This window comes from Ixodes scapularis, unplaced genomic scaffold, assembly GCF_016920785.2.
Source record: "Ixodes scapularis isolate PalLabHiFi unplaced genomic scaffold, ASM1692078v2 PGA_scaffold1__304_contigs__length_218370807, whole genome shotgun sequence".
Classification (NCBI taxonomy): Eukaryota; Metazoa; Arthropoda; class Arachnida; order Ixodida; family Ixodidae; genus Ixodes; species Ixodes scapularis.
This window is the reverse complement of record NW_024609846.1, coordinates 104,471,670-104,532,617: the sequence shown is the minus strand read 5'-3', so window position 1 is coordinate 104,532,617 and position 60,948 is coordinate 104,471,670. Positions and strand designations below refer to the sequence as shown.

The window sequence follows — 60,948 nt, the reverse complement described above, 5'->3', positions numbered from 1 at the left end:
GCGACAGAGCATTGCAATATTTCATCAGCTTTTTAGCACCGCATCTAATGCTGAGGAAGTCGTACTTTTGGATCATGATGATCGGCAGTTGCGTTTGCTCTGAGCAAGACCCAAAATGGCGGCGCCCAAAACAATTTTGGGGAACGGAGTGCCGATATTTTAAAGCTCATATAGTGACTCTAGGCATAAAGTGAAGTCGGGTGTATTCTTTTCCTCTTCGTCTTCATTGTTTATTGATTTCAATCATATCGAATAATGAACACATTATATCACGCTACGCTTGTGTAATTATTTGTCTTAGATTTATTAGCCTGACCCAGTACTTAAACCATTCAGTTATCGATAGTAAATCTTCCAATATATTTTTTACATGTGAAGGTAAAAAGACACGGAGATTGATGATGATACAGACGCCAACGCCGCCCTCGGAAATTTTTTGAACATTAGAAATCAGCAGTTTGTCTGCTATTCGCCAGGTAGCGCAACAAAATACCCAAACAGTTTTTAATTGTTTTTTAAAATTGACTAAGCTCTACACCTATTAAGAAACCAAAGCAAGATCATTGTGAAAATTTAATACATCGCAATGTATATCTATTCCAAACAATAAATATTATGAAATGCCAATAAATCAGTTTGATGTCCAAAAAAGATATCCGTCAAAACAGGTAAGTTTGAAACGCTCCTGGAGCGTTATGACTTTGAAAATGAGAAAAAGCCATCGTCCACCTCTCGGGCAACCATTGTAGCTCTAAATATTATAAAATATTTTATCATAGTTTAATTATTTCCTCAGCGGCATTTGAAGTACAGTCACTCCAAGCACAAAAAAGTGCTACGTTTGATATAAAATATCTAAACAAAAAAGTTTTGCACAACATTAATTTTTTTTTCTGCATATTACCAATTATAAGCACTACACCTGTAGCTAATTTCATTGCCCTAGCGCGTGTCATTAAAGACATATTTGAGCTGAAAATGTCAATTTTAGGGCAATATTTGGAGGGATGAAAAAAACAAAGTAGTGCAAATACCAAAAAAGTGTATCGTTACATTATGCTCCGACATCATCTTAACAAAACTGCTATATTGGAACCGTGTTATCTTTAATGGATCGTTCATAAAACATGAACTAGCGGAGCAAGTGAGGGTCCGCGCCATCATATTCACAGCGCTACAAATGCGCATGAACAGTAAAAACCAACAGATACATAATATCAAATGAAAGACGATTGCATTGCCTTTTGAATGATATCAATCCCACAAAGCAGTATTTAAAAGGAGATGAGTAATGACCTGCCAAAAAGTACCTAAACTGCCACATTCAGTGGGACCGTGGCCTTAACGCGAGCTTACGATTAGCTTCCACAACGTTTCTGTAACCTGCATTACACAGCATCAAGATTGTAGTTTTCAGAAGATAAGGGGAGGGGGGGGTCGTCGTTCTGAACCTGTGTTCAAAGTGACAAACTTGCTGTTCGGCCGGCAATTTTATGAATGTGTGTTAATAGTTGCTACAGAAGTTTGATAACGACTAAACCAATCAAGTACACAGGGAATGTCCCATGACTTGCGCTTTTAATATGTGTTCATAGTTGTGTTTTCTAGCCTTCGCCTGAGCTCTAACCTAAGATGAAATTAACTATACGAGTACAGACACTGCGAGATACATATCTGTACCATTTTCCTTTCCTCCTACTTCTTTAGATATTAAAGGGATACTTCAACGAAATTTGAAATATTCCCGTCGTGTTCAAAAATAGGTTGAATATGATCCACAACATCCGTAAATGACAATCGCACGTTTGTATTTTGATCCTGGTGGCTGTATTTTTCGTTATAAACGGCCCACTTTGGCAAGCGCTCGGAGAAGGCCCAGCTTAGAGCACGTGATATCCAACGCAATCGTGACGTAGGTCGTCTCAAGACGAGCAAAGCTACGGCGAGGCTGACGTCGAGAGGATGGCCTAGTCGTTCGAGCCACCGAAGCGGCTGCTTTTGTACAAATTTTGAGTGACGGGTTAATCTTCTATAATCTTCTAGGGGGACAATAGCGACTTCTGCGACACACAAAAGGGATTCTCGGGAAGAGGGGAGTTCCTCCTTCCCCGCTTCTCTCGTCGAGGCCGGAGACGAGACAACCTCCGTCACTAGCTGTCAAGGTTCCTAGGCGAGCATTACAAACGAGGCGTTAGCGACATCCACCAGGTGCTCTTTGCTAATCGTTTAATTCGTTTTAAAATTCCTTTTCAAAACTTTTTTAGCAAGATATTGGTGTGTTCCATGTAATACTGCTCTTTTGAACACATATAGACCAAAAAAATGAGCGCCGAAATTTCGTTGTAGTATCCCTTTAAGGTCGACCAATACACGTTTGCAAGAAAGGCTCCTGTGCGCTGCCATTTTGAGCGATGCTGGCGCCCCGTACCGTTTCCGCCATGCTGGGGTGCGCCAGGGGCACGTCAGTGGGGTGCGCGATGACAACATGGTGCCGTTTGCTGCATCGCCGATGGCTAACGTTAGCGGCACACTTACTGTCTCGGAACGCAGGAGGAGGTATCCACACAGAATCGTAGCATCACATATTGTAGGACGGGGCATCTTTAAGGGTTGGAGCTGACCCTATAACGATCGCAGCCTCTGTTCCTGCAGGTTGTGGAAGCCAGAGCTGTCTCGAGCGCAGCCATCGTTGATGCAAAGGCCATGCGTCTTGTGGCGGATTCTGAAGAGCGCCTTAAGACTTTAGATCTTTTTGAAATTTTTCGATTTGTTACCGGTTTAGGCATTTTATTTATTATCCGTGCTCTTTCTCGGTCGAAGACGACACGTGTACGTTTTGTAGTTATTTTTAAATTTCTTTCTGCGCTCAGTGGTGTGCGCTTCGGCGAGAGACGCTTGGCAACATTGTACGACAACCAGCGAACGTCCTGGCTGGAGTGTAGGTCCGACTCACCTTGGCGTGCGGTTCAAGGTTAAGCCGGGATCCCACTTGCAAAGGTGTATTGACCCTTTTCCAAAGACTGCCCTCTGTTGGTAGCTGTGGAAACCCTGTACAATGACGAACTCAAACCGCTACGTCAAGGCACAGTATGTGTGTTGCGTTGGGTTAAAAGACAAAAACACATCCACAGAAAAAAAGTGACGAGCGGAGAGACAGTGCACTTTCGACGCTGTTTGATTGGCTCGTCAGCTCCTAGCGATGGCCGCGCTCCGACGTTAGCAATCTTATGGAATGACTTGCACGCTCCACGATGTCAGTTGCTCCGCCATTGTGCAGTGGCTCCGATCTTCTTATAATAGGCACGTGACTTTCAAAAGTGGTCTATGCGGAGCGCAAGTTCGTCTGCTTCTTGCACAGGGGTTGCGATCCTGTCAGAACACCGAGCTCTTATTGGCTGATTAAAAAAAAAAAAATAGTGGGTTGACCTCAAGGTATCTAGCATTGAGGTCTACCTACTATCCTTTCGATGAAAGCCAATCAGGGGTCGGCGTCATTCTGACGTCACCGCAACTAGATTATACGCAGCCGCCATTAGCTGGTCTCGTCGCTTCAGGCGCGAAGCCCGTGAGTGGTTCCGAGTTTGCGCCGAACGACGCAGCACTCGTGTGTAATGCGCTTCGGTCCAAGTACACTTTGAATGCTGACGAAGCGCTCGCGTCCAATGCGTGCTCACAGCACATGACCAATTAATGGCGGCCGCACATAATCTGTGCATCATTTCGAAGATGGTCTATCATAAAATCTTATTTTTTTGCTTTGCAATCTCGGCACAGGTGTGGCACAATTCTTAGCAAAAATAGCATTTCAACGCAAGATGTAGCACAACTAAATGGAACAGCGCGGAACATAGGACAGAAAGAACAGGACAACACGAGCGCTGTTCTTTCTGTCCTATGTTCCGCGCTGTTCCATTTTGTCATGAACCAACTAGCCACACTGCTCATGTAGCACAATTTTGTTCATGGCGTAGCACTTCCATTATTGATGTACGAGCAGTGTGGCTGCCTGCTGACGTGCCGCTGCCATTGCGATGATTCGCTACCCGCGCCCAACATCACCGGGTGGGATTTCCGTCACATCTTATCGTTTTGGTTTCGCTATCTCGGTTTCCTAACGGCTTAAATTAACCAGATTATAGCGGGGACCACTGCGGCATATTTGGACGGCGGGCAACAAATTTCTAATTGGACTGTGACATAGAGGGTGAATATTTCAAAACTGTATGAATGGATTATAGGTAATTAATTCGCCAATGATCTTTTACACTTGTGACCTGATGTCAACCACGCTCAATATCACCACGATTTCAGGCGCCTTAAAAAGAATGTCTCCAACAAGTGCAAAAAATAAATTAATGGAAACAAATGCAGAACCACTACCGGATGCAAATTGTCTTTATTCTGCTGTGTCGAATGGTGTAAAGCACGCTTATTTTCACACACGCGATGCATGGCCAACCCTTCGTCAGGGGCCGAAGGTGTTCATAAAGATGAATTGTATGTACAAACAAGGAGCAATGGTTAATACCCACATTATGAAAAGTGCTGAGAACAGCTTAGAAAAAATAATACAGCAACATCGCTCGTCAAACTAAGTGATGAATGACAAGTGCACTAAGGGTGGTCGACAAGATTCAGACAGTTAATTCTGGTTCACATACTATTTACACTAATTCGGCACAGTCTTCTATCATTACCTATTAGGTTTGGAGTACCCGAGAGCTATATCGTTAATGTGGTGTGCAGGTGACACATTCTAACACATCAGCATGCACAAAACAAGTGATGCGCAACCATGCAATATTCTGGTTAATCTATTGTTGCATTGATATTAAATACACAAACAAGATATAAACTTCAAATCCAAAGAGAATGCCCATTGTAACGTAATAAATAATTAAAATTGTTCCACTTTCTAAAATATGCATGATTTCTATTCAATGATCAATGTTCCTCATTATCCATCATAAGGCTGCCATCAGTTGCATTGAGATTAAACTAAACAACCAACAATTTGACTTATACAACCAACCTTTGGCCCTAATACAAAAACATGGATTTTCCCAATACCTTTTGCAGACAATTAAAAATGAGCAATTATCACTAGAGGCCACTAGCTACTATTTTCCCAAATATGGGGATTCAACAAAATGCAAAAGAGTGATCACACAAAATATTTTGCCCATGGCATAGAATAAATAGGCGAGCATAGACCTGATCACAAAACTTAGTTACAGCGAAGTTTGCAAGATATTAAACCCGGAAACTATGGGTGTGCAAATACTGCTTCAAATTGCATATTACAGCGTCATCCGTAGCTTCCATACCGCAAAGACAGCGGGTACGTCGGGGGTTTCCCTTAGCACTCACTGCCAAGGTTATATAAGTGACGCAGCACTATTCAATTCGAACTGCTATTCACACACACCTACTGAAAACATCGCCATTTACTTCTACATATGCCATCATTTACGTTCAAAGCTCACTAAAATTGTAGTGTGCTGGCATGGTTTGTCCTCGGAACAGATGATGAGAAAGAGGTGTCTGAACGGTGCTGCCTCACACCGAGCAAGTGTGTCCGAAAGTATGCTCCCATTTCTGACAAACGCTGCGGGGTGGTGCAGCAGGACAGGGGCTCGAGGAACCGCCCTCATTTGCGTGCAGGGTATCCAGCAAATTCTTATTTTGAAAATTCCCTGACCTTTCCAGGTTTTCCCTCACAATTTCAGGTGAAATTCCCTGACCACTTTAGAGGCGGTTAAATATATGACTATTAGAACACAAGGCATTTTTTGGTATATCCTACCTTGTCCTTGCCTAACTGAAGTGTTGCAGCAACTTCACACGCGGGAAACATGAGAAGGGAGAGTGGGGCTGATGCTGCAGTAGAACGAAGGGATCCACGAATCGCTACCGAGTTTAACCACCAAACTATCTCGGCCCTTCTCACAGCGCTCTTTTGACTGAGACTTCAAAGCAGCAAGGTGCTTTTTGCTCGATGCACGACTAGAAACTGCCGTGTTTCCCATGTGGCTCAAAGAAAACGTTTTGTAGCACATTGAGCATTGAGCACTGTGAGGATCATTTTGCACGAGCTTAATCAAACTTGCATATTTCTAAATATTCGAGTTCATCCAGTCCGGATTAAACGAGCACTTTCTTGCCACCGACATCGTTAGTGTAGAAGCCACTTCCGGAAACACTCTGAAACGCGACGCTCAGCCACACACGTCAATAACTGAATAACAGCATGGCCACCAGATGCACACTTTCGGATACCTTTGACTTAAGGCTTGGATTGGATTGGGGTCTGCGGCTTTTCCATTACTAAATCTAGTGGCTCTAACTGGAACTAGCCTCAGGTCGCACCCTCAATTCAATACAATCCAATGCACAGTATGGGTTGGACTGGATTTGTCGGCTGTTCTCTTTGCATCGGGTAGCATGCTCCACATCGGGTGAGCAGAGCTTGCGCTCCGCTCTAAGCAGAATTTATTGTCTATTTTTTGCCCCCAAGTCCTCAAGCCTTTGCTCAGGGCACTCGATGGCATATCCGGCTCATTTTTTGACAATATCCCTGACAATTCCCCGATTTTTCCTGGTAATTAAAATTTCCCTAACAATTGCTGGTTTTCCCGGTTTTCCTGGTCGCTAGACACCCTGGTGCGCATGTTTTCGAGGCTGCGAGTGCCTGCGCCCAACTAGACAGTGCCCCTGCCGAGAGATGCACAAAGCTGGAGTGCGACTGCGACAGCCTTTTTGGTCTTGTTCCGACACCCATCTCTTCCACCGTGCCTTGGGCACACATTGAGTAAGAACCAAGAACTATGTCTCTGTCCTTCCTCCTGACAAACTTGCAATCAAGCAGTTTAAAAGTTTTTCAAACTTCGTTATCAATATTAAACACAATCAGGAACTTGGTGGGAGCGTCGCGTCCATAGCCACACATAAATGCACGGTTCAGCTATGTTTAAAATGTGTTTGGAGTAGAAGAAAAAAAGCATTTTACTAGGAATGGGTGTGCTTCAGGGAAGTTGGAGACTTGAGTTCCTCAGAACCCAGTCTGAAAATCCACACTTGAAAACATGTCTTAAAATTGACAAACACTGCCATGGACAATTGAAATTCTGACAGGACGCTTGGCAGGTTTCATTTATGACAATGATTGGCACCTCATGCACTCCAATCAGCATTTGTTTTGGAAGAAGTCCAAAGCTTACTTTCCACTCATACTACTGGCCCTAAAACAGGTAGCAATTGTATAAAAAAAAGTACAACCATGGGAAAAAACAAAACAAATTTAGTCTTTTTGTTGGCCTGTAGGTATCGAGGCATATTCACGTCTTGCACACTCAAAGCACACTATTCACAGATCTTGGCAGAAAAATACAGCTTGACCGGGTATCAGGAACCATGCAGGCAGAGGATGGCATGTGTGATTGTGGCTGGCACTATTGCCCCTTGGATCCTTCATTGCCCACTTTGAGCTTCTTGAGGGGTGCCTCTGTGCTGTCTTCGCTGGACTCGTCGCGCTTTGCAGCCAAGTCTGGGGAAGACAGATATTGATATATGAATCAATATCTCGAAACCCTAAAATGGCCTCCACCCCCGCACCCTTCTCCTCCCCTCCCCTCCCCTCCCCCCTTCACACCCGCCCCTTCCCCTCCCACCCCTTCTCCCCCCATACACAGCAAAATATTTAGGGACTGGGTAAAATCATTTCTCTTTTTAACAGTTCCACTTACCCAAGGACAACGCACCTTGTAGATATGTGAAACCAAACACACTTTCCAGGCTGCCAGAAATGACAGCTTCTCATACGGATTCTATTAGCGGCGCGTGCAAACTACAGGGGGTGCCTCTCTAGCTATCATCATCATCGTTTGTGACGCCACGGGTAGGACACACTGGGACAGACCGTGCAGATATTGGATCCCCAAGCTAGTCAGCTCACTTCATGCGCTGTTTGGGTAATGCACAGAAAAGCGTTTCACGCGTTGTGTTTATTTGGTGAAATGGTAATTGCAGGAAGACATTTTACCAAAGTTTGAAACCGTACGTGGCATGCTCACTCGTGCCAACAAACATTTCTGGCGCTGAGATGTCAAAGTGTTCGGATGGTGGTGTGCTGTTCTCTATCTCAGTACAAAATAGAATATAATAATAAGTTTATTTCCATGTTTAATGGTGGAGCAAAGGGTAAAAAGCGTCAATGGAGGCTTGACTAACCCTTAGCCCCATAGCACTTTATGCCACTACAACATCTACCACGGCGAATAGGGTGCATTTTTTTTTTATTATGATTCGGACAAAATAAAACTATGAATGGAATGTCTCATCAAACTGAAAATACGAAAGCAAAATTTGAGAACTCGCATGTGTAGTAAACACTTCAGTGAAAGTGACTCCGTGTATACTGTTGGTTCCTATGTGTTCTGTGAATGCTAACCTCTTATTAATTTCAAGTTTTTTTTTTGTTTTTTTTTTTTTAATTTAGTAATTTAGTAAACAAACATTTCCTCAAAATAACTGGCAGGAGGAAGCAGTGGCTGGCTTCCAGCGTTGTTTCAACTGAAATCCCTGCTTGTACACCCGGTCGACGCAAGACGTGCGAGACCCCTTTGCAATCAAAGTCAAAGTCTTAAATCTAAGAAGTCGGTGAAACTTCAGAATCCGAAAAAATAAGGAATACACCTGCTATGAATTAGTACTACCGTTTGTATGTTTCATTTTTGTGGACCCTAATGCGCATAATGCGCGATGCGCTTCTCAGCGAGCGATTTTAAATTTGTAAACAATTCTTAGTAAAAATATGATAGATCAATTGCCTGAATTTGCCAGATCATGGCCGACAATTTAAGAATTTATAAAAATTTCTGGTTTTCTTTTTTACAGAAGTGGCAATGTGACAAACTTCTTTGCCACATATTCGATTTGGGAAGAGCTAAGTGTGAGTTGCTCACGAGCATTTGCTCGGCAGCAACTGCAGTCACACTTGGATAGAAGCATCGGTATTGGCAAGCTCAATGTAGCTAAAACAAGTGTGTGGAACTTTGTAACACAACTGTGCGCGAAAATACAAGAATCATAAAGGCTGTGAATAGCCACGCAAGCTTGTATGTGAAGCTCCAAGCTTGCTTTTAAACATTTTAAAGTTTTTCTAATATAAAAAGCAACTTTGAGACGCTGTATTTTATTAGAAAGATCACTTACAAAAAGTTTATACATATTTCTTTAATAAATAAGACTTTCTTAAATGGCATAGGTGCGAACTAACATAGCGACTCCGTCCTTTGACATAACACGTCGTCTGCTTGCAACGTACCAGCTGCGTCACAGGAGGGCGCCTGTGAGGTGGCGCCACCAAAACATCTCGTCGCCAATAGTCACTGACAAGGTGAGACCGGCAGGGAGGAGCTCGAGTTGTCCCGCCTCCAGAGCAAGCTTCCTACCTTTGAAAACGCTTCTACGTCTCGTGCACCCCGAGTGGAGTCCAGACATCCTGACACGCTCTGCCGTTGTCACTTTGTCAGTGACTTTAGTGTTTAAACCGAAATGGGGGCATCTTTTCACAAGAAATGCAAATCGCAAAATGAGTGGTGGGTGGTTGTTGCACGAACTTCACAAAACAAAGTCCCCGATTTTCTCCTTACTGACGTCTAGAAACTGCAAACAAAAACCTTTTACATGAAAATGAAGTTCGAAGACCAGAAAACGACTAATGCAGGACAAGCAAATATTACCACACCAATGGTGTATCCAACAGAAAGGAGATTTTTTTTCTCCAAGATGATTAAACGCCATCAAGTTTAGAGGTCACGTGCGCTGTGCCACGGATGTTTGTTAATCCACCCTCGAGTCCGCGGAGAGAAACAAACAATTTGCGGCTGTCTCACAGAATATCCGCTGTCTGTTCCCTCGAAGTGACTAGTGATGTTAGGACTGCTTGAACCCTCCCCTTTCGGGAAAGGATTATAGATAGCAGAATTGAGTTGTGGAGTGCCTTCTTTTTACAGCAAAGCTGTTATGTGCTAGGATCCGGAAAAAAATGCATCCATGGATGTTAACAAAAACCTTTTGTTTAAACGGCGCTCCTTGGTTCCGATTGGTTGTGGCAAGTATAAATAGAGGGGGCAACCTGCATGAGTCAGACTTCCTTGGCATTATTAGATAGTGAAGTCCTGATTCCTTGTTATCATCTACGGTCACTGACTTATCTTGGCTAAGAGTGCACTGCGACGAGGCTGAGGGCAGAACGCGCCGAACTAACCTTCTTTTCTTTCGCTTCCGCGATGCTAATAAAGAAACTTGGGCTTAATCGGAAAAACCTGTCCTCAAGATGTACCTTGAAAAATTTGGTTTAGAACTTACAATGTTGTGTATTGAAAGAGCTCATCACATTTATATATATATATGTGTCTTTATTCAATCAATATAACAATTCGCTGTAACGTCGCTGTAAAAGCTAAAATGGCTACCAACCAATGGCTCTGTTCCTTTGTCTCTTGACGTAGCAATTTCCTAGCGACATTATCAGTTGCCCTTTGGACTCGCCATGGGTAGGCCGCATGTTGTTCGCTCTGAAGGGGAAGAGCGCGCCTACAAGGATCATCGGAGCGCTCAACAGTGCGCATGTGTGCGAAAGCATAGAGAAGCCGAACGCGCAGAGGCCCAACGTGGTGCGGCCGATGGTTTGGGTCCATCGGCTTCGATTGATCCTCCACTCACCGACGAAGAACGTGCCCGTTTAGAGCGTCAGCGGCAACAGAAGCGGGAGAGTGAGCGTCGTTGGCAAGCAAAAATGACCGACGAACATCGGGCCGCCGATGCCAAGTGGAAACTAGTCGATTTTGTCGTAAAGATAACAGCTTCGCTGGTCCTCCATCTTCACGTAAAATGGGTGGGCTCTATCATTTTTTTTTTCATTCTGCTCTTTCTTTTGTATGAGTAGTCTGCGAAGGTTACAAACAGTGACGAAAAGAAAGAAACTCCGCTGAGTGGACTACATGTGGCTTTGACATGTGAAGTCTCGGGCATATTTTCTGAATCATCTTCATCTTCTCGCAGCTTTCCCAATGCGCAGTTTTCACTGGAGAAAAATATCTGTTGCATGAATAAACCAAGAGTAAAGCATTCATACAGCTGGCCCCTCTGTCACATTCCTACCACTCAATAAAATAGTGTAACCTAAAACAGTGTTCCAAGGAATGACACCCTTGAAACTTCTTGCAATGTGCTCTTGTTGGGAGCAATGATGGAACATCATCCATGCATTTTCCATTGGTGGAACAGAAGTAAAAGCTGGTTACATTCTCTTTAAACCAAAAAATTAAATGACATTCCTCCTTTATCTAGTTAGAGAAGTAAATATTTTGAATGAATATTCGAGATAAGTTTTTCAAAAAGCTGGACGTCATGAATGTTAACACAGCTGGAGGTTGGTTTGGCCCCAAGGTATGGAGACAGTGGTCGAACGCTTTAAAGAAGCAATGTGGTCGTCGTGGTATAACTGCTGATATGGGTTTTTTAGTATGTATCAAGCAACAGTGATTACACGACTGCATACCAGTATGATGCCCATTCAAATAGAAATGAGCAGAGATGAGAGCTTTCTCTGCCCACGCTCCAAACTGCAATCTAATAAGCAAACTCTTCAAAAAGAAGGAGCTCTATTTGGTTTATAGCCATTCTGTGTTATGACTTGCACAGAAGAAGACAGTCTTTGCATGCAAAGTAGAATTCATTTTTGTCTATAGCAGTGGTTCTTAAACGGGGGTCCGCGAAGGCAATCTAAGGGTCTGCGAAGCCCTGCATCATCAGTCAAGTCCGTCAATAAAACTAGTCTTTTCTCAGGTCAAGAAGAAATGTTTCAATTTTGGGGTCGACTTTTCTCGTGCGTATATCAATAAGAGAGGTCTACTTCACACTAGCCCTTAGTTATATCCATTTATTAAATCATTATTATATTTAACCTATACCTTTCCCCTCCCCTCACCACGAACGGGGTCCTCCATCATCTCCGCCGATCCACAAGGGGTCTGCGAAACATAGATGGTTGAGAACCACTGGTCTATAGTATAGCAACAAAAGCCCATAACATGCCCTTTTATTCAGAAACCACAAATTTAATGATGAAACAATATTTTTAATCCTTACAAACAACTCATTACAATGGTTTTCTTTTTTTTTTTTTTACTCAGTGAAATTTGTAATAGGAAGGCTTTCCAAAAGTGAGAAGTGTTGTGTTCAGCTCAGTTTCCATATCTCTTTCTTCGTGTTCACCATCCTAGCCACCAGAACTGCCCCCACAGTTTTGGCGACGAGGATGCTGAATCTGGGCATCCTCACTCCCCGAGGCCACATACTATGCGTCGTTCGGTATAAGCTCTCGCTGGCAGGTGCCTGGCGTAGCGACGACATTTGCTTCCGCAGAATTCCGGGCTCACCAAGGAACCTTGGCTGCTGCTCGTTGATGGCCGCGCATTTGATTTCAAACGTCTTCCTGGATTGCTGAGCCGCCATCTTAACAGCAAGCATGGCTAACTGTGACAGGCCACCACCAAACTTTTTGGGCAACGTCCTGGCTGCGGATGTTCAAAAGGTACATCTTGGCTTGGCGCTCACGGATATTCAGCCGGACGATGCCAGGCAAAGGTACTAAATGCTTGGGGGCCGAAGGACAGCGTGTCAATGACTCTCTACCAGCTCCCGTGGGACCGGAGCAAGCAATGTCACCAGCGGGAGATCGACAGCAAGTTCAACGGGCATCTTGCGATGCGTACAGCGAGACTGTCAGGGTCCTCAAGGCTAAATTTTTGCAGCCAATCAACAAGACCCTGCAACAAATTCGATTCCACATGAGGAAACAACGAGAAGGAGAAACCCTGCGCAAATTTCTCTCAGTCCTCCAAGCATTGCCCGCGCTGGCGAACTTCGACGCTGACATTGAGGTCGCCATTCGCACCCCCGGTTTATGGTAGGAGCTGCTTCCACAAAGATCCAAGAACGACTGCTTCTAGACGCTGTGCTTCCGTTCAGCGTCATCTTGCAGACAGTGATCAATATGGAATGCGCACGCCACGAAGTTTCATAGTAGGCCATGGCGACCACGGCTGCGCTGTTGATGGCGCCAGGAGGACGTGACCTGCCACATGACACAGCGTGAAAGAGAAACATGGCGGTCATCCGCACCGAGTCAGCCAGCCTGCTGTCATCCTCCTTCGTCGATGACGTGATCGCTGCACGAGCCGCGGGGCTCGTGCCGTGAGTCACTTGTCCGACCTCCAATGCAGCGTTCCTCAGTTAGGTCATCAAATGCACGTGCCACGCATTCGTCTGCCCAATGAAGTTGAGTAGCCTGCGATCACAGCGATGACGTTGGTTTCGACTGTGTCAATCATCGACGCAGCTCCGGATGGTCGGAATTTCGTCGATTGGTGCATTTCGAATCCCCATGGTGGCAACTACATCCACGGTACAACCGCTACGGCAGAACCTGTGCCAACTGCGGTTACGATCAGGAACGCAGGAAGGGCTATGGCGTGTGCCCAGCCAAAGGTCGTCACTTCGACAACCGAGGTTGTCGGGGGCATTTTTCAAGCGTTTGTAGAAGTTTTAAACAATCCCTCCAGCCCTGTCCGTATGATGAGGTTGAGGGGATGTCTCTTTTGTCGCTGCAGAAGACGATTGCATCTCGAAGCAACATCTGCAAGAGGAGACTGCAAATGATGTGCTACTCATTACCGTCATGGGATATGTGACCTCACAGTGGCGACCGGTAAGCACTCTATCTGTTGATGCTGCCGTGTTCTACGACCTGAAAGACACACTCTTAGTGAACAACGGGCTCTTGTTCCGTGCTACAAAAGTTGCCCATCTTACGGCTATGCGATGCTCTCTTATTTTTCAAGCACATGGTCATAATGGCATTGTGAAGATGCAGGCACGTCTTTCTGCACTTTACTGGTGGCCCCACATGAATGTAGAAGTGCGTAGCGCAGTCTGCACCTGTGAAGACTGCAGCACCTCACGCAGGAGTGCCAGGTCATCACCGACCCCTCTGCAAAAGAATCTCTTGCCAAGTTGACGTGGGTCTAAGGTAGACATTGAATTTGTAGCCCCCTCTGAGCAAGAAGAGCCAGCATGCCCCTACGCTATCACGCTCGTGGACTCTTTCTTGAAGTGGCTGTGACGGCGAGTGCAACAGAGGAAACGAAACAGAAAGAAGCCCACCGACAAGTGTCAAGCAGCAAAGAACCCCAGATTTCTGGTTGGGGACTGGGTCATAGTGAAAAAACCCAGAAAGGTAGACGAGGGAGAGTCGACCCTTGGTCCACTTTTACGTATTGGGAAGTGTGCTAGTCGTTCCACATTCTGATTAAAGAATGGTCGAGTGTGGAACGCCTGGAAACTCGCAGGTGCTCCTGAGTCAAACCGCGAATGTTATAAACAGAAGGCATTGGCTGTCGTTCCCACTGTCTGCTCCCTGAGGTACGCTGCTTCTCCAGGTGACACATTTCAAATACACAATTGTTTGCAGTCACAGGAGTCAAGCTTGGCCAGGCAGCAGCAGCCTCAATCGCAAATGCCGTTAGTGCACACCCATCCCAGACCCACCAGGAAAGAGAGCCACAGCTCAGTTCCCTCTGCAAGTGTCCCCAAGGCACTTGGAGTGCAACCGTCCACCACCAGGGCGGTACAGACTACGTTGATCGATGAACTGGGTGGACTTTTTCCTCTTTGTTTTTCTGACCCATGGTGAACTATGTGCGTGTCTCTCTGTAAAGTGTACTAAGCATGCCCATTATTTTTCTCTTGTAAACAAGTGCACATCGTATTGTGCTCATGAAGTCGCAATTTGATTGAAGACCTAATTTTTAATCTGAAAGCTTTGAACCTTGTTTGTTGGGTTTGTTACTCTTAAAAAAATAAACATTTGATGTGATTAATGGTTACAGAGGTGATGTAACAGTGCAGAGAGACTATTTGTGGTGATGTTTATCTTTTCTCTAATTGGACTTTCTTTGTGATGTTCTCTCTCTCTTTCTTTGTCTCATGTATCTAAGCTCTTAAAAAAAAAAGGGAGGGGAAAATGTTCAGTTTAGTTCAGTTTCCATTTCACTTTCTTCACTTTGTGTTGTTCCTAATATGCTAGCCATTTGTGGCATCGCCCTCCGAACACCTGCAACACTGTCGAACGGCATGTGCCAAGAGCGCGCGATCTGCTCTTTGCTTCTCTTTTCCTGCTTCGAAAATTAAACAGTTTGCAATGGAACTCCGACCCGGCTGGGCGCCACCTGGGCCACCTCCACAAGGAGGAAGGTGGAATGGGCACTCTTTCCTTCTTCAGTGGGACGCACACCAATAGAGCTCGACAACACCGACCTGTCTGAGAGTCTGGGAACTGGGTGTCACTGCTGTTCTCCGTGATGCACGTGCTTGACTCTTCCGGCGGCGCTCTCAGAACGTTGCTGTCCCCCTGAGAGTCCTGGCTGAACTCCGAGAACCCTGGGAGAAACGAGAAACCAAGGCTCGCTGAACCAAAAAGCAAGTCGCAAAGTGGCTCACTTCGGTTAAAGGGGCACCAAGGGTCCGCGCACACGTACGCCAGCAGTGCTAGGTTGGGACTATGGACACACGGCTGACTTTGCGCCACACCAGCGGTGTGTCAGCGCTACACACACACACAAAATGCAGCACTAACTAGTCATTGGGTCTGCCCTGTCGGTGGCGACGACGCAGCGCAGACTTCATTATCTCGGCTATGCACTTCCCCCATGAACCAACTTCGAGACAAACTTCCATCATGAAATCACTAAAGCAGTTTCTGAGATAATTTATTTATGGTCACAACCAAAAGTACAGCCTTTAAAAATTCTGAAAAATCCAAGATTAGACATATCATTTTTGCTATTAAAGACGGGAGCAAAGATTGCAACACGCCCATTTGTCTGCGATTCGACGCAGAAAAAAAGACGGCACCGTCAAAAGCGCAGCAGCCAATTATGAGCATTCAGCTTCCTCGCGGCAAGGGCGCCGACTGAAGGTGGACTGATTTTCGAATGTCCGCAGTATGCACATGGGAAGCGAACACTCACGATTGGCTTCTGCACGTCCGATGGCGCCCTCTGGTTTCAGCGTCGAACCGCAAAAAGTTTTGTATGTCGCGATATTGAATTTCATTTTAAATAGGTAAATCGCACATGTCTCAATTTAATTTTTTTTAGATGTGTAAAGAGCGTAGATTGATTATGACCACAAATAGACAATCTCAGAAACCACTTTAGTACGCTTTAAGCTGAATCGGGAAACCGGGGTATCCCCTGTACTGACAGACTCGTAATTCGAGCGGACAATCTTTGCCTCAGAAACCTATCAGCTGATCATACCGGCGATTCCCCAGGAAAGAGAAGAAACAAGAGTGTGAGGTTTTCTCTCCAGAGGGCGATTGCGTGAGAACGACATAATAGAGAGTTTTCACTGGCGGCCATAGCTATGTGCGCGAATGCTGAGCGCGTGCTGATGGCGAGCTTCCAGCTTTTTTTTTGCAACATGCTTTTCACACCATCAAGATCGCCGGCCCTAGCAACCTATTAATGTGAGCTCATTCTGGGCACGCACTCTAAACAGCACCTACAAATATGGCATCCAGTGAATACTCCCTACAGTTCTGCCTTCTCAATTTCAGAATTCACAACAAAAACTTTGATTTCAGCGATTTTCGCTAACTTATGGCTAATCTGCCTGATGAACAGATACATGACTGATCCTTTTGGATTGGACTAGACAGCCTAATGAGCCACCTCAGAAAAAAAAAAAAAGAAAGTGTTGAAAATGAATGTTTGAATTATCTACTTCTTCCTTTTTTTCACAGGGGCTGAAAATGGTGAGATGATAGGAATTCTCATATAAAATAAATTAATGGCTATGCCGACATTTCAGCTGCGACAATCTCTATTTGATGAAACTGCGACAACCACACATTCTCAGTCTTTTCTCTAGAAATAGAAATGCAAAAGAGGGTGAAACCATTCAGGGGTGGGGCAGACCAAACTAATTTCAGAGAAATTTTTGGAGCAGTAAAATTGGATTTTAGAGCAACTTATAAGTAGAAAATCCACATTTTGGAGCAACTTCAAAGCAATAGAAACCTGACTTTTGGAGCACTACAGTATCAAAAAAAATATTTCAGAGCATCCCAGGAGTAACTGTGACATAATTTTAAGAAATCATTTTAGTCAGTTATACCATGAGTTACAATTCAAGCAAACTAGGTTTGTACTACAAGTGATGGAAAGTATTGAATAGAACTTAACTTTGAAATATCTGAAACTGCACACAGAAAGATATCTAATTATTTCGATTAAAAAATGAAGGGGCACGACTCGGCAACATAAATGTTACATGCTATGTTGCATCATACATTGTACATGTACGATGTATGACACAGGGAATTCATCGGCTGAATTGATACACAGATTTGGCTTAAAGGGACACTGACAGGGCATTTATGCTCGCCAGGGTTTTTCTTCATACATGACATACGAAAGCCCAACTACCCAGAACACAATTTGCAGCTCGAAATTCGTTTTCTTTCCACCCAAAAACTGCCGATCAAGAACTGGCCGGTTTGAGTCTTGCTCACTTTCTTCTCCGTGGTTCATACTGTTTTCTATGGTTTAGACACAGCCACCAAATATATTGAACGTCGTGGGTCACTGAAGGTACACACTCAATATTAAAAATAGAAATAAAATATGATGACCAATTTTTTGTGGCTTCTAAAAAGCTGCAAATATGTTGATTGAAGAAAAAAAAAAGTTGCACAGCCACGTGACTTCCACCCAACCCTCTCCTCCTCTATATTTCTTCCTCCGCTGTCCAGTTTCAGTTTCGAGCAGTTGCGTTTTTCGACTTTATTAAAAATATAATTGACGGTGTAGGAAAATATTGACTGGGTAGGTAGTCAAAAATAAAACAAAATTTTTTTTGGGTGTCAGTGTCCCTTTCTTTAACCAAGGAATCAGGCGAAGGCTTGCGCCACCTGGCAATGAAATAGGCAAGGTTGTCAATCGAGTATTCACTTTCTGCTAAAACCAATGCCACCGCAATCTTTGGTACAGAGTGGCATAATTTCAGTTGACTCCACACTTTTGGTGCTGGTAGGCACAGAAAATTGTGAATGTATCAAAATGGCACAATTGGTGCAGCTGTCCCACCCCTGCACTGCCTATGACAAGGGGCTGCAGGAAAGATACTCAGAAAAACTGAAGGCTCCCGACGCTCATCGGAAGATAAGGGAGGGACATGCAACATGGGAGTCGCTCACCTGTGTATGATTCCTCCATTCCTTCAGAAATGTTAGAGTTGGACTTGTCTTTGCCAACCAGTGACTGTGAATCTGTTCACGAAAGAAGAAAATTTTATGGTGACCTCCCTAGACACCTTGCCACTGACAGAGATATTTGCTTATATCTGCTCCTGCTCGGGCTAATAAACACTTCTCAAAAGTGCGTGCTAGGCGGCAGCTGCTGCGCTAATTATTTGAGTCCGCCATTCTAAGAGTACATGCTCTGACCATGTATTGAACACAAGAGCTTCGTCGGTGTTTGCATAGAGAACAAGGGCTGCATCAGCATTTAGCGAGGACTCTCGATACAATCACGCAGTTCGTGCCTGAGAAATGGCAACTGCCAATGTCGCTAGATGGGGTTTTGAAAAAAGTATATATGCAGCCTTGCAGTGTGTACTAAATAAATAAGACAATTGCAGATTTTACATCAATGCACTTGGTTGGCTGGAACTCCTCCGTCAGTGAAGTTTTTGTTGTGGGCAAAATTTTTCTTATCGGCATAGGTGTTATTCACTTGACGTCGCCTGCAAGGTACGCTAGCGTCGAACGCCGCGGCTGCCACCTCTGCCGTCTCTTTATATCTCTCATTCCGCATAACATTGTGCGAGCCAAATGTAAGTCGGGATTGTTAAAAGTTTAGAGCTTTCGAGGCGTTTTACAATATCAGGGTTCCGTTCCTACTTTGGTGCTTTGCGGTTGGACCATTTGCTGCTAGTTTTTGTCGCTAGCGTACACAGTCACTATGGCCAGAGCCGCATATTGGGAGAGTTTGGCCAGTGGGTGTGGCGACGAAGCCGCCAGAGAGGAGAAAAGTGAAGGGAAGGGAGGAGAGCGCCGAAGGAGCGAGAGAGAAAGATGGGAGCGAAGAGGAGATGACCGCCATTTTGACGCAACGCTGTCGGTGCGCCGAGCACTGTTGAGGCTATGCGTCGTCCGCTACGGGCTTATTTCTTTTTCGCCCGAATAGAAGTTTGCGTCCAAACGTGGAGAAACTTCATTCGTTAGCTTTTTAAGCCACCGAGGAATAGCACTATATCATTTTCTTGCCAGAGCCTGCCAAATAAAAGGAAAGAACCGAAATTTGCATGTCGATCCCATGCATTCCGCCGGGCGAGGGAGTGAAAATGGCGGCCCTAGCCACTCAGCTTGGAGCAGCCGGGAGTTCACGCGCATGCGCTCACGCCTCTCGTTCTGCGCCGGGAGCTGATTGGCTCACTTGTGAGGGGCGCGTTCTGGCGGCGAGATCATAGACTGGCCAAACTCTCCCCATATACGGCTCTGAATATGGCCACGTGACCGTGTTTGCTCCGTGCTGCTCCTTGCTGTGCTCATTGCGCCCACGGTGGTCGTTTCTCTGCACAAACGCACGGCGTGGCTTCCCATGGGAGTGATCCGGCCAAGCGATTTTGCGGAGCTACCCTCTGGGCGTGAGAAAGATAATTATACAAAGGAAAGCGGTGCTGCGGCATCTATCCCCTCGTCCTACGAGACAATGATATGGTGCGCAACAGCAGCATGTTTCTGCATGTAGAGTTTACGGACACTGAGAAGTACCACATTTAAGCAACAAGTTTACTGACAAGGAACGAAGTGATCTCTGTGTAATCAGCGGCAGACTCGTCAATGTCTGCATGCCGGATTTGACGGAAAACCATGCCGCTGTCTTCTTGCACTGGCCAGTGACCACTTTTGAGATGAGGAAAAAGCCCACCTTTGCGAAGTTTTTGAACGGTAGAGTATTTCCGGAAGCGGTTAGAACACCCCATCCCTCAAATGGATATGAGGTGCTAATATTTCCTGCAGCGGCCCCAAAATAAAGTTGAACAAGCTGCCACGATAGGCATTTTTTTTAATAATCAACAAAATGGCATTTAAATAAACAACGAAATTGTTTCAACATAAGCCCAACTACACAACCACCCAGTCAAGCTGCCACAATTCACCAGCCAAATAAAAAAAAAAGCAAACTGCGGCCTCGAAGAGCTCGACGGTGGCGCACCCTGGCAAAATTGAACCAGAGAGTTAAGTGAATATTAACTACATTAAACTATTGCTTCATTGGGAATGTGCTGGGCATGCAAAAATGCATGCAGAGTGTGGCACTAACTTGAGCTTAGGTCAAGGTACACATATAAAGGAAAGGTACCTTAGAAGCACCAATTAAAAGAAAGCAACTCGTCTACTCACCACCATTCTTTATTTCATGCTTCACCGGCTGCTCAATGTTTTCCTTGTTGTTCGACACAGTTTGTGACTTTCCTTTTGATCTGGACTGAGAGACATAGAGGATAAAGCTTTTCAAATTAATTGAGTAAACTGAAGCATTTTTGACAGATTGAGTGGAATTTTGTGATGCAAGAGCTGCTAGGGCCAAAATGTGCCAACTAAACTGAGGCAGACAGGAAACAGGAAGTAAAAAATAAGGAATATATGATGTGGCAAGAAAACTAAGCAGCGCTCTCGTGCGAGTTGATGTAATCCTAGCCTGGAATTTGAACGGAAGGGCTGACGTTAAGAGAACTCTTTAATCATGGTAAAACAAGGACTCCAGATTTGCCTTTGGAGAAGGGTAGCTCTTGAAACCCATGTCACGTGACACATGCATCATAACAATAGCAAAATGGGGACACACCGGCTGTGCCTAGTGCTTGCTTCTCTTAAATTCTCAAATTTGCCAGACAGGTTTATGTTGAGCAAGTGCTCTGCTCAGCTAGTTGGTAGAGATAGGGTCAAATGACATACCTGGTCGGAGCTTGGAACTGGAAAATAAAAATATGACATATTTTTGGGATGTGAGGGTAAAACGACCAATCTTATTAGGCTAGAACAAGCCTAAAACACACACATAGAACAAGCCTAAAACAAACAAAATTCAGTCAGAGTTTGTGTTTTACAGAGGAGCTGTTAAGGGCTAGGTTCCCTAGGATTCTGTCCATGTATGTAGACACAAACCTACCTGGACAGCTACCGCCATCTATAAGCGACGGCGGCAAGCACGCAACCAGTATGGTTTCCGCCGTCGCTCGTAGATGGTAGCAATCTTTCCAGCTATAATAGAAGAATGAATAGTTGGGCGCGTTGGTGGGAATTCATCGTAGGAAACAGTGCGAAAAACAGACGATGACGAAGAAGAAGCACACAGTGTATCGAGTACAGCTCCACTGGTCTTCCTTTTTCACGAGTGGGGAAAGGTTGAATTTTTTTTGTACAATAAGTTCTAGAGAACAATACAGTAGACAAATATTAAAAACTTAATTGAATCCTTAAAAAAAAAATGATTACCTGGCACCCATTTGTAGATCTTCATGGTCGTGTCTCCAATTGTAACCCATTTCTTCTCCCTGAAACAGAAACAACAAACCAATAATGATCCAATTCATCCCTGGCCGACGTAATAACCCAGGAACGGTCCTTGTTCATAGGTTATTAGTAGGGTCTAGTGTTTTGAAATGCGTCCGAAAAACTCGGAAGAACACTCCCCGGTAAAATTTTTGACAAATAGGATTTATTCCAAAAACTCGGAATTCTGAGCTCAGGATGGCAAAATAAAAAGCAAAAGATATGGTATTCTAAAAATAAATTTTGTGAGGGCACAGTGACAGTGGTCCTGAGGCAAGGACATTTCAGTTTCCTTTAAAATCTCGGAATATGCACCGAGAAAATTTAGGGTGAGGGGGAGACGAGAGCGTGCAGTGATGTCAGAACGCTGAGCTCTGGTTGGAATGATTAGAGGGTAGACCTAAAGCTAGCTAGCTGCCTTTGTCTCCACTGCACTTTAGGACTCTAGGTCTAACCTCTAATCATTCCAACCAGAGCTCGGCGTTCTGACGTCACCGCACGCTCTCATCTCCTTTTTCTCAGTTTCTCGGCGCATTCACGAAAGGGAGATTCCCGTTTATCTCATTAAGGTTTGTTCAGAACAACGGGTCTATGTTCGTATGGGTAACGACAAAAACCACTCTTTCGGTTTCCAGTTTGGATCATAGTATTTTTGTACTTTAGTGGGAGGAGGGGTTGTGTTCTTATAACAGTGAAAGCTATGAGCCTGTAAATTTCTTAGGAGGGAAGGGGCAGCTGAACCTGACTAAGTCCAGGGGCTTTAGTTATCTCAAAGTTTTAACGTTAATTTAAGCAAAACTTTTGTGCAAGATTCGTCGTGGGACAGTTTGTATTTCCAATGCTAAGGGTGGCAATGGCAAATGCTGTTGCAGACATATCATTCGATACAAGTGATGTTCTTATGAATGTACGGCATGTTTATGTCCAAATAATATTTATTTTTAATTATAAAAAATTGAAATTAAATTAAAATTAAACTCTAAATTTCAAAAAATTAATAATAAAAAAAAAAAAAAAAAAAAAAAAAAAAAAACCCTGATAAACTTTGAATTTTTAGTGAAAAACGAACCCCGAAAAGGCGGAATCCTTGTTGCTGGGAAAAATGAAGTTTGGAGATATGGACCGCTTTATGTCCATCTCTCTCTAAACTATCAACACTCGCAGAAAAATTGACCGGCTCTCTTTCATGCACGAACTGTACTACAATCTACGGACAAATCTTCACCACAGGGCCTGCATTTCTGATTGAAACAGTGCCCTCCACCTTGGTGACAAGAAATGACCACAACATTTTTCTTATGCAAGAAGTTGTTAAGTTGTTCGAATAATGTTTGTATGAGAGAAGTCAAAATAATGTAAACCCGCTACCATGTAATGCCTCACATAGAGGCCCTCAAGGTAATGAAAGAAAGACATCGTACAAGCTGTGCCTTCACTGCACAAGAACAGATCAGGAGAAATCTCTGCCCTTTCCAAATGCCAAGTTTATTCGACAGATTCCTGCGGCAGCACAGTATCAGCGCAACAGGTGCCATTAGAAGGGGTACAGTGCCGAGGCAGCACGAAGCGTCCAAGATGGATACCGTCGCACATTAATATATTTTTCTCGATTCACACGAAGAAGCGGCACCACCAATTCTATCTCAGGCTTCGTAGGTTTGCGTTAGCTGCACAGAACTTAGCTCATCAACGAGCAGCTAAAACAACACAGAATTGTTGTTCAGAAACTATGCAAAGAAAAAAAAAGAACAGCGGTGTTTGGTTTAACCTACCATTTTCTCACTTTGTCGATGGCTTGCATGACCCTCTTGAAGTCATCCTTGGCACGACTACGAGTCTCAGCACGTACAGATCTAGACATCATTGTTGCGGCTGTCACGGCAGTGACCACGAGCGCCGAGTCTGGGATCAGACGACGTCGGATCACCGTGGATTCACTGCAACAAAGACACAGTGAACAGCCCAAAAGCCGTTGCCAAAAGCCCAAGCGCAAGACGAGGTGGCTTCTGTTTCTCCTTCCTTCCTAACCCTGCAATCAGAATGGAAGAGTCCAGTGTGATATCCGGTTTTTATTTGGGGTATCCGGTGGAGCCTCATGGGAAGGTGGCGGCGGGAAGTTCAAAATGAGACAATTTGTCAAACGTAAAACTCAGTTCCGAACGCTTCCTTTGCTTTCCCTTCTGCAATACTCTGACTGGCTAAGCAAAATGCCACAAGCTCGATAGCACGAGGTCGCTGCTTTGAAACGTTCTCCCACAGAACGAGCACTCGTGCTAGAAAACATCTCGAAGCTTGGAGCACGGGCTAGCTAGCGCTTGTAGCTTCGGCTGAAGTCTCAGCTTAAATGGGGTTAAAACACGCCACGAATAAAATTCTATATGAGATATCCATATTGCTAGGACCCACTGTATGTGCCTATATTCCCGCTATATTTGTTTTAAAAATGGTGCTATAGTTTCGCAAATGAATCGATTTATATGCGGGACCCTCGGATCCACCCCATTCGAAAAGGTTCCCATGGTTGCTGGGTTGGCGGCGCCAGCTGCCTAGAGCGCAGCGTCCCTTTGTTGCACGTACTCACTCACACTCTTGGATCTCTCGGCGTCTCGAACTTCAGCCCTTCAGTATCCTCGTTTACCTTCCGCGTTTCGAGCACGCGGTTCGTGACGATTACGTCTGCGGCATCGCTCGCTTCGTCGAAACTTCGACACTGATCGCAGCAGCGATGAGAGTGATTGTTTTCAAGAGACGTTGGAAGCTGGTCATTTTGGCTGCGACCCGCTGGCGACCAGCTTTAGCGACGACGAGATAGTCACGGACGGACTCGCCTTGGTCACCGTCGTCCGTAACGATGTCGCAGGTGCATGCAGGGTGGAAGGTCAAAGGGCCGGGGGTGAGAGCGAGAGTAGCGTGGGAGTAGCCGAGTTGCATGAGAGCGATCGTACCGTGGCGAGACGAGCTTGGGTGATCATGGGGATGTCTAGAATGAGAGAGCGTTCATGATTTCGTGGTTTATATGGCATAGGCGGAAAGTTTTCAACTTCCCATAGAAAGGGGGGACCGACGATGATAAAGGAATGGCAAGGGGTTTTACGCGAGTGGAAAGGGTAAAAAAGTGGGTGAGAAATAGCCAATGCTAACGCATTTCCATCGGATGAATCCATCTTTTTAAGCGTTAGAATTACACCTTTCACGATAGGGAAAAGCTGACGTCGTCCGTCTGCGGACAAAACAGTGGAAAGGGAAGCGCGCCCCAGGCGAAAATTTCTAACTGGGACCAGTTGGCACCTCAACTGGTTTCAACTGGGACTAACTGGTCCCAACTGGGAAGCAACTGGGACTAACTGGTCCCAACTGGGAATCAACTGGGACCAATAGGAGTTCAACTGGGGCCAGCTGAGGGGTCAACTGGTTTGAACCATTCCCAGTTGGGAGTCAACTGGTTTTAACCATTCCCAGTTGGGAGTCAACTGGTTTGACTCCCAGTTGGGAATGGAGTGCACTGCAACCAGTTAGGAAAGTAACTGGTTGGAGCGATTCCCAGTCGGACTTCAAATGCCTTTCCCGTTCCCAGTTCACACTGGGCAACAATTTGGACAAGTTGGGGGTGTATTGACCTTTGCTAATGAAGAAAACTAAAAACACTAACATTTTTAGATTTATACAAATAGGAAATTTTTAATTACTGGGGTACATTTATATATTTATAAAAATAATATAAAAATTTTAATTACCTAAATAATTTTTAATTGGAAAATATAATTAGTGACAAAATGTGTTCACCTAAATGAACATTTAGTGCATTATTAAAATATATTAAAACATTTATTTAAATACCTACAGTATTTTTTTTTTTCTTTTAATAAATAAATTTATCTTTTGACTAATCAGAGCTAGCCGGCCGCCGTGGCACGCGGGTGCGGATTAGTGGTACGTGCTGTCGACAGATGGCGCTGCCTATGCTGACGCCCCTATGCTGACGCCGGTTTGTTCCCGGTCTAGACATGGGTCTAGATTTGGGTCGGCATGACAAGGGTGGGGACGAGTTGGTGCAGTGCGAGGGGTGTGGGAGGTGGTGTTACAGCTGGAGGAGACGGGTTTCGGGAGCCTGGAGGTGGCGGCGGAGGTGAGTTTCGAGTGTCGGCTTTGTGTGAAGCTTCAGCAGGTAACTGGGGAATGGGAGGGTAGATTTCGGGAGATTGAGGCCCAGCTTAAGGCAGAAGGAGAGAAGCGGGTGGGTCTCGAGGCCCAGGTAGAGGAGCTGACTAGGCAGCTTAATCATGAGAGGGAGCAGCGGGTCGGCCTCGAGAAGCAGGCGGAAGAGCTGGGGGAAGTATGGAAGGCGGGTTTAGAGGAGCGTAAGAGGGAGTGTGACAGTAGGGTAGAGCGCCTGGAAGGGGTAATTCGAGCGAGTGAGAGTAGCGAGGGAAGAAAGGAGGAAGTGTCAGTTCTAGCGGGACGAACCACCAGTCTGCAGGCTGGGGTCCCTGGTGGTCGGGAGTCCGGCCTGTTGGCAGGCGGGCTCGACGACGCTGGAGAGCTGATTGAACCTCAGCTCAATGGCGCCTTCGAGCAGCAGGCGTCGGGCAGTCAGGTGACAGGAGATAAGTCGCAGGACAAAGGCGCGCAGGCACCAGGGGGATCTAGGGTACTGGTAGTGGGGAGCTCTAACGTAGCACGGGTTAGGAGGGGTGTACATAACAGGGTGAAGGGAGACCAGAGGGTAACCGTAGAGGTCCAGCCAGGGAAGTGTATGGTGAATGCTATGACCGCAGCACGTGAGAGGGTGTGGGATAACCGGGAGGGAAGGAACCTAGTAATAGTTCATGCGGGGCTTAATGATGTGCTGAAGGGCAGGAGCCAGAACCTCGGAAAGCAGCTAAACGTGGGAATACGTAAGCTGAGGGACGTGTCTGAGAATGTGCATGTGGTTGTGTGCACCATTCCAGAAGTTCGGGGGCAGTCCGGGTTAACGGAGAGGAGGGTTGTCGAAGCCAACGGAGTAATTAAGGGTATGAGTCGACAGCTTCGGTACGACGTAATGGAAGTAAACAGAGAAGTGTACGAGGCTGGCTCCCGCCCTTTTGCAGATGGCATTCACTACAGTGAGGCCACGGGTTACAGGGTGGGGGATAGGATGGGCCGCACGGTGACTGCTTTTTTGGGGGGACCGAGGGCCCTGGGGGCACTGAAGTAACTGAAAACCCAACAAAGTCAGGAGAGGCACCCAGGGTTAAAAAGAGGAGAAAACGTAAGAACAGGTATAAAAAATCAGCACAATCAGACATTGGATATATTAACATGCAGGGTGGTAGAAATAGGTTAAAATGGGAAGAGGTGGAGGAGCAACTAAGAAAGGAGGATTTAATGGTGTATGGGTTTGTGGAAACACATCTCAGAGACATGGAGCAGCCACCTTGCAACCCTGACTATGTGTGGGAAGAATGCAACAGAATGGAGGGAACGAGGAAGGGAGGTGGAATTGGAGCATTTATTAAGAAGAATATGAACTTTCAAAGGATCAGAAAGGAGTGCGCCGAACATTTGTGGCTGAAAGGAAAAGTCGCTGGGGAATCAACAGTCCTTGGAGTGGTTTACTTATGGACAGGGACAGGTGCTAAAGAGGAAAACAGAAAAATGATTGATTGCATATCAAGAGACATTAGTGAACTAGGCGAAGGCTCCGAAATAATTATTATGGGAGACATGAATGCCCATATTGAGGGTCTGGATGGGTATACGGACTCAACTGGAAGCATATTACTAGAACTGGTGGAAAAACATGACTTAGTTTTATGTAATACCAGTCAGAAGTGTGACGGGCACATAACTTGGGAAACTGGCAATCTGCATTCAACTATAGATTACGTACTCATGTCACACAAAATATATGGTAAGTTACAAGTAATGAAAATAGATGAAGAAGGTTCCAAAAGTCTTGGTAGTGATCACAAACGTATTAAGCTGAATTTTGCCAGAGAAGTAAATGCTGAAACTAGACAACATAATTCAAAGCAAACTTTCTGCAGCGACAAAGAGTTGGAAATAGTTGTTGAAAGAATAGAGGCAGCAGTTTCAGGGCAATGGCATACAGATTGGACCTATGAGAGCCTAACTAGGCTTTTTTCTCTAGAACTAGACAAAGTTAAGAGTAAACGAAAGGGGAAGCAAGGACATAGACCAAAAAGTTGGTGGGACAAAGAAGTGAAGCAAGCGATACAAAAACGTCAGGAAGCCTCTAGAGAACACAGGTATTCCAAGCGTAGTGGGGAGTCCGAAACGGAAGTAAAAAGAAAATGGGACAATTTTGTAACATGTCGCCGAGAGGCATCCAGTTTGATCAATGCGAAAATTCAGAGAAAGGGTGAGGAATGGATGAGTAATGTAAGTAAGAAAGATAGAAATGCTGCCAAGAAGTTTTGGGAGCACTTGAACTCACTCGGTGAAACAACGCAAGCTAGACAGAGGTTTATACTCTCGCATCAGGGAGATCAATTAGAGGGAGATGATGCGATACAATATATAGGAGCAGTGATGGAGGAGAAATTTCGGGAACGGGTACATGTGGAAGATAGGAGAACCGAAGGAAGCAGCAGTCCAGTTTGTGACATCGCGGATTTTGGACAAAGAGAATGGGAAAAGGCGGAACGAAGAGTCCCTAGTGGCACGTCGACAGGCACAGATGGTATCCCTATCAAGCTGGTGAAGAATTTGGGTCCTAAATCTAAGGCAAAACTAAGGGAGGTAGTGAGTACCATGATAACAAAAGGAAATATTCCAGATGAATGGAGGCTTAGTAGGATGAGTATGATATATAAGGGAAAGGGAGATAAGTCTGATATTAGGAATTATCGTCCTATAACCGTGACACCGGTTATTTACAGGTTGGTAATGCAGATTATAAAGAACAGACTGGAGGAATGGGTAGATTGCGAGGGCATACTGGGCGAGTTACAGAACGGGTTTCGAAAACAAAGAAGGTTGGAGGACAACTTATTTTCTCTAACACAGTGTATAGAAATAGCGCAAAAAGAAAACAGACAGCTCTGGCTGGCATTTCTGGATATCAAGGGTGCCTATGACAATGTGAACCAAAGAAACCTGTGGGACATAATGGAGAACTTAAACCTAGATGAAGGACTAACAGCACTATTAAGGAACATTTACAAAGATAACAAGGTGATTATAACATGGGAAGGAAAGGCGACAGGGAAAATAGAGATAAGACGAGGCCTTAGGCAGGGGTGCCCGTTATCGCCTTTGCTGTTTATGTTGTATCTGAGAGGATTGGAGGATAGTCTAGAGAAGAGTGGGCTTGGGTTCAACCTTTCTTACAGTAAGCTAGGCCAAAAAATTCAGCAATCCTTACCGGGATTGATGTATGCGGACGATATTGTACTAATGGCTAACAACAGGACAGAGTTGCAGGAATTAATGAGCATCTGTGGTAGGGAAGGAGAGGAATTAGGTTTAGAATTCAGTAGCGAAAAATCTGCAGTCATGATTTTTAACGAGGATGAAGTTGAGAGGCTGAAGATACAGAATATTACAGTTGAGAGAGCTAGTAAATACAAGTATCTAGGAGTATGGATATGTGATGGTGCAGAATATCTCGGAGACCATGAAAAGTATATAATAGGTAAGGGCAACAGAAATGCAGCTGTAATGAAAAATAGAGCACTTTGGAATTACAACAGGTATGAGGTGGTGAGAGAGATTTGGAAAGGGGTCATGGTGCCTGGCTTGACTTTTGGAAACGCAGTGCTATGCATGAAATCCGAAGTGCATGCGAAACTAGAAATAAAACAGCGCGGAGTAGGTAGACTGGCTTTGGGGGCGCATTGCAAAACGCCAAACCAGGGAGTACAAGGAGACATGGGATGGGCATCATTTGAGAGCAGGGAAGCGGTGAGCAAGGTAGAATTTGAGGATAGGTTGAGGCTAATGGATGGGGAGCAATGGGCACGAAAGGTTTTCAGCTATTTATACATGAGGAGTGTAGACACAAAGTGGAGACAGCGCACTAGGAAATTAAGAGGAAGGTTTTTGGACTATAGCGAAGATACGGAAGAGCAAGTCTCAGTTAAGAAGAAAGTTAAGGCCACAGAAAGAGATCGGTGGCTAGAGGGAATGCAGACAAAGACTGCTCTGGAAAGCTATAGATTAAACAAAAGAGTTATTGCCAAAGAAAGCATTTATGACAATTCTAGGGGAAGCTCATTGCTGTTTGAGGCAAGAACGGGTGTTCTGCGAACCAGAACATACAGAGTGAAGTACCAGGAAATTGATACAGTGTGCACTGCTTGGGGAGAGGAGGACGAGACGGCTGAGCACTTGATACTCTACTGTAAAGGGCTTCACCCTATGCCTACCGAAGACAACATAGATTTAATAAAGTCATTGGGTTTTAGAGACAGCGAAGGGAGAGTGGATTTCAAGACTGTAGAGATTACCAAGCAAAGATTAAGTGAATGGTGGCAGAAATCGAGAGAAAACTAGGTATTTTCTTAATCACTGATGGCAAGGGGGTTTCATAGCCTCACTTTCTTTGCACTGCGGAGTGAATATAGATTTCACATTTAAATATTCTAAGCTTAAATGGTAAAACAAAATGGCTAGGTGGCGTAAGCTACCGCCCGATCCAAAGGGCTCAGCCGTATTCATCCATCCATCCATCCATCCCCGGACGGACGCGGTAGGGAAGGGTCGCCATCGCCCAAGTTGGCGTCGTTATGAAAATGTCGAAACTACAGCTGCGCTTCTTTGGACCTAACTGTACACACACCATGGTGGCGGCGGTGAACTTCGAAGATGGAACGATGCAGTTCAGCGATCGGAGGGCACCCAGGAAAGACCGGACGGAAGAGAACACGCCGCGGAGAGCACAATGGCGAAAATGGCGGGAGGTCTACCTCAAAATGTTCGACTGTCGTACGTGACAGAGATTGCAAGGTGGGAGCGCTACCGCATCTTATCAGGACTTCACCTACGCAACGCAGGATCACGGGTGAGCACCTTTCTTCACGCGATGGGAAGAGAAGCTAAGGACGTCTTCACTAACAGACGCCAGTGGCCGATCTTCCTTCATCTCATGAATATACCACCTCTGAAAAAGCGATTCAACAGTCGCAAGCAAGTGGCTAAACCCGGAGCGTGTACGTCACCGAATCTATTTAGTTTCATTCTCCAAGTTTTTGACAATAAAGTCTTGTCAACCTTCCATTTTGTGCCGTGTTTCATTGTTGCTGGAGTTGGTACCAACTCCAACTGGGACCAGTTGCAACTGGGAATTGTTCCATAAACCAGTTGCACTGGGACCAACTGGTCCCAGTTGGACGACTCCAACTGGGACCAGTTGCAACTGGGAATTGTTCCATAAACCAGTTGCAACTGGGACCAACTGGTCCCAGTTGAAAATTTTCGCCTGGGGCCGCATAGAGAGGAGAGTAGTGAAGGACAATGGCGAGAGGGAGGCGACGTCACGGGGCGGAAGCCAATGCGCGCGCGGATAACAGGTGACCAGCGAAAGCAGCGTCAGGCAGCGGATGCCGCTGCTATGCGTGCGAGGCGGGCGAACGAGAACGAGGAGCGGAAGCAGCGCCTAGCTCGGCTAGGCCGAAATGCGGCGCAAGGAGCGGCAAGCCGACGCAGGTCTGCGTGCGACAGAGGCTGGAGGGAAGCGGGCTCGGCGCTTCGCGGGAACAATTAAAGGGATACTTCAACGAAACTTGAAATATTCCCGTCGTGTTCGAAAATAGGTTGATTATGATCCACATTATCCGTAAATGACAATCGCACGTTCGTATTTTGAGCCTGGCGGCTGTATTTTTCGTTATACACCAACTCATGTTTACAAACAAACCTGAGCGCCCCTAGCGGACGCCACCGGCGCCGCGCATGCGCGATGGGGGTGTGGGCAAGAAGCTCGCCGTCGCCCATAAACAAACCATTGAAATGCGATGTTGTCGGTGTCGGTGTGAGTCCCCACGCTCTTTTTCGCGTTGCAATTGTTGATTCTACGTCCTCCTAACGATGTCTGACTACTTGAGCGGCGTCAGCGAAATTAACGAGGCTCGTTACACCGCAAAACTTCGCGTGAATAATCTGACATGCGGCGATTCATTTCGCGTGGACGCCGCAGAATGTACGCTAAAGCCTGAATCACATGATGAGATTTCTCTCGCAATTTTCAGTAGCGACGTTGCTCAGACTGCAAAAGCGTGAACCGTAGCTGAGATGATCGACGTCGATACTGAAAATAGCAAGCAGAATCTAACCAAGCGAATCAGGCATAACAAGTCGGTGATGGCCACTGTTAACAATGATTAACATCTCCTTGTATCTACTGTTTACGTCGAGCCTGCTTACCAACCTTCAAACTTAAGTCTTTTGAGGCCTGCACTTACTTATTGTCGCAAGTACCGGGCCCACGTTTGGTCTACGGGCCGGTGTTTTCTAAAAGAGCAGACGACAAGCAAAAACGTTTGAAAGAGCAGACGACAGTTCGAACAATCAGGCGACCGTTTGAACTTGAAGACGCACTGAACGTAGTCTGCAGGTGGTCCGTACAACTTGACGGTTTTCCGGTGTTCATTTTGGAACAAAACAAATAAATCTGATGGCCAGAAGTATCCGTGAATTCAACCGCTTCCCGCCCAAGCAATCGTAGTCCGACGGCAGTGGTTTTCCCTTTTCACGGCACATATCCACGTTCTCGGACGAACCGAGCGCATGAAAAGTGACCTTCAAACCTTTCTCGACGCTTTTGGTACAGCCCCAGTCGCAGCATTTTGACAAGAAGGCAGGTTTTTAAAGTCTGAAAATATCTCCAACCAAAAAATGAAAGGTAACCCGACGTTTCAAAACCAACACGGTTTCTTCTTCAGGGGTGACTGAAGGCGCGCGGACACAGCAGCAGCTCCCAACCTCTTCGTCTTCAAAAAAGGAAAGAAAAGAAAAAAAGAGAAAAGAAATTAAAAAAGAGAAGTTAAGAAATTGGAAAAATTTTAAAATAACTTGTTAGTTATGAAGATGGTCATCTCTTCAGCTTTTCCGTCAGGTCACGGAGGCCATGTACGTACACAGAGGGCAGAGCGCCCAGCGACCTGTTTAGGTTTCCTGGGGTGTGCTGGATGTGCCACGATTCCAAGAAAAGTCTTCTTCGAAAACTGGGCTCTGTGTTCACCACGTGCGCGTTCGCGAAGTCAATGCGATGGTCTAGGGTATCGCAATGTTCGGCGATGGCGCTGCGCTCACTGTCAAACTTCCGCACGTCGTTCTAGTGTTGGCGGATACGCTCGGGAAAGTTCTTCGTCTCGCCGATGTAGGTTGCGGGGCACTCTGCGCAAGGAATGGTGTAAACCACGCCCTGTGCTTTTTCCTTTGGTGGACGGTCTTTCGGTCTTGGCATAAACCTTCCCAGTGTGGACGTGGGCTTGTGGGCCACCAGAATACCTTGCTTTCCCAATACTCGTGCGAGCGCTTCGCTGGTTCCCTTTACGTAGGGAACGCTTATGCGCGCGACTCGATGGGGCTGTCGTTCTTCTACTGTCATCTGGTTTTGTCTGGCGAGACCTTGTCGTCGGGCGATGCGCTCAATAAAGCTGCTAGAGTAACCATTTTCTTTAGGTCTTCAATTATGGTCTTCTTCTCCTTCTTTCTATCGGTTTCCGACGAGCAGATAGTCGTTGCCCTACGCAGCAGGGTCGAAACCACTGAGGCCTTATGACTCGTTGGATGGTTGGAGACAAAATCGAGGTAGCGTCCGGTGTGTGTTGGTTTTCGGTACACCGCAAACGTCAGATCTTGTCCTCGTCGGTTCACCAGCACATCAAGGAACGGCAAGGTGCCATCCGTCTCATATTCTACGGTAAATTTAATGGCCGGCTCGATAGAGTTGAGGTGCGCCAAAAAATTATTCACGTCCCGTTCCTTGAGAATGCAGAAGCAATCATCTACATAGCGCATGAATACTTTGGGGCTGTTGGGAAAAGACTTCAGCGCTTTTTGCTCGATTGCCTCCATCGTGAGGTTCGCCGTTGTGACCGAGATGGCCGCACCCATTGCAGTGCCACCGACCTGTTCGAAAAGCTCCCCTTTGAAGGTGAAGTATGTGCTGCCGAGACAAAACTCGAGCAGACGGCACAGCTCCTCCACAGTGAGGTTGGTTCTTGTGGTCAAGGAGCTGTCTTTTTCGAGGGCTTCGCGGGCTGCAGCAACTGCAAGGGGAACTGGGACACTGGTGAAGAGGGACACCACGTCGAAAGACACCATGGTGTCACCATCGCTGAGATGTATTTGCGAGGCGCGTTCCACGAAGTGGCCAGCATTTTCTACATGGGTCGACGTGTTTCCGACAAGGGGAGCCAAAGTCCGGTGAAGATAACTGGATAGCGCCCGAGGCGGTGACGTTGTAAAGTCCACAATAGGTCGTAGAGGCACGTTGGGTTTGTGGATCTTTGGAAGGCCGTAAAAACCTGGAGCGGAGCCATTCCTGCAAATGTTGCAAGTAAAGGCTCTTTGACTGAGGGTATTTCTTGAAAATCTCTGCCAGGATTTTGTTCAAGTTCCTCTGAACCTGTGGCGTCGGATCTTTCTTGAGCTTTACATAAGCATGGCTTCCAAGAAGATCCCGTACCTTTTCCTCGTATACCTCCCGATCCAGGACGACGGTCGACTTCCCTTTGTCAGCCGGCAGAAGCACAATCTCCGTATCTTCACGAAGTTTCCGAAGCGCTGTAACTTCTTCGGCCGGCAGGTTGAGTCGTTGCCGTTGTGGGAGCTTGGATAGGATGCCCACCGCTTTAAGCCGCACTCCATCCCGAATGCTAGGGTCTAAGCGCATAATTCCGTCCTCCACAGCCGCGACCATTTTTGGAAGAGGCGGCCGTTGCGTGGTCATGTTGAATCCGTGGCCTTTTGCCAAGACCGCAATCTCGCATGGTGAGAGCTGTCGAGAGGAGAGGTTCTTGACAAAGTTTGTGTCATTGGTGCCTCGACTTGAACGGTCCGATCTTGTTAGCCTTGAAATCTTCTCTTTCTGAGAAGTCCGTCGTTTATCCAAAGCAGTAGATGCGACACTTGTGGCAAAAGCCTGCAAAGCCGGGAACACGTCCGGGATGCGGTGCTCAAGTTGCCGGCGTGCGAAGAAGAGGTCCAGGATCGCTAGGTTGGACATTTGAGAAAAGGTACATGGAAGTGACGTAATGCAAAGGAGGAGCGTATCCTAGCAACACTCACGTGGCGGCTCTGCCCACTTTGACGCCGCTACGTCATCGCAAACTTGACACCCGTCACCCGTTTCAGCGACGTCCGGAGCCAACCACCGACGAGCGGAAGTAGTTACGCATTCCCTGAGGCGTCCCTACGCGCGGGATACGGGGTAGGATTTACTACGTCGCGGGGAGCAGTTCCTGCGTTTAGCGAAGGAACGGCAACCAATCCTTTGCGTCGCTGGCCGTCGCATCTGTTCTAGTACAGGTAAAAGTATTGAAAAACAATCAAAACCTTTTGGGCGTTGTTTAAACAAACCGCTTTTTTGTACCCTTTTGCAATACATTTAAGAATTAATTAGAGAGAAAGTTGTTCCAATATTATGCGGGATGTGCGCTACGCGCCTTCTTCAAACCAAAATGTCGAACCACGAGGAGCCGGGTGTGCCGGGGGCAGCGGAGGGGTCGGCGGAACCAACGGGGAGCGCGCGAGTGACGGCTGCTTTAGTCAGAAACAATTTTTTTATCTTTCGAGAACTTGCTATTGCTGTGCTGGAATAAGAATGTTTGGCGCAACACCTGTGATAATTCTTTCAAAGTGGTCCAGTGTTTATATGGTGGTATGCTAGTCAGAGAATATATATATATATATTTTTTTTTTCCTTTCGAAATTTAACTATTGTGCTCAAATAAGACCAGAGTGTTCAACAAGATATCTGTGATATATACTTAAGATTGCCCAATTGCTTACATGGTTCCAGTCGATGCTCAGTTTTACTTCCAAAAATGAAATATTACATTCCATGTTATCACACTTTTATTCATGAAGTCATAGGTTTTTCTTTAAGAAATAAAGCAATTTTCAAAACCAACTACATGTGCACCGTCTTGAGATAACACAATCACCTAACTTTGATGAAGTACCATAAAAGAGATAATAAAATGGAGCAGAAGGCAAGACGCTTTGAAGCATTTGTAAAATGAAACAATGTCCATGACAACAACATCCCTGGTTAAATCAGCAACTAAGAAAGCAATCTCTGCAAAAGCAAGCATTTCTTTCTAGAGGTAGTCTAAATTACTTCTGAGTTCTTTGCAGGGGCAATCCAGATGACCTGTTGGTCTGGCAACTAAACCTCCGAACCTTTTCTGTCACTGTCGACTGCGTCTCGTGCCTTCTGCTCATAAAAATAAAAAAAAAAAGGCTGTATCGATTTCACCGCGATGCACTCGACACGTATCCGGAGGCAGCACGCTGGCTGTGCGACGAACTTCACAAGGTGTAGGAGCTGAAGAGAGTATGTAGCTTGTGGACGGCCATGACTGTGGAGCAGGAAGCGAAGTGTGCACTTTACGGCTTCCACGGGGAGGGCTTCACTGAGGACAAGGATGTGACGGGGTCCTTGGTGGTCAGGACCTCAGTCGTGGTGGCGAGAGGTTCCCTGTCGCTGGCGGCGTCCGTGCTGGGCACCACCGCAGCGAGGGCGCTGAGGGGCTTCCCGACGGTGTCCCTGGTGGTCGGGACTACCGTCGTGGCGGCGGACCCCTTGCGTGTGGCGCTCCGCACGGGCACGTCTGCGGCGGGTTCCGAACCGGGCGACAAGGCGCTGCCTCAGAGCCTTCCCCCTGTCCGAGAGGCCGACCGGAAGGCCGACCGGAGGGCCGGCAGGAGCCAGCCTCTCGGGAGCCGACGCTGACCTCTCCGAGCTCGGCTCAGAACCGTCCGAGCTCGGCTCAGACTCCAACTCTGACTCTTCAGGGTCGGAGTCTGACTCCGGTTCTGGCTCGCTCGATGCAAGGCAGATGTTGTGGAGCACTGCACATGCCGAGATAATGGCGGTGGCTGTTGAAGGGTGGTAATACAGAGCCCGGTGCCTTTGCAGACACCGGAATCTGTTTTTCAACAGCCCGATGCAGCGCTCCACAAGAGACCTGATCGAGGAATGCGCCTTATTAAACCGGCAGCAAGCGGTGGAGGTCGCGTGGTTCCCGGGGACAGGGGTGATGAGCCAAGGCTCCAAGGGGTAGCCGCTGTCACCTGCACATGTAGAGGATGGAACATATTACATTCTTTACTTTTTAAAATGAAAGGCAAGAAAACAGCTGTGTGCAACTATGTCAATTATAATGTAACTTAAGTGTGACTTAAAAGTGTGTTAATATTTCTGCACTACAGTATCAGTTTACATTATGATTAATTAGCACCAGCTTGCCTGCAAACTCCCTGTTATTTCATGTAACTATGTGTTTTCCTGGTGGGTTGTATGGGATGTGTGCACGATTCCTTAGGGGTGCCGTGTTGTATGCAAGTGCATTATTAGGCCCTTGCATCCGACAGATAAAAGCTCTGTTGCTTTTGGGAGTGTGGCCGTGACCTTAGGCACGGGCAGAGCAGAACACGCTGGCCTTGTCTTTGGCAAGCAAGGGGATAAGGCGCCAGTTCGACGAACCTCTTTCCTAATCCTCGGTGGAGTTGGAGATGGGGAAAAGAGAGGGGGTGGTTAGATTGGAAAGGAGTCAGGTCCTGTTGGGACACGGAGGGTCTAATAGGAGGAGCTATATAGGCAGACCGAAGAAGAAGGGTCAGGGAAAAGAATCCAGTGTGTGGGACAGAGACGACCCGAGGACAGATTTGGCGAGCCCCAAGTGGCCAAGGAGGAATTGATCCCATTCCGTACAAACTGACGACCGTCAAAGCGACCAGGCGAGCCCCCAGGTATCAGTGAAAGAGCTCCAACTTCATGCAAAAACCAACCAGCAAGAGGGTACAGGCAGACAGTAACAGTGAGTGGGCCGAACCGGACAGCGACTCGCTCTGCGGTCGCATGCCTTGCATAGTCTATTACTGTCGTGAGATTGGTGTAGTGTGGCTTTCGTAGCCTGCAGAGTGTGAGAGTTATGTGGACATAAACAGATTAATGGCCAAACTTTGGGTGTTGTCTCACTTCAAGGAGTTCCAGCAACTGTGTCTGTGTGCCTCACAACAAGCACAGTACGTGTGGTACTGTGGCTTTCAAGCAGTGGGAGCCACCGTGTGCGTAAGGAATGAATTTAGTATGCTCACCAAGCAGGAACCGGCCGTCGCGTGGCAGCTGCCCTTGATCGAGTTGGTTTTGGAGCCAGGAAAATTGCCACACGAAGGAGTCGTGCACCGACCCGGGATACCGTGGGTCGATGCACATTATCCGGCAGTCGGCGTCACACACCTGAAAGTGAGAGAGATATTGACATGTAATTACCTGAATCCACAAGTAGTAGATTGTACTTATGGTTCACAAAGCAGTCGCAATTTCAGAACCTTTTAAGTTATTTTGTCTGACACATGCATGTCAAGACACCTTCCTGGATGCAAGGTACAACTAACTACCTTGAAACAAAAATAATGTTTTTTTTTTTTGTTTTTTTTTTTACGGAAGCTTGCACGTTTTAACAGACAAGTATTATTTTTGGGAGAAGAGTCTCACGGCTCACATGCTACGTAGAGCACACGCTCGCGCAGTCGTGAGACCCCACAGCCCGCAGTCATAAAACGGCGTATCGGCAATACGCTTTTTTTTTCTTTTTCTACAGATTTGGGGCGCGTTTTGACAACGTAACATGAGTGTACTTACCACCATCACGTTGAGGGCGTAGAAGTACTTGCGGCACCAGTACGCCGCCTTCGTGACGGTGGGGTCGTTCTTGGACGGGCCGACGATGGAGACCATGGTCCCGTCCACGCAACCGATGACGCCGGGTATCCTGCCGAGCAGCCTGAAGCCCTTCTCCGCGTCGAACCTCTCGCTCGGCGTCTCGGGGAAGTGGATCCAGCCACGCTGGACCCCGAGACGACGCACGATAGCGACGGACACGGCGCGGACAGCTACGCTGACTGTCTTTTGGTTCCGCGCTACGTGTTCGTCGCTCGCCACCATGTCTTGGAAGCTCCCCGTGCCGTAGAAGCGCAGTGCACACAACACTTGAAGCTCCACAGTCATGACGTGGTACGCACACTCCTCACCTCCGGTTCCTCGCGAAGTTCGTCGCACAACCACCGCACCACGATCTTGGGCAGGCGGTATTGCTTCCGAAAGATCTCCTCCGGGAGCTCGAATGCATCGCGGTGTTCCCGATACAGCCTTTCTGGCGAAAAAAAAAAAGCTCTATTAAAGAAAAAGTCGAAGTGACGAGACGGCGACGCCTCGCCGCCGAAAACATGCTGCCAATGACACCTAGTTCCGAGCAAGTACCTTTTGAAACGTACTCGGTACAAAACGAAACGTCATTTTGTTGTCACGTCCGGTAGCCGACTCCGCCCAGTTTTGCCGACTCCGCCCACATTTTTCTAGGGAAATTACGTCACTTTTGCTTCCAACCAATCAGACGTGATGACGTCACTTCCGTGTACTAAAAAAGGAACATGTACAATGTCGAACCTAGCTATCCAGTTCTTTTCTTCTTAGCGTGGCCTGGCAATCGTGAATTCTGGCGCTTACCAGTCGTTTCTCTGCCTGCGCCACGATCTTGTGCCCTTCCTCTGTGTGGACAAGGCGCTTGAGACGGAGGCTTCGGGGAACAAGGTTCATATCCCGGCAGGACCTCGTGAAGTCGAGATGAGACTTGTAGGCTGAAATGCTGCGGGTTACGTTGACAAACCGCTTCGCTAGCTGTGCTGTTTCCGGTCCGAAGTCAAGGCGTAAAGACTGGAAAGTAAACATATTCGACAGATATCTGCCTGGTTGGGTGAGAGTTAAAGTCTGAAAATATCTCCAACCAAAAAATGAAAGGTAACCCGACGTTTCAAAACCAACACGGTTTCTTCTTCAGGGGTGACTGAAGGCGCGCGGACACAGCAGCAGCTCCCAACCTCTTCGTCATCAAAAAAGGAAAGAAAAGAAAAAAAAGAGAAAAGAAATTAAAAAAGAGAAGTTAAGAAATTGGAAAAATTTTAAAATAACTTGTTAGTTATGAAGATGGTCATCTCTTCAGCTTTTCCGTCAGGTCACGGAGGCCATGTGCGTACACAGAGGGCAGAGCGCCCAGCGACCTGTTTAGGTTTCCTGGCAAGGTCTCGCCAGACAAAACCAGATGCCAGTAGAAGAACGACAGCCCCATCGAGTCGCGCGCATAAGCGTTCCCTACGTAAAGGGAACCAGCGAAGTGCTCGCACGAGTATTGGGAAAGCAAGGTATTCTGGTGGCCCACAAGCCCACGTCCACACTGGGAAGGTTTATGCCAAGACCGAAAGACCGTCCACCAAAGGAAAAAGCACAGGGCGTGGTTTACACCATTCCTTGCGCAGAGTGCCCCGCAACCTACATCGGCGAGACGAAGAACTTTCCCGAGCGTATCCGCCAACACAAGAACGACGTGCGGAAGTTTGACAGTGAGCGCAGCGCCATCGCCGAACATTGCGATACCCTAGACCATCGCATTGACTTCGCGAACGCGCACGTGGTGAACACAGAGCCCAATTTTCAAAGAAGACTTTTCTTGGAATCGTGGCACATCCAGCACACCCCAGGAAACCTAAACAGGTCGCTGGGCGCTCTGCCCTCTGTGTACGCACATGGCCTCCGTGACCTGACGGAAAAGCTGAAGAGATGACCATCTTCATAACTAACAAGTTATTTAAAAATTTTTCCAATTTCTTAACTTCTCTTTTTTAATTTCTTTTCTCTTTTTTTCTTTTCTTTCCTTTTTTGAAGACGAAGAGGTTGGGAGCTGCTGCTGTGTCCGCGCGCCTTCAGTCACCCCTGAAGAAGAAACCGTGTTGGTTTTGAAACGTCGGGTTACCTTTCATTTTTTGGTTGGAGATATTTTCAGACTTTAACTCTCACCCAACCAGGCAGATATCTGTCGAATATGTTTACTTTCCAGGCAGGTTTTTGTCGGGTTCCTTTCAAAACAACGCAGGAATGCACGTCTCAGATGGGCACTTCCGCCCACAGCCCCGGACCGGAAGTGCGTCCGACGCGCCACCACCGCGCCGTGACGTATCAGAGATGAGTTCGTGTATAAACGGCCCACTCTGGCAAGCGCTCTAAGAAGGCCCAGCGGAGACCACGTGACATCTAACGCTATCGTGACGTAGGTCGTCTCGGGACGAGCAAAGCTACGGCGAGGCTGACGTCGAGAGGATGGCCTAGTTGTTCCAGCCACCGAAGCGGCTGCTTTTGTACCTTATTTTGAGTGACGGGTTAATCTTCTGTAAACTTGTAGGGGGACAATAGCGACTTCTGCGACACACAAAAGGCATTCTCGGGAAAAGGGGAGTTCCTCCTGCCCCTCTTCTCTCGTCGTGGCCGGAGGCGAGACAACCTCCGTCACTATACTGTCAAGGTTCCTAGACGGGCATTACAAGCGAGGCGTTAGCGACATCCACCAGGTGCTCTTTGCTAATCGTTTAATTCGTTTTAAAATTCCTTTTCGTGACTTTTTTTAAAGGGACCATGAAATGACTTTTTTACTTTTTCCAGATAACTGTTACATTAAACCGTCAATGTTCACTGAATGCCGAACAGGCATCCGTTTTCGTCTCGGTTTATTAACTTCTACACAAAAAATTAATGAAATATCGACTTTTTCTTGACCGCAAAACAAGCCGTGACGTACGCTATTTCCGGAACCGGAACTTCTCTCGGCAGTAGGAGATGGGAGCATTAGCGACGACGAGTTGGGGTGCGCCGGTAGGTTTTACTGCGCCGATGTCACCGATGTATTTTCTGAATCGGCGCCTCTCATCGCATCGCAGCTGAGCGAAATTCAACGAGATATGTTGCGCTACAGCGACAGCATGGGACTAGTCCCATACACCGGTACGCCTGTTGGGAAGTGCAGCGAGTCTTCCGGTGAAGACTCCAGAAGTCAAACCAACTGTCATCGTTGGCAAAAGGCGGCCAGTGTCAGTCGTTTGCAAAGCGGTCTCGGAGACGCAGGAGCGAGCCGACGTTAAAAAAGATACGTTTGAACTACGAGTGTCAGCAAGAGCCACGTAAATACCTGTTAACACTCGGAGCGGACGCGCGCGTTTGATGGAAGTGCTGTATTCGCGCTGTTGGTAAGCGCTTCGGGACCGATCTTTTACGATTGCAACTCGATACTGACGCGACACTCGGCAAAGAAAGGTTGGACCGGTATTGCACGTATACCTCTCACGAACTGTTACAGCTCGACAGTGACGTGCAGTCTGTCAGGATAAAAATGGCATACCAATAACAAAGTGTACATACCGTGTTACGAAGGTAATCCATACAGCGTTTATTTCAGCTCTATATCACACAAAACAAGAAGAGAGAATCGACGAGGGTCCCTTTTCGACGAGTGTTCGTCAACACTGCCTCGGAAAACAAGGGGAAGAGATTGACTTCACCTCTTAACGTAAAATTGAGGTCAGCGATCAAACTATTATACGGGAAGGGTCCACAAGGGTACCCCACAAGGGTAGCGCGGGCATATTCCATTCAGCACGCCAGCCGGTCGCAGGCAGACAGACGGTCTTGCGACGAAGCAACGCTGCGCCGAGTCGGAGTGCCTGCTAGGCCTATATTCTGAGAGCTTCGTCGGAGCGCGATTCGCGGCTGTTGTCGCTCTTCTCGGGTGTTTGTGGATCCAGCGTTCTTGTTCGTCGTGGTCTGTTTTAAGTACATTTTTTTCTTGCTGCTTGAAGTCGGCACGCGCGAGATGAACACGTAGAAAAATAAACGTGCAGTCAGTCAGAGTTTTGAGAGGAAGGAAACCAAAGGATATAACCGTTCTGAACTCGGCCCTGCCAGCCCTGCCCTACTGCGCACGCGCAGTAGTTGCTTCGTTTACCACACGATAGATGGCGCTTGGCTCCCAGCATTATCAAATTTGGCAATTTTCGCCACACATCTCTAATTATGCTACAAAATGTGGGTCTGAATATTATTTAACAAAACTTTTAGGAAACATTCGCCGGCTATTTATTGTTTACGATCGCGGTGCTGGTGAGGTAGGCTCTTACCCAATAGGCGACGTGGATTCGGCTGACGTGCTCCATTTCTGCGGATGCATCGTAGTGAAAAGGCAGAGCTTTCGAAGGAAAGAAGTCGCAAAAGAGTCCAGTTTTCTTTTAAAAGTTCTATAGCAAATAATTTTTTTGGCTCCCTAGTTTTGTGTTTTTGTGTTTCTTTTCACACCTTTTACGACGTGCGGTGGATGAAATTAGATTTTAAAATCATTTCATGGTCCCTTTAACAAGATATTGGTATGTTCGATGTGATACTGCTCCTTTGAACACATATAGACCAAAAAATGAGCGCCGAAATTTCGTTGTAGTATCCCTTAAAAGGAAGGTACAGTGCTCGTGAAACTTATACGGAACACTTGCGGAATATTGAACGCACAAAAAAGATAAAATATGAGAGAACTGCGCATATTTATGTGAACTGAAGGTATGCTACGGACATAGTGGGACACAAAGAGAAATAGCTTAGGGCTAGCGCCAGCTATGCACGCACGCATAGAAAAAAATAAAATAGAACAAGCCAAGAGTAGGCTTAGCATGTGTTTCAGATAAGTTTGCTGAGCACTGTACATTGGTGGATCCTTGGGAATCCGTTAGCATGACCCCTGGGAAACGTGCACGCGTCCCCCTCTGGGAAACGCTAACACTGACCACGTAACGAAGCAAAAGAGAAAAGTGAAGGGGTCAGCGCTAGCGTTTACCAAAGGAGGACGTGTGTGGTGTTTACCAAGGCTCATGCCAATGCATTCCCTAGGGATACACCAATGGATCTTCTTTTAATTGTTTTTAACAGTGCCTCCGTCTTGCTTCTTTCTTTTTGAGTACGACGCCTTTCTGTGTTCATTTTGTTGGGCAAGAGCGCCGAAACGGTTGCCGTCGCTGAGGGAGTCTCTACCTACGTACTTCCTGCCACCTGCAGGCTTAATTTCTTTTTACCAAAAGTATTTGCTACTCTAACTTACTTATATTTTTAACTGTCTTGTACTTAAATACAGTTTTCAGTCTTCGAAAAAGTTTGTCGCTGAAATATTTTACGGCAAAAAGAATCTGCGAACTGAAGTGCAAAATTCAATTGACTGCAAACATGAAGCGGCAAGGACCTAACACAGAACCAAAAGAAAATCCAAGGCGAAAAAAGCAAACTCAATATGCAAAAAAGAAAGAAAAAAAAAAAGAAAAGAAAATAGGATTCCCCAAAAGACGTGTTTTTTTTATTTTTGCTTTTTTATGTTTTAACCCACTCCGACAAGACTGCCAGTCTCTTACCGTCGTGCTCTTACCCCACTCTGGCACTCCCGGTAACACTGTCTGTGCCACAGGCACCTGTGGGGGAATGGTGATAGGCTGAGACTAACCCTTTCACGAGGACACATATTCTTACAAATAACGCCGAGAAAGGTTACGAGCAGGATGAGCAAGGTCTAGAATTGCAAACAAAGAGACCTTCTAATGTTGCACGCTTTTCTGAACACGCTTCTGGAGCTAAGTAAAAGGGGAAAATAAAGAAATCCAAAACCTCGAGAAAGACATCACTGCGGCTCTTCTCCGTATCAACTGGCACACTTTTAATGTGAAAACATTAACTGTCCCATGCACGAGCGAAGAAGGCAGCGTCTGTAACCGCGAAAGAAAGGCACCTGGATTCCCATTTTCCCATTGGCTAATGGTGAATTCCGTACGTAGATCCCAAACACTCCAAAAGCGCTTCATTTGGAGAGCGCATATTCCGCTAGCAGATCTGGCCCGAGTTGGTCATCTTCCGCTCGTAGATCTCTGGCAGCGCCCGCTCCATGGAGCGCCTCCAACCCCGCCGAACTTGCTCCGCGGGATTTTAGAGATCTTTCTGGAAGTTGACAGAGCGCGCTACGCCATTTCCTTTAACTCGGTGGTGGCGCATGTGGCGCATGCGCGACAAAGTCGGTGGGCCAACCGGCTGCGCGGAGATTTCGCTCGCAATTTTCAGTCGCGACGTCGCTTGGGCTGCAAAAGCGTGAACCGCAGCTGAGATTGTCGACGTCGATACTGAAACTCGCAAACAGAATCAGACCAAGTGAATCGGGCATTACTAGTCGGTGATGCATATCCATTGGTAACAATGATAAACATCTCCTTGTATATACTGTCTACACCAAGCCTGCTTACCCAACCAACCTTCAAACTTAAAAGTCTTTTGAGGCCCGCACTTACTTCGTATCACAATTACCGCGCTAACGTTTGGTCTACGGGCCGGTGTTATCTGAAAGAGCAGACGACAAGCAGAAACGTTCGAAAGAGCAGACGACAAGCAGAAACGTTCGAAAGAGCAGACGACAGTTCGAACGATCAGGCGGCCGTTTAAACTTGAAGACGCACTGAACGTAGTCCGCAGGTGGGGCGTACAACTTGACGGTTTTCCCGCATTCATGTTGGAACAAATCAAATGAATCTGATGACCACAAGTATCTGGGAATTCAACCCAAAGTGCTTCCCGCCCAACCAATCGTGGGCCGACGGCGTCTGGTTTTCCCTTTTCACGGCACATATCCACTTAACCATTTTGTTAACATCCACCAGCTCGCCTGCGCACTCACCACATTAACATATCCACGTTCTCAGACAAACCGAGCGCATGAAAACTGAGCTTCAAACCTTTCTCGACCCTTCTGGTACAGCCCCCGTCACGGCGTATTGACGAGAAGGCAGGTTTTTGTCTGTTTTCTACAAAACGAACGCAGGAATGCATGTTTCGCGGGATACGGTCCATTCGTCACATGCACACTCGTCACAGGACGATTGGTAACAGGGCGATTCGTCATACAGGAACATTCGTCATAGGATGACTCGTCACGCGGCCACCCGGTCCCACAATAGTTCGTCCCCCCCCAAAGTTGTATTTTTCAATTGGTTCGGGCGGACAAAGGGGCTCACCTCATATCTGAGTATGTGCTTGGCTTCTCGAAGGCGAAGAATTTGTAACAAACGCTTTAGCTTCTGGTTTGGTCCCGAACATTGAATGTGGGAGTCGGCCTCACAAAGTGGGTCACCTCTTATCTTAGCATGTCTTCCGCTTCTCAAGGTCAAAGAATTTGTAACAGACGTTTTAGCTTCTGGGTCCGTCCCGAATGGTGAATGCGGAGGCCATACAAGAGCGTCTATTTTTGAACTCGGACTACATTTAAAATAATGGAGTTGATCGCAACTGAGAGAGGTCAAGCCATGATGCTGCAGGAGGGGTACTCGTATACAATCAGCAGAAAGAATTTTGATACTTATTGATTTTGTCGAATAGGCATGCAAGGCAAAAGTGAAAACTGATTTGGCTGCCAGTCGGATTATTGCTCGTTCAAGCCAGCAACTGAGATCAACCTGCTGAAGACTCGTAATATAATGAAAGGAAAAGCGGAGGAATATTGTAAGATTAGTTTTACTAACCATTGATTTATGTGACAGTGGGAGGTCGTGAAACTCTTCATCAGGGAATGTGGACAGTTGCTGAAATTTGCGATTTACTATCGTCCCCTGCCCGATCGATGTGACCCGTTGCCCGCATGACGAGTCATCCTGTGACGAATGTTCCTATGTGACGAATCGTCCTGTGACCAATCGTCCTGTGACGAGTGCGCATGTGACGAATCGCCCTCATCCCGCTTCTCATGCGCTCAGTCTTTCTAGAAATTACTGATCTGGTGGATTTCGGTGATGCTCAGCAAGTTTATAATTGGAACAATATGCCTATTTTAACGAAATAAAAAAGTTAACAAGTTTTACTTAATTAGCCGAGTGATCGTTACACTTAGGCCTCTTAACTATGCACAAAAAACATGAGTATAGCTTTCACTGCTGTTCTAAGACACCCTGTTAAGCTTAAAAAAAACACAACTCGCCCTGAATATGTTTATAAAACAGCTTAAAAAAGTTTAAAAAAAAAGAAGCAACAGGAAAACAAGAAATACCGGAGAACAGAGACGCCACCAAAGACGCCACTTGACTGATGCCCTTCTAAACATCCTGGTGTGGAGGTCTGCATATCACAGGATGTCCTGTTTTCCCGTTGTGCATGAAGTTCCAACCTTGTAAAGCTTTTTTGTAAGCTTTTGTAAGTGTTGGTGCGACGATTTTGGTTTCATCTTTAGTTTCGCCGTCCCTTTGTTATTATAATAACAAAGGGACGGCGAAACTAAAGTTGAAACCGAAATCGTCGCACCAACACTAGGGCAAGCCGTCATAGGGCATCTTGTACACGGGGAAGTCGTAACAGAGGGCAACTGGGCACTTGTACTATCGGGGAAAAACGAAATGCGAACAGAGGAGCGCGTGGCTCGCGGTACAGGCTGCGCTGCCTGGAAGTGAGCCTAGGGGCGAGGGTGCGTGGCCTACTCCGATGTGTTCACACCCCTCGCTCGGCGGTCCCCAAGCTTCAGCAGTGCGCCTCTCAGTGCGCTGAAAGCTATCACCGCTATCTTTGCTGGCTCAGCGCGCGCGGTGCAAAGAAGCTCGCCACACGCGCCGAGAAGGCAAAGATAGCGGTGACAGTTTTCAGCGCACTAATGGCGAATTCGGGTGGTCAATCGCCGGCGAGCTCACGCCGGCGGCACAGGCAACGAAAACCGCGCCAGCGGCGCACCACGTGACCCTCTCCACCCGAACACAAAGCGCCTGCAACTGGCGTTTTCGTCTGCCTGGGTCGCGCGTGAACTTCGTTAACTTCTTCCACGATTATTTTATGATACAATAGGCACGCTCTAGGCATCAGCAACATATATTCGGACTCTGAGATGTGGGTAAACAAATTGTAATATATTTTGTTTAGATTCTCGAGGAACTGTTGCCATCTTACAAGGATCCCAGAAGGCTCACCAGCGTCGCCATTTTATATTCGAGTTTCTTATTATTACCTCTTTGCTGGAATCCTGAGGAAGCTATACCGGTTGACCGGGGCGCTGCGTTCTAGCCCTGGACGTCAATGCATTCGGGGTGGCAGCCGTCTACTTTGACTGGGCCGCCGCCTGTAGCCGCAGCCTTCAACGAAGTGAGCGAGCGCACCATCAACCTCCAGGGCTGTACCATCCAGAAGGTCCACTGAACAGCCTACCGAAGGTCACCTTGGCTCGCTTGCCTACTGGCCTGTACCGCCGCCGAACCTCCAAGACTCGTGCGGCGGATCAGAAGAGCACGTCGTCCTCAACACCATCAAACTGCCAGGGCTTTTCCAGCCGCAACGCACAGAGAAGCCTCCGGACACCACCCTTTGCCGAGGCACTTCTTACAGCTGGTAGAAGTGTCTTGGCGAACCCCGAAGCAACGCTGCTTGCGATGTTGAGAAGGCCGCGTCGCCCCTCCCTTCCCTTGTATATATCATCTCATAATCATAATCACTAGACGTGGCACCGCGGGCCTCCATGGTACGGGCTGTTGCCTTTCCGCGGTGCCACGGCTCTTCTGAGCCAATAAAGATTACGATTACGATTTTGATTTGACCCAGCCTTTTAAAATAGTAATACGCGTTCAAGTGTCGAGCTGCAGCACTATCAATACATTTTTTTCACAGCGGTGTAATAACCCGCTGTGTCCCATAGGAAACTGATCTTGCGGAAGCTTCCTTTAAAATATTTTATCTTTATCTCCGTTGTTTTTGCTGTCTTTTCTCGGACCACAGAGGGGTGTCTGTCTCAATGGCTTCGTTTTCTACTCGAACCCGCTATCGGCGACCATTGTTTCGTTTGGTTCCCTTTCCCGATTCGAATATGACGATACCGGATACAGTCTGGCAGACAAGCTGCCTGACCTCTTGGAGCTCGGGCAAAAATTGTGCCGGGAAATTGCCAGCACACGCCTGAGAAGTGCCACCCGAACGGCGCGCACTAGCCAGCCTTTGACCACGCGAACACCCTTGGCGGAGATATGGCAAAATATTTTGCCGGGAAATGACCACGCGAATTCGCCATAAGAGGCGCACTGCTGAAGCTTGGGGAGTGCAGAGGGAGGGGCGTGAACACGTCGGAGTAGGCCACGCACTCTTGCTCCTAGGCTCACTTCCAGGCGGCGCAGCCTGTACCGCGAGCCACGCGCTCCTCTGTTCGCATTTCATTTTTCCCCGATAGTACACTTCGTCACAATTTACCTTTTTTTGCCGATCTTGCATTTCTTCCATAACTGGGTCGCTAAACTCGTCAAACACAAAGTTGGGGCCAAAGTTCGCGGAGCGTGCTGATTGGACTCTCGTGACGATGGCGTCACGCGGGACGAGATGTCAATCATCCAAGCTCTCTCGGTGCTCAAATTCCAGCGAGAATATTAAACCTAGGGTGCCTTCATGTGCGCTTTGCTTAGGGTGGTGGCATCTCGCCATTTTGTCCCACACTTTTATTTTTATTTTTTGTTCAGAAGCGCTTGAAAGAGCGTGTCCCTGCACGCGCTTGTGGCGCTGACTGTGCTATGGCGACATTTTGTTTTCGTCGATTTCTTTGTATTTTTCCCGTGAGCGCGTGCTGTCGGCATCTGGTGCTACAAAGGGTGGCATCACCCTAAACAGAAGGACATTGAGGCACCCTAATTAAACCCAAAGTCGTAGCGAGCTTCATTAGAGCGCGCGCGAGCAACACCGTGGGGCCAGGCGATAGACCTAGGGTGCCTTCATGTGCGCTTTGCTTAGGGTGGAGACATCTCGCCATTTTGTCCCACACATTTATTTTTCTTTTTTGTTCAGAAGCACGTGAAAGAGCGTGTCCCTGCACGCGCTTTTGGCGCTGACTGTGCTATGGCGACATTTTGTTTTCGTCAATTTCTTTGTATTTTACCCGTGAGCGCGTGCTGTCGGCATCGGGTACTACAAAGGGTGGCATCACCCTTAACTGAAGGACATTGAGGCACCCTAGATAGACCTATTGCTATATATTACCCAAGCACCAAGGAGAACGCAGGGATTGGTGTTCCACCCGCCGCGCGTGCTGACCTCAGCAGTAGTAACTTTTCTAAAGCAAATACCAAAAAAAAAAACAAATGGCATCTTGCACGCGCGTTCGCCAACGCTTTATTTTGGTTATTTACTTCGAATCTTTTATACGGGAAAGGCGTGCGCGTGCGGCGCGTGGAACACCAATCCCTGCATTTTCCTTGATGCTTGGGTAATATTGGGATGGAGATCGAACAGTCACGCCTCTAGCGGTACGCTTCAGCTGTGGGGACAACCATCCGCATTTTCTTGTTTGTTTTTGATCCGAGAAATTAAAAAGGACGATTCGAAGGCTGCTCCTCGTGCGACCAAAGCACTGGTCAAAGCGACGCGCACGTGCCGAGATTGTGCTAGGTGAAACTCAGTTTCTCTGTTATGCTGTGTTAGTAAACACAGGGGTTAGGGGGGGATCGGTGGTCGAGTGGTCTAGCGCACACCAGCTCGGAGCACGTGGAGTGAAAGCTCGCGCTGCAGAACCCAGGGATCCTGGGTTCGAGCCCCACCCCTGCCCGTTTCGATCTGGATGAGCATCGTACCGGCGTGCGGTCGTGTATCACTACTGCGTGGTGCACGTTAAAGACCCCAGGCTAGCGGCTGTACCGCACTGGCTAAATTTTTCATCTACAGCTGGGAGACTCGTCGCCCCTGTGAGGCAGACCAAGTTCTAGGCTGTATAAACACACACACAACCCAATTTTTTAAACACAGGGCTGTGGGGACAACAAGCTCGATAAAACGCGCCCTATAGTTCGATCTCCTGCCGAATAGCAAATGGTCTATTGAACGGCTGCACTGATGACGTCGCCCCCGCGTGTCCCTACATCCCTACGCCGCCTTAGAATCAATAATACGTAATTGTACCTAGGCGGGCTGTAAATGCTCTGAACTTTCTCGTCGGAAAATCGCTGTTTGTGGAAGTTATTGGTTATGACAAAGTGACGTTTCACAACTTAAAAAGGAGTTACTTGAGGCCAAAATCTTCGCTTCGGAATCGAGGCGAAGATTGAACTTAGTGATATTGAGGAGCCGTGCGCCGTGTACGCGGCTTTAGAGCTCATCGTCCGGAACTGTCAACAACGCTACCGGCCCCCAAGCAGCACGGATTTTGGCCAAGCAATGGCCAATGTCTGCCGACGGCCCTTTGGGCAGTGGCCAGAGAGTGGCTATTCATGGCCAATGCTTGGCCGATGGCTGATGGCCATTGGCCAGATAAAGGCCAGTCTCTGGCCACTGTCTGGCCACTTGGCCAAGGACCATCACCAGCCACTGGCCGATGACTGGCCAACTCTGTGCTGCTTGGGGGGGGTCACCCAGGGCCGTGTGTGGACTGACGTCGGTAGTGTATGAGAGAAGAGGGGACAACGAGGGATGGCGAGGGAAAACCCAAGGAAGGGAAATAAAAAAAAGGTACGACCAACACACACACACACACATACACACAAGTAGGAATCAGCAAGGGCTGTAGAAATTGTTTTGGAGAGAGAGAGAGAGAGAAAGAGAGAGGGGGGTTGTGATGATAGTGAAGAAGGGAGATATCCCTTCCCCCAATTTTCAGAACCCAGCTCTCAAGCGCGTTACGGGCTTGAGCGGCGTCGCATAAGGGGACGTTTCCCCGCTAAATTTAGCGGGGAAATTGACGTCGCGTGACCTCAATATACCGATTCAGTTTCCCCCCTTAAAGGGGAGGGGATTAGAAGAGGAGGAGGGTAGGGTACGGAGGAAGGTGGAGGGGCATGCCCTCCCCTCCTCCTCATGAGCTGCGCTCTAATTCGACGTTACCGAGAACTGCAAACGTATTTAATCTTTTTTATTATAACTCTGAAATGCTATGGTCAGGGGCTGGAACGATACCCCCCCCCCCCCCCCCCCCCTTACACCTTTATGCCCCTTGCCCCCTCTTTCGACGCCACTTGGGGGGGGGGGGAGTGACCCCCTCCCCGTCCTTTTGCTTCGACGACCCTGCTAGGGACGTTCCAACTGAGCGATGGCGAGGAACAGCACAGCGTGCAATTTTCGAAATAATAGTTCTAGAGATTCTGGAATTAAAACGGTTCGCGTTCCATGAACTCACAAGCGGCCATGACAGACTTCCAAACGAGAGGCTCGTTGTATGCAGGCGCGTTCAGTGACGTCCATACCTTTGACGTCGGGGTCAGGATTATCAGTTGTGAGCGACAAATTTGATGGTGCCTGTTCAAGTCGACGGTGACAAGTTTGATTGTGTACGATGAAAGCTTGGTGTCTTCACGTTCCCGAAACATCACCGTCAATATTGATAATCTGCCATGACTCTCAGTTTGGCTAATCTTTGAAAGTCTACCATAATGATGATTAACTTTATTTTAAAAAAGGGTGGCGCCATGGCCTCACTGGGGGAGGCGGAACATAGGTAGGAAAAGTTTACATTCAAAATAATTTTATCCCGCCGATTGGGGAGACAACTGCCCGGAAGCAAAATCCGTCCGAAAGTGGACAATGCTACTCGGCTGGTTGTGACCTAGCCACGTCAAATCCGAAATAAATAAAAGAAACGACAGGGACACTTTTTAGTAAATGCTGCTGTATCGGCGGGAATAAGAACGATATCAGACTATCAACTTCGACGGTGTTGATTTTAGAATTTAATTACCCAAGCCTCCATCATAGAGACCATCAAACATGTCGGTCGCAGCTGATAATCTTTGTCGTGACCTCACACGTATGAACCACGACTGTCTCCGCGCGCTCTCTCGTGCTGCTCTTGTACGGCGCCTAGGAAGTTGTACGGATATTTCGCCAATTCAATGAAAAGCGTCACTAAGATACACAAATATGCCGGTTTGTGAAAAAAAGAAAACTTCGCGGCAATTTTTCGGCTCCTCCCCCACTATGTCATAACATAAAGAAAGTGTTTGACGAGTTTAGCGACCCTGATGACAAATAATAACTTACAACTAAAAAAAAAAAAAAAAAAGAAATAGCACGACATGCATGTCTTACATAGATTTTTCCCCAAAAGAGCTTCTGGCAACTGCCATCTCGAGAGTTCGTGCTTATGGTACCTTATGGCATGTGTTTTGCTCGCTTTTCGAAGCGACAAACACGCACGTGCTGTTCTGTAAATATCGCACAGTGGGCTGCATCTCAGAAGGGTGTATTGTCGGCGACAAGTAAAGAACGCGCAAGTTAGCTCTTGCCGCGCTTTGGTTCGGCGTGCGGGCTTGTGCTATCAAGGTAAGCAAACTCATTAACCCGTGACCAACTATTGGCGACGTGCGCGACCGAAAGCGTCACTGTGGTCGGCCTTCCACGATTGGCCGAACGCTGACTATGACGTCAGAAAAGGATTTATCATCGACGGAAATTAGAGGAATGAAAGAACTTTAATTTTGACGGTGTTGGCAGTGTTCCTTTGAGAGCGCAATGATTTCAAGCTTCCACCATGCTATTTACAAACACCATCGAACTTGTTGTTTGCAAGGTAATGACGTCACAAGGGGGAACCGTAGGAGGGCGCCACTAAAACATCTCGCCGCTAATAACAACCACTCTGAAACATAGAAATATTCAGTCTAGGAGACCTCGTCACAAGCCAACTCGCCATAGGACGTCTAAGGGTGGTGATTTTGGCCTCACAACGATTTTTATCTCTACAGACCCAGCACAAAGCATCGAGGTCTTCTCGACTACGCGTATACGAATACCCTTCGTACAGAAACATGAACGATGGGAGCGCCACGCTGGGTTTCAGTTAGACCCATCCTACGAAACGCCGTCGTGCTATCTGAAGGTCGGCACATTTCGCCCCTATATATATATATATATATATATATATATATATATATATATGCGTATTCGAAGCCGCTCAAAAGGAAAAGCTTCTTTGGAGTACAGACAGAGAACAAAAAAGACGCCCCCGATGACAAAACCTAACTGCTACGCTTCCTAGCGTATATATATATATATATATATATATGCGTATTCGAAGCCGCTCAAAAGGAAAAGCTTCTTTGGAGTACAGACAGAGAACAAAAAAGACGCCCCCGATGACAAAACCTAACTGCTACGCTTCCTAGCGTGCTGGTGTAGAGGTCTGAATACCACAGGGTGACCCCCGTTTTGTCATTGCGCAGTAAGTTCCGACTTAGCAAATCTTCCAAAAAGGGTGCAAGAACAAAGGGACGTCGAAGGTAAAGATAGAACCGAAAAGCCGACCACAACAGCCCCTTCAAACAAACAAAAGAAGAGGCCAAGTTCGAAACTGCGACAAGTTCGATGCGACCACTTTTCAGGTCTACCGACTAATACACTTCAGTCGCTTATTCCATGCAGGTCATCTGTTATCTTGAAAACCGGGTCAGGAGAGGGTGATGGTTCTAACCTCAAGTGAATTCCGAAAACAGTAAAAGTTCAACCACTTTAAGAAAGAAAAAAAAAAAAAAAAGATAGACACGCATTGCCTACTGTGACCTTGAGAGGTTATCTTCTTTGTGTCTCAACAAGTGACCGTGGTCAAAGGGTGGAGAGGGAGAACCTTTTTTCTAGGGGAAGTTTTGGAAAGAGGAAGTGGAGTTCGGGACTTTCACAGACAAGCTGGTGACGTGACACAATATTTAAGGTGAGTAATCCATATTCTTTGGGTCAGACGTCGACGGTTCCAGGTGGAGGATGCCCAGGAGAAAGTGCAAGGTGCGTAGATTCAGGTGTTCGATGTCGCCGTCGGCTGCAGTTAACGTGTGGTGAACGGTAACGTGTTTCGCTTGCTCATTTGCATTAACTGCATTATCATTATCTGCCGTTTATTCTTTTGGCTAGGTATGTGGCCTTCAAATAGGTTCTATATCTGGTAATTATGCGTTTTATTATTAGCTGCCGCTTGAAGAAACCGACCTCCCCGAATGCGACGGCCAGTCCTAAATTCCGTGCTCTCACGAACGTCACCGGTATCCTCTGAATGCATTATACGGGTACGTATGTGTACCATATAGTGGCATCAATTATCTGTTCATGTAGCCGCCAATTTTCGTTATCTACAGATTAAAAAAAATGCTCAAAACGATATGAACCGAGTTTAAAAACGCGGATGTCTCTCAATTCATATGATGTGTAGCCTAATGTATCTGTTTCAAAGTTTTGAGATTTTTCTAGTTCGATTTTCACCTTTGGTTTAACTAAAAAGTGCATCGATCGTTCTTTGCCACCATGTCCTGAACACTCCCTCACTTGGAATTCCAGTCGGGTCGTCGTGGTCACTTCACGCGGCGTCAGGCCCCGCGCAATGTCCCGACCTCGACCGCGCGCCGGGTGTTCATCTTCAACGCCAACGAGTGTCCCGAGGACTTCATCCTCCACCTGCCCCACTTCATCGATTTCATCGTCTTCAATAACCCGGGCTTCAGTCCCCCGAACCTACCCAGCCGCCTGGTCCGGGGCGGGGGAGCAGGGACCGTGCAGCGCCCAATAGGGACGCCGCCCCCGTTCTACAACGTCTTGAGGGCCGCCCAAGAACGCTTCTTGGCCCAACCGCTTCAGCCCTTCTTCGACATCTGCACCCTGGAGGAGGCCAAGGAACTGCTGCCTGGAGACCTCTTCGCCGACGTGTTCGGCTAGCCGCGAGGTCAGCAAGTTCCCAACGGCCGAGAGCCATTGTAGTCGGGCGGGTCCGTTGTGTCCCGGTATCTACAGGTGTGCACCTTTCTCGATCCTTGGAATCGGATGCGAGATTTTGTCGAGTCACGCTCCAACTGTTATTGAACGTGGATGCGTTTGTGACGCGAGGTGCGCTTCAAAGCGGTAATCTAATTCTGACAAAGGTCACAAAGAGCGACGTGTTTTTGTTTTGTTTTTTCTAAACTGGAAAAGCCATACGGAACCATTTTATTGTCTGCGCAGATGATGCTAGTTGGATTACCATGGGTTAGTCAAAGAGTCAAAAAGTGGTAAGAACGTTATGCTTCTGTTTTACGATTAAGGGCCTCCATAGCGAACTTTAAAGAATCTGCGAATCAGTTCGAGGTCTCGGCTCTGCGATTTCCCATTCGTTAAAGGAGTTTGTTCTGAAATATTCGTACCCATAAAAAGGGAATATAATGGTTAGTCCCGTATTTTGCTTTTATTCTCTTCTATGACCGTGTTCTGTGTGCGTCCACGGCCAAAATAGCGCACATCGTTGTCCGTTCCGGGTCATGTCGACGTTGCTAAATGCAAGAAATTGATGTTTCTCGTTTTCACGCTGTGCATGAAGATACGTCAGCCATTTTACGGTTGCTTAGCGTTTAGACGTGCCGCTAGCTGCCTACACGGTTGTGTAGCATGTAGAGTTTTGGGTTGTCATAAACTAGCGAAGGTCACTTAAAAAGGAGCATGTATTCCAGCGTCGGTGACGAAGTATAAGTTAAATTCCCCCATGAGGGTTGAATAGCATGCATACTGCTTTACCGATAGAAAGTTTTAGAATTGGGCGTCCCAACGTTTTCGGTCCACCAAGCAGCTTGGAGGACCCAAAGCTTCTGGGACCTCTATTTTCAAACTTTGTCGTCATTTGCTCGAGCATATATACGTTTTGTCGCGGTAGCAGGGTGACAGTATTTCGGACGCCGGCAAAAATGTTGCTGATGTGAAGCTGGCGATTGACTTCCGATTTGGAAGAAATGTGTCGATTTGCCTTATGGTGTTTGTGGCAGCTGTGCACGTGTTTTCTTTGTATTCTGCCCTCACTTTCCTGGCATGTAGACGTATCAACTATCATTATCAGCACCGTGATTTGTGATGCTTCAAATAAAGAAAAAGAAGCTCGCTGAATACTGATCTTTGCCTCTATCCCCTGACTTGATCACCTTTTTCGGTAAGTGCCCTCAACAACTACCTTATGTTCACGGAGAATGAGCAATTCCAAGCAGAGCAGTAATGTGGACGAACCTTTATACGCAAAGGTCGTGTCAAGGTGACGCAGATCTGTTTGTACTTTCGGGAGTCTCGGTAATGGTGATATCGCTCATCTGTAAGATGGGAGCTCTGATGCGACTATGTAATGCCTGCATCGAGCGTAAAGAGGCAGTGTTCGATAATCATTGAGCCACGGTCATTTACAAGAACTGAAAGAACTAAAAAGGTTTAAATAGATAAGAAAAATGCATTTCCCGCTTTCAGTGTCCTATTACAACGATAATAATTATGTGTTTTCGTTCTTATATTTATTTAATTTACATCCACAAATGAAATTCTGCCAGCTTAGCGTCGGCGAGCAACTTAATGACGCAAAACTGTAAAGCTCACGGGTTGTGGATTCAATCCACCGCCTCTGTCCGTTTCAATCTGGATGAGCGTCGTACAGGCGTGCTGTGATGTATCACTATTGCGTGATACACGTTAAAGACGTCAGACAAGCAGCGGTATACTGCACTGTCTTTCATCTCCAACGAAGACACCAGGTGCCCTCAGAGCTGACTAACTTCCTCCTGTATAAACATAGACACAACAGAGTTGATGGCTCCGTTGGTCGGCACTTTTTGAACGTTCCAAAAAAGAATAAGAAACGTGCCCATCAGTGATCGACCCGAGGTTCCGTAACATTGTCGCGAAGCTGGTATACACACATGCGATAAACTTAGACCCCTCCTTCGTGATGCCTCATTGTACATTATCAGTGCCTCACATTATATCTCACTGTCTTATTATTATCACCCCTTATACGGGCCTCTCCGGCATTCATTGTACGGGCTACGTGCATCACTGTGGCGCCTGTGCCTCCGAGCACCAATTATATACCTACCTACCTACAAACGAATATTTTGGTTTTATGTGTTACATCAGTGAGAGCGGTTGTGCGTTACGCCGCTGCGTACCGCGGTCACGGTGTACTGCTCCTGGTACAACAGGTTGCGGCCCTACCCGGCGCAAAGCTCGATGACCAGCAGCGACTGGTTGAGCGAGCCCGCCGAATCTGGGCGGCCAACGGAGCTCTGGACTAAGGGCACCGACCAAAGACCGCAAGGTCCTTTCACTCTTTAAATATTAAAGTTTACGATGATGATGATGATAGAAAATGCTTCGAAATAATGGTGCAAACCTCCGTTTGTACTGTCGCTCTGGGCAGTTGCGGGATCGCTATGCTCATGCCCAAGTCCAACGAGAGTGATAATAGAAACAACCAACACCGACACGCGTCAAGCAAATGAATCACGCACGCGAATGTATCTTTGGCAGACTTACAATCGCTCGTGCTTACTTCAAAAGCACCGTGAGACAGCAAGCAGGTCAAAGATACCTTTGTGTGCGTGATTCATTTGTGTTCGTGTGTTTGTTTATACAGCCTGAAGTTAGCCTGCCTCAACTAGCGACTTGTCTCTGAGCTGTAGACGAGCAATATAGCAAGTGCAGTGCAACCGCTAGCCTAGGGTCTTTAACGTGCTCCACGGAGCAGTAATACAAAACCGCACGCCGGTACGAGGCTCATCCGGATCGAAACGGGCAGGGATGGAGATTGATTGCGTCCTTTGCTTGAGGCTTATTGGTGTTGGTTATTTCTAATTGTCGCTCTATGAAACTAGGGCATAATAAACAGCAACCATTTGTGTATTTTCCCCCCTTCCACTGGGAATAATCTTTCAGCTTCTCCTTACCTTATCATGTCATCTTATTCGGTAGTGAAAGTGGACGTCCGGAGGAAATATTCCTTCAGTGTACGGGAGTGCAAAACATAAAACAGGAGTCACATGTAACGCTCAAGCTACGAAGAGTGCTTCTGGCAAGCTGAATAGACCTTTCCGAAAGTTTGACCTTTGTTACAAACTGTGGAATCCCTGCACAATTATAGATGCAAGCGTCAGCTCTGTGTTCGATTGCACGTCAGCTGCAACAGTACTCGTACAGCGGAAGCTCAAGTCAAAGGTATACAAACAAGCTTGCCGCTCGCAGCATATCTGATTATCACCGAAATTTTCAGATTCTCACGTTCCGCAATGTCGGTTGTTCCGCCATTGTGCTGTGAATCAGCCGACGTTTACCCAAGTCTAATATCGTCAAAACAAATACAACTAACGTTGTGGACGCATGTGACATCTATATAAGTGAAAATGTAAAATACACTTGGCAGCCAAAAAAAAAAAAAAAAGACAAAAAAAGACTTCAGTTTTATTTTTTGTTGACAGTTTTTTTTCAATTAAATAAATGCTAAAGGTGTCCACAACGTAAGTTCCTGTTTTGACAATATTAGGCTTAGGTGGACGTCGCTCATTGAAAAACGTCTTCTCTCGTTTTTATCTTGTGATCCAGTTGACGTCCTCCTCTCAAATTTTCGCGCTCTATTCCAACTGCTGGCGTCCCATTTTCAGAGTTTAACCTTCCCGCGATTCGTAAATTATCTACACGGGCCAAAAAATAAGATTTACTCAAAAACATTACTAAGTGCATCCACTGCAGGCGCTCATCTCCTCTATATAAGTAAGGACGAGTAAATAATCAACATCAGATACAAAAAATATACTTTTCCTTTCAACCAGTTATATGACTGTAAACGCCAGCGCGCGTTGCACGTGTAACTATAGTCATCAGCAGACTCCTAGCGAAAGGCCTGGTAAGGCTCTGAAGGCGAGACTTTTGTTGATTCTAATTTTTTGTCTGTGCTATGTTTGCGCGCGTGGTCAAACGCTTGCATACGCTACAAGCGCTGCTCGTAAGCACCCTAAGATCGTGCAGGGTTGAACAGAGATACCCTAATACGTAGGGTGCCTCAATGTCCTTCTGCTTAGGGTGATGACACCGTTTGTAGTACCTGATGCCGAATGCTGACAGCACGCGCTCACGGGGAAAATAAAAATAAATAGACGAAAACAAAATGTCGCCATAGCACAGTCAGCGCCACAAACACGTGCAGGGACACGCTCTTTCACGCGCTTCTGAACAAAAAATAAAAACAAAAGTGTGGGACGAAATCGCCAGGTGTCTAAACCCCTAGCAAAGCGCACATGAAGGCACCCTACTAATATGTATTTGGAAAAAAAAATAGTTGTATGAGTTGCAAAGAAGCCTAAAATACTTATTTCGAACAACATTTATGTTATAAAACATTATTTTAGATATTTTCATTCTCTGCAGACCTTGTTTGGTGGATAGTGGATATGAAAAAAAAAAAAAAGAAAAAAGAAAAAAGACGCGTGATTTCCATTATTTTGAACAATTTCAATATATTTTCTTAACCAACAAACAGGTGCTTACTCTGAGATGCAAATTGAATTTTGACGTTCGCTTTTTGGCGCCGAAACAATTTTTTTTGTTGTAAATTTAATATTTCCTGTTTTGCGGATCACTAAGGAAACCAAACGGGCCATCAATAGTATAGAAAATACTTTCCTATCAAAGCTGAGGCGTACGATTTTTTTCTCTCTTCACCTTTATCATTTTTAGGCAAAATCAAATGAACCTCTAAATAACTTTAGTGTCTTTCTAAATAACCTAGGGAGTTCACTATGCTATTGTCTTTTATGAACACCTCTTTTAACAGTGATCTTACTATGTCACAACGAAATGAAGCGGTGCTACCTTATCTGTCCGGAAACAAATCGGGGTGTGTGTATGTTTATACAGCCTAGAACAGGGGTGGCCAGGCTGGCCTGGCCTAAGAGCCGCAAACAAAACCACGGAACTTCTAAGAGCCGCAGGGGGGGGGGGGGGGGGGGGGAGGGCAAAGTTAACTTTTATTTAGAGTCTGATTGTACGTATGGGGGCATAAGGTTGTACGAATGTAGGTATGGGAGTACAAGGCTGCCAAGCTGCGAGCTGCAAAGTGCTTTATTATGAAATCCTTTCTTTTTTTTTCCCCCAGGGAAACGTGGAAAAGAGGGGGGGGGGGGGGGGGGGGGGTCCCCTTACGGGGGATCCGCGAGCCGCACTTGGACTAGCAAAGAGCCGCATGCGGCTCGCGAGCCGCGGTTTGGCCATCCCTGGCCTAGAACATAGTCTGCCTCAACGGGCGACTTGTCTCCCAGCTGTAGATGAGCGATTCAGCCAGTGCAGTACAACCGGTAGCCTGGGTTCTTTGACGTGAATCACGCAGTAGAGATACACGACCGCACGCCGGTACGATGCTCATCCAGATTGAAACGGGCAGGGGTGGGGATTGAACCAGGATCCCTGGGTTATACAGCGCGAGCTTTCGCTCCACGTGCTC

General features: G+C 46.8%; 1 protein-coding gene across 1 annotated transcript; it reads right to left on the bottom strand.

Annotated features, from left to right (window-relative positions):
• Positions 1-4,377: 4,377 nt before the first annotated feature.
• Positions 4,378-23,673, bottom strand: LOC115330198 (B-cell CLL/lymphoma 7 protein family member A). The gene is made up of 7 exons (XM_029991912.4): positions 23,464-23,673; positions 21,635-21,693; positions 21,095-21,111; positions 20,540-20,624; positions 18,329-18,400; positions 15,385-15,507; positions 4,378-7,546 (listed from the first exon to the last, which is right to left on the bottom strand). Exons 1-7 carry the CDS (start codon positions 23,553-23,555, stop codon positions 7,452-7,454), a joined length of 543 nt encoding a protein of 180 aa, XP_029847772.1. The 5' UTR covers positions 23,556-23,673; the 3' UTR covers positions 4,378-7,451.
• Positions 23,674-60,948: the final 37,275 nt, after the last annotated feature.

Excerpts from the sequence above, each read along its gene's own strand:
- LOC115330198 (XM_029991912.4), bottom strand. The coding sequence starts at position 23,555 with ATGATGTCTAGATCTGTACGTGCTGAGACTCGTAGTCGTGCCAAGGAT. Across the intron at positions 21,694-23,463 it reads ATCGACAAAGTGAGAAAATG|GGAGAAGAAATGGGTTACAA; the intron begins GTAGGTTAAACC and ends TTTCTGTTTCAG. Across the intron at positions 7,547-15,384 it reads GTTCCCAGACTCTCAGACAG|ACTTGGCTGCAAAGCGCGAC; the intron begins GTCGGTGTTGTC and ends TGTCTTCCCCAG.